Source organism: Dunckerocampus dactyliophorus, chromosome 9, assembly GCF_027744805.1.
Source record: "Dunckerocampus dactyliophorus isolate RoL2022-P2 chromosome 9, RoL_Ddac_1.1, whole genome shotgun sequence".
Classification (NCBI taxonomy): domain Eukaryota; kingdom Metazoa; phylum Chordata; class Actinopteri; order Syngnathiformes; family Syngnathidae; genus Dunckerocampus; species Dunckerocampus dactyliophorus.
The window spans coordinates 6,291,891-6,363,724 of NC_072827.1; the positions used below are offsets into that span (position 1 = coordinate 6,291,891).

A 71,834-nucleotide genomic window follows, 5' to 3' on the forward strand; every position below is an offset into this window, starting at 1 on the left:
TTTTTTACAATGACAAGTCCGTCACCAATGGTCCCCGGTCCCCACTTTGGACACCACTGGTCTTGGGGAAAGTGTATTTGCATACAACAGAGGGTGCTGTGGCCTCACCACACCCGAAAGCACAGCCGCAGCAAGTGTTTTTACACTTGAATATTAAGACCAAAAAACCTGACAAAATACATCCAGTACCAACCCAATCTGATGTATAAAAGCCATGATACAAATGCAGCACATTGACAATATCCTGGAAAAGATTCACCCCAGTCTTCCAGAAAGCAAACAACACAGTATGTGTGTGAAAACCAAAAAATACATACACCAATATGTATTTATTTAATTTCATTTCATTTACGAGAATGAAGTGGTAAATTTACAAGAACGGACTGGTAACTTCATGTTACAGGCATTGCCTGAGACAGCTATGAAAAGGGGGCACTTGTGTGACCTTTGGCCTTAGGCATGTGGAGGGGGCGTGTTAGGAAGGTGGAAGTGAGAAGGGCTAGACATGCTAATCTAGGATAGGATTGTACTTTATTAATCCCACTTGTTTCAGCAGCAAGCAAGATACGCAAGTAAGGAGTGCAAAATAAGGCAAGATAAAATATAGATATAAAGATTCAAGATTCAAGATTCAAGAGAGTTTTATTGTCATGTGCATGGTAAAACAGCAGTTATACCATGCAATGAAAATCTTATTCTGTTCATTCTCCCAAGGAAAAGAAAGAAAAACACAAGAAAGAATAAGAACATAAGAAACATAAACACATAAACATATATACCAAGAAATTAAGCAACAACAACAGAAGAGACATTAATGCAAGTAAATAATACAAATAAATAAATAAATAAATAAAGTGCTATGAGTGTGTGTTGCGTGTGGCGTGTCTGAGTGCTTCATTGAGAAGCCTGATGGCCTGTGGGTAAAAGCTGTTTGCCAGCCTTGTGGTCCTGGACTTCAAACTCCTGTAGCGTCTGCCTGATGGTAGGAGTGTGAATAATGAGTGTTGTGGATGTGTGCTGTCCTTGATGAGGTTGTGTGTTCTGCGTAGGACTCTAGATGTATAAATGTCTTGCAGTGAGGGGAGGGCTGCCCCAACAATGTTCTGTGAGGTCTTGATCACCCGCTGGAGTGCCTTCCTATCACGTGTTGTACAGTTACCGTACCAAACAGTGATGGAGGCGGTAAGGACACTTTCGATGGTGCATCTGTAGAAGCAACTCAGGATTGTGGTGGACATGCCAAATTTCCTCAGTCTTCTCAGGAAGTACAGTCTCCTTTGGGACTTCTTCAGAATTTGTTGGGTGTTGTGAGACCAGGTGAGGTCCTCGCTGATGTGTGTGCCAAGGAACTTGAAGGTTTTCACCCTCTCCACCTCAGTCTCACCAATAAACAGGGGTCTATGTGGCTCCTTTTCCCTTGTTCTTGGGTCGATGATCATCTCTTTAGTCTTATCTGTATTGAGAAGGAGATTGTTATCACGACACCAAGCTATGAGGTCCGCCACCTCTCTTCTGTATGATGTTTCAACACCACCAGTGATCAGTCCGATGACTGTAGTGTCATCCGCAAATTTAATGATGCTGGTGTTGTTCTGGGAGGCCACGCAATCGTAGGTGAAGAGCGTGTAGAGGAGTGGACTCAGCACACACCCCTGTGGGGTCCCAGTGCTCACAATTCTTGAGCTGGATGTGCGGTTGTGGACTCTGACTGACTGGGGTCTGCCTGTGAGAAAGTTAAACACCCAGTTACAGAGGGAGGGAGACAGGCCAAGTGTGAGGAGCTTATTTGTGAGTTTGTGGGGGCTGACTGTATTAAAAGCGGAGCTATAGTCTATAAATAGCATTCTGACGTATGTGTCCTGGCCCTGTAGGTGAGAAAGGGCTGTGTGGATGGCAGTGTTGACTGCATCATCCGTGGACCGGTTCTGGCGATATGCAAACTGTAGAGGGTCCACAGTTGCCGCCGGGATGCTCTTTTTGATGTGGGTCATGACTATTCTTTCAAAGCACTTCATAACAATAGGAGTGAGTGCTATAGGGCGATAGTCATTCAAGCAGCCGTTGCTCTTCTTGGGTACGGGCACTATGGTGGTGGACTTAAAGCAGGTCGGTACAGATGCTTGTGCAAGCGACAGGTTAAATATGTCAGCAAGCACATCAGCTAGCTCTGATGAGCAAACCCGAAGTGCACGTCCTGAGATGTTGTCTGGGCCTGCTGCTTTTCGTGGGTTTGTTTTGTTTAGAACCCTGCGCACATCAGCTGATGTCACCATGAGAGGTGCGTCCTGTGTGCTCCCCAGGTTCAGCCACCCTCTCTGCTCATCAGAAGTTTGGGTGTCAAAGCGGGCATAGAACTCGTTCAGCTCATCTGGAAGTGTGGTTTGGCTGGACGTGGCTACGCTACTCTGCTGTCGATAGTCTGTGATGTGCTGGAGCCCCGCCCACATGCGCCGAGGGTCTGAGGTGGAATAGTAGCCCTCCAGCTTCTGTCTGTACTGTCTTTTGGCCTCCCGTATGGACCTCCTCAGGTCATATCTGGCCTTTTTGTAGTCATCAGCGGTGCCCATGACAAATGCAGTCGAACGAGCACGTAGCTTAGCCCTTACATCACAGTTCATCCACTGTTTTTGGTTAGGGTATTTTCTGTAATACTTGGTGGTGGTAACAGTCTCTATGCATGTGCTAATGTAGCCAGTAACAGCAGAAGCATATTCATCCAAATCAACAGTACAATCTTCCCTCCCCGCTGCAGTTTTAAACACATCCCAGTTTGTGCAGCCAAAGCAGTCCTGAAGTACTTGATCAGTTTCTTCATTCCATACTTTAACTGCTGTACTTACAGGGGGAGCTTTTTTGAGAAGTTGTCTGTACGTTGGTATAAAGATATAAAAAGTACTTATTTCACATGAAATAGCAATATGGTACTGTAAAAAAGTGACCCTGTTGTAAACAGTACTGTAGAGTAAACATTGAACTGTAATGAAAAAATTAAATCGAGATAACAAATAATGAAGTGTGAGTAACCAAGACTATAAGTACAGTTAGAGAGGGGGTAAAGTGACATAGTGACAACAACATGATTCAGGTGGTGCAGGTGTTGTAGAGCCTGACAGCGGTCGGTATGAAGCACCTGCGGAACCTCTCCTTCTTACACCGTGGGTGTAACAGTCTGCTGCTGAAGGAGCTGCTGAGGTAGGGGGTGAGCGGTGTTGTCCATGATAGATGTCAGCTTAGCCAACATCCTTCTCTCCCCCACTTCCTGCACGGAGTCCAGAGGACAGTCCAGGACAGAGCTCGCTCACCTGATCAGTCTGTTGATCCTGCTCCTGTCCCTGTCCGTGCTGCCCCCTCTCCAGCAGACCACAGCATAGAAGATGGCTGAGGCCACCACAGAGTCATAAAAGGTCCGTGAGAAAGTCCTGCACACACAGAAGGACTTCAGTCTCCTCAGCAGGTGGAGGCAACTCTGGCCCTTCTTGTAGAGGGCGTGGGTGTTGACGGACCAGTCCAGCTTGCTGTTAAGGTGAATACCCAGGAATTTGTAGCTGTCCACCAACTTTATGTCCGCACCCTGAATGTCCACCGGTGTGAAGTGGGATGCTTTCCTCTGGAAATTAATGATCATCTCCTTTGTCTTGCTTGTGTTGAGTTGTAGCTGGTTGCGCTCACTCCAGCTAACAAAGTCCCTGATGACCATCCTGTATTCCAGATCATTCCCCTCTGAAACACAACCTACAACGGCTGTGTGTTTGTATTTGTACTTTATTTATCCCACAGCGGGGAAATTCACTTGTTACAGCAGGAAGCAAGATACGCAAGTAAAGAATACAGTGTAAAGAATACATAGTGACTACAACATGGTTCAGGTGGTGCAGGTGTTGTAGAGCCTGACAGCGGTCGGTATGAAGGACCTGCGGAACCTCTCCTTCTTACACCGTGGGTGTAACAGTCTGCTGCTGAAGGAGCTGCTAAGGGAAACAACAGTGTCATGTAGCGGGTGAGAGGTATTGTCCATGATGGATGTCAGCTTAGCCAACATCCTTCTCTCCCCCACTTCCTCCACAGAGTCCAGAGGACCGTCCAGGAGAGAGCTCGCTCTCCTGATCAGTCTCTTGATCCTGCTCCTGTCCCTTTCCGTGCTGCCCCCTCTCCAGCAGCCCACATCATAGAAAATGGCTGAGGCCACCACAGAGTCATAAAAGGTGGTGGTTACCTGGCTGCTCGCCTGTTTTCCCGCCCGCCTGCGCAGTTTCCCACTTTCCTCCTCGCTGGCTCCCCTGTCTGCCTTGCTGGCGGCGTCCTACCGTTGGGATGGGGTGGCCTGGTGTCTTCCTGCTCCCCGGCGGTCCGCGCTCTCCGCGCCTGGGTTCTGGATTGTATGTCTGGGACCCCTGGGTCCCCGGCTCCGCTGCTCCTTGGGTCACCAACGGGGGATAGGGGGAGGCTTCCGGGTGTCGGGCAGTCGACCACTGTGTGTGTGCGTGCGTGCGCCGCGCGTGTGTGCGTGTGTGTGCGTGCGTGTGTGTGCACGTTTGAGTGGGTTGTAGTGTGTATGTGCGTGCGCGTGGGGGCGTAGGGGTGTGTATGTGCGTGCGTGTGGGTGCGTAGGAGTGTGTATGTGCGTGCGTGTGGGTGCGTAGGAGTGTGTATGTGCGTGCGTGTGGGTGTGTAGGAGTGTGTATGTGTGTGCTTGTGGGTGCGTAGGAGTGTGTATGTGCGTGTGTGTGTGTACTTTTATTTATTTATTTATTTATTTATTTTAGTTATTTATTTTGGGGGGGGGGGCATACAGGGGTTTGCTCCGTGGGGTCGGGTGCTGGGTGATACATCTCTGCCGCCCGTGCCTCCGCCGGGTGAGTGGAGGGTGTGCCTCCTGCATCCCTGGGCGGGGCAGCCCTGTGTCGGGGGTCGGGCGGGGGTTGGCCCGGGGTGGGCCGGGCCGGGCTCCGCTCCCTGGGGGTGGGGGTGGCGGTGGGCGGGAATTGGCGCTTCTGGCGCGGGCCGGCTTATTTCCGGTTGTGGAGGCGTCTCTGGGCCTGCCGGTTTGTGGCCCCCGGTACTCGACTGCCTTTGTGGGGCGTGATCTTTCGCTGGTCTCAGCGGTTGGCAGTCCTCTGGCCCGCCGGCGCCCTGTCCTTGGCTGGGATTACCTCTCTTCGGCCCCTTGCTGGTCTTCCCGGGGGGGGAGGGCTCTCTGGGCTGGCTCTTGGGGCACTGATCGTTGTGCTGCCTGCCCCTGTGGGCCTGGTGGCCTTCTGGCGGCAGGGGCTCGGCCTGGCTATTTGGGGCGGGGCTCTCTGGGAGGTGGAAGGCGGCCCCTTTCCTTTCATGCATTCTCAGTGACAATTACACGCCCACACATTCTTGCACCTTTATATATATGAAGTCTTTCCCACATACAGAGATACCTGTACATATGCACACTTACAGTACATACGTACTTCCACATAATTACTCACTGAGTTAACCAGGGTGTTTTTATGTTGTTGGTTTTATTACGGCGACGGTGATATCAGCAGTATGACTATAGTTTTTTTTACAATGATGTGCATTACAGTAATTATCATTCTGTTCACTATCATGGATAATCATTTTATTACTACAATTATGTGTGACTGTTTCAATGCGGTATTGTCATTGTGATCACTATCATAGTTCATCATTTCATGACTGCTATTATGTGTGATTGTCATTGACAGCATTGTCATTATGGTTGTTGATATTGTTTTGTCCTTGTGTCCTTGTTCGTATTTATAGTTGTCACAGACATTTATTTGCTGATGTCGTTCTGTATGTTTCTGTTGTTCTGTTTTTGTTGTCACAATTGTTGTTGTTGCTGCTGTTGTCCTTGTCTCTTGTCTCTCTTTTTTTTTGTCCCCCTCTCATCACTACCGCTATTTGTGCAGAACACTAACAACTATGTAGCTCAAAACCGAGTTTGGTTGTACTTTATAGAAGTATTTAACAATGTACTCATCTTATTTCTGCGCCACGGTAGTCCTTGCCCGGAAGGATAGATGCCACCGTTTCATAAATACACCTTTTTCCCTCCTGGGGGTGTGCCTTTCGCGTCCTCGTTCACGCCCACCCTTCCCCCTTGAACGTCTGCATGCTGTCCTCAGTCACGTCCGCCTTTCTTCGATATAAGCAGCGTGTCGGGAGGAGATGCTCCCTGTCATTCAAATGAAGCACTCATCAAAGTCACACAGCAGCACTTACAGATTTTGGAACTCGGTGCACTTATAAGGCGAGCCGCATCATAAGCCGCCCCGTCCGTTTTGGTGGAAATTTAAGACTCATGGTCGTGAAAATACGGTACCTGGAGAAAACCCACACAAGCAGAGATTCGAACCCAGGTCTTCCTGATTTCCTGACTGTGTGGCCATCATGCTAACCCAGGGGTGGGCAAACAAACCGGGGACCAAGCCTTTGAATCCGGCCCGCCAGTTTCTTCCAAAGTATGGAATATAACCTTTAACATGCAAGCTGGCAACATGACTTGCAAGTAGTCAGAGTCAATCTGAGACAATCTTTTGATGGTTTAAGATGCTTGTCACACGCAGCCATCCAGACAACTACATCACCCATGATGCCAAACACAAGTCAACAAATATGTGACACACAACTTAACCTACCCACTGCATTGTCTGGGAAGTAAAAAAGGAAGGACGGTCACCTACTCTTTAATAGCCAATGTTTTATTGTTCATAGTTCACATTGTATATCGTACATCCTTTATCCATGTCCATTTCGGGTGTCTTATTAGGAAAAAAAAATTGATGTGGTCTGGTGTTTCTGGTGCTTCTGAAAGAACACAGTATAGCAGATTGTATGACACTTTTACAGATAAAATAAGACAAATAATTCCAGGTGGACTTTTAGAATCATAAGCTTAAAATAGTGTGCGTGTATCAAATATATAGTATTCCCCCACTCCGGCCAATTTTGTTAACTCAATGCAGCCCGTGAGTCAAAAAGTTTGCCCACCCCTGTGCTAACCGCTTGGCCACCGTGCGGCCACTCAGTATAACCATTATTATTTGTAGTTCTAAACATATCAAGGTGCTTTTACCCACTTTTATTATCCCTCCTAGGAGGTTATGTTTTTTCCTAAATCTCTCACATTATATGCAAATAACATGCAAAATAGCCAATGACGTCATTTAGCGACATCTAGGACAGCCAATAGCTACGTTTCTTACTGAGGAGTTGACAACTGATGCCAACCTCCAAAAATACCGAAGAAGAAGAAGACATTTGTAGACGGTCCCTGCTCTCCTGTCTCTCTGCCGGCTTCTCGTCGAGATCAATGTAAGTCAGACTGCACAGAAGACCGCTCGTTTTGATTAAAAAAATAGGTTGTAGCTCTTTGTGTTGCCACTGTTAAAAAGAGGGATGGTTTGCAATGTGACAAATATTCAATTGTGAGTTATTAATCGCGGAAGTTCGAATCTTTGAACGTGTTCGCACGCAGTCGCACGCACTCTTCTTACAGAGCCCGCACGCTCAGTACCAGGATATTTTTCATCGCTAAAATACTGCTTTTGCAACATTGCTAGTTATATGTGTCGAACATTGACTAATACTGTACTTAGCTTGGCTAATGTTGGCTAACGGCACGGATGAGCATTTCAGTGATAGCTATTGCTAAAAGGTGTTTTGATTGTCAAATGTACTTTCAAATGTGCTATAATTTAAAAGTGTATGGAAGATGTAGTTTTATAACTGATGTACCAATATATGAATGCCAAGATGTCTACACAGGAACTACGGTAGTAGGAGAGCACATATGATGCAATCAAAGTGCCACTCAGTCCAGACACCGGTGCTGACCGTTTATTTCTTCTTTGATGTTTCAGCGCGACAATAAACATAATGGAACACCTTGAAGTGTCATCTTCATGTGTGTAACATCTGTACATTCGGACGAGTCTCGTATCTCCGGCCGCCGGACTTCCATACTCCAAGGTGGACTTTTTGTCCCGCTGGACGCCCAGCAGCACCAGGTCAGGAGGAGGTAAGAAGAAATGAACATACTAGACTTCTAAAGTTCAGGTGAATTCAAAAGTTTGGTCATGTTCAAAGGTGACAGTTTTGATTGATGTGATAAATTGCATTGCTCATTGCGTTGTGTACCTAATTCAATGAAGGTGGTCATCTTTAATACAAAGTGAAATATTTTATTTCATCTTTTTTGTCAATTTTAAAGGGTCACTGACATGAGTTTTCAACTTTGCTTAAATATGTTCAATATTTTTTATAATTATGTCCTATGTTGTTGTTTTTTTAAATCGAACTTTAAATTAGTAAAATTTACATTTTTGAACCTGCCGTCCACCATTTTGGGAATCATCTTCTTCGACAAAGGGCGTTTGCCAAGTGACGTCAGCGCAGTCAAACTTCACAAGTAAACAAACATGAGAGAGTGGACGAGATAGAAGATGTTTAGTGATTATAGCAAAGATTTGAGGGATGTGTCGTTAGTTTTCGGGGAGGAAGAAACATGTGGAGATGAACTAGAGAACTTGCAGAACATGGGATGAAGCCGTATTGATTAGAACCAAAGACGATGGGAATATATGTCTGATGCTGAGGTGTTCGATGACAAAGACATGGAGATGAAGATTGGTCGGCTTCAAACACAAAATGGGAAGTGTAAATGACCTTGGAGTTGCTTGTCCTTCAAATATTGTTTTAAATCGGCTTCTTAATTAGGGTAAAGGGCTCTTTTGAGCCTTTTTATTGTTCAAGGAAAAATTGCACTTTTTTGGAATGTTGCCCTCCCCAATTCGTAGTAAGACATGAACACACGTCTTTCTCTTTTCTGTGTGTAACCCTTTAAGTACCTGACTGAGCAGGAAGGTCCACTTCTCTATCATCTGTAAATCTACGAGTTCCAAATGATCTCAAATCAATACTTGGGGTTTCAGTGTCTTCAGATTCGTAAGGAGGTTGTCAGTGACATCTCTACATAGCGAGAATAATACCTCCAAACACAAGAGACACCAAGATTTAAAAAACAATGCAGTTTATATTTTTTTCAAATGCAAGTCAACCCTAACACCCAAGTCTGGAAGACGTGGACATGAACAAGTCACAAGAAAAAAAGAAAGTCCCGTGTTAAGTTTGTCTTTCAAGTTCCACTGTCCTTTCAGCTAAAAGCAGCTGTGGTCAGTTTTCACCTTTGATGTTCAAAGTGTTGAACTATTCATTTAGGGCTTAGATGCATCAGTACATTTTTTGTAAATTTTTTGATTTGTACAATTGTCTTGTGTCAGGCCTGACAAAAAACGAGTGCTCTTAGATCTCAGGTAAAAAGGGGAAGGAAACTCTCCTACTTCCTACCACCCTCCTGGGAAGAGGGGAATATCGGAGTTGAACTTGTCCAGTGAAGTCTTGTCAGACTGCATCCAGTCCGTGGTTAGCACAGCTCTGATCTTTGGAATTTCAGTCCAACAACAACAAAAAAAAAACAGCCAGGATTTTCAAAACATTAAGAAACACCGAACACCGCTACGTAAAAAACATTTGTTCAATGGAGCAAACGTGCCAAGGTGCTGAAATCAATGCACAGAGTGAACTCTCTTCTTACCTGTTTGCTCTGGATCGCACCTTGTAGTTTGTAGTTGTTGCTTGTAGTTTGCAGGACTAATCTAAGAGTTTTGTGTGTTAGTGCGTGCAGGCGTGTGTGTCAGTTTCACACAGGTGAGGGAGATGGAGATCGAGTGCCTCCAGAAGAAGAACGCAGCGATGGCCAAGCTCAGAGAAGAGATCGAGAAGAAGCAGAAGAGCCTCAGGTGATCGAAACGATCCACATATGAACCATCCCCTGTCCTCTACCCCTGACTTGTATGTGGTCCACATTTGTGGTGTCCAGGATGGAGTGCGAGGCGTTTGAGAAGCAGAGAGCACGGAATCTGGCTCACTTTGAGGACGACAAGAAAGAAGAAACTAGGAAGCTGCAGAGGGAACGCAAACTTTTTGAAAAACACGCCACTGCCGTGCGAGCCACGCCCAACAGGACAGAAGGAACGGAGATCCGGGTAACGTCTGTTTGTTTGCCACTTAGCAACCATCACGGAACCAGGTGCTTCCCAGGTGCTCGTTCCTTTCACATGTCTTGTAAGGTTAGATCTTATTTACTCAACTGCAGAAAGTAGTAAAGTTGTATTTATTTACAAAGCACATTTTTACACCACCTCTGCTGCCCAACGTGTTGTACAATTAAAAGAAGAAAAAACAATCACAAATAAATTAGTAGAAAAATGGTTATGATAGCTAAAACCTACATATTAAATACAACACCGAAAATATAACAACATGCCATATAATAAATGTAATAGAGTAAAAAGACTGGCTCAAATTTGCATTTAGTGTAAATAAAGTTTGATGGAATTTTGTAATTACAAACAATTTTTTACATTCATGATAATAACTGGGATTTATGGAGCAGTGGTTTCAGTGTTTTATCTTCAGTGGTTTATTATTGAAATCATTTAAAAAAAGATTTTTTTCCATAAATAATAATAATTACAATCATGTTACTACTTAATAATATCATTTATATCTGACTTAAATATTTTTAATCAGTTATATCTGACTTAAATATTTTTAAATAAATTACATTTTTTTTTCACATTTATTCTATTGTGCACCAACAACTTTTCACAAAGTTTCACACATAAACGAGAAATGAGTGCTGCACACTTTGTGGACCGAACCAACTGAACAGCAAACAAACGTGATTTCAGGCGCTGAAGGAGCAGCTGAGCTCCCTGCAGGAGGAGCTGAGGAAGAAGAAGAGCAGCTGGTCGTGCACGCACACTCGCCTTCTCCAGGATATTGACTCTCTCAGCCAGGAGAATCTCGAGCTGAAGGACCAAGTGACTACTTCATGAAAGAGGCAGGTGGTATGGCGGAAGCGTGTCCTAACGTCTTTTCTCCGTCTCTTCTCTTGTCAGTTGTGCACGTTGAAGCGGCTTCGTGTCATATCCTTGCTAAAGAAGTCTTTGGAAGCAGAGAGCAACACTAAATATGTGTCTTCTGTTAGCAAAGGAGACAAACTGGCTGTAAGTGTTTTGTTTTTACAACTTTATGCTAAAAAACATTGTTATTATTCATTAGTAGTGTCAACATTTCAACCTTTTCCACTGTTTTTTTTACATTTTATTTTTACAATGACAAGTCCGTCACCAATGGTCCCCGGTCCCCACTTTGGACACCACTGGTCTTGGGGAAAGTGTATTTGCATACAACAGAGGGTGCTGTAGCCTCATCACACTCTAAAGCACAGCCGCAGCAAGTGTTTTTCCACTTGAATATTAAGACCAAAAACCTGACAAAATACATCCAGTACCAACCCAATCTGATGTATAAAAGCCATGATACAAATGCAGCACATTGACAATATCCTGGAAAAGATTCACCCCAGTCTTCCAGAGGACAAACAACACAGTATGTGTGTGAAAACCAAAAATGATGCCTTAAACTTAGTAACATCGCCCCAGGTGGCTCTGTCACGTTGTCAAAACATTGTGACATTAAAAATTGTAACATATACAGAGCCTACCTCGCACAGCTTTGAAGACGAGTTCGGCTTCCAGCCCAAACGGTTGATTTTATTTTCCCAAATTGTCCGTCTGTTGACATCTGAAGGGAATCTGTAAAGCTTGAAACCCTTGTCATGTCTATTTGTGCATCCAAATGCACAACAACCCGGCATTTTTGGGGAATAAACAAGAATACGGCCAAGAATACTGTAAAATGCGAATTTGGCCCCGAGATGGCTCCGCGAGTCACGTGACCGTATTTTTTTGACTTGTCATGTCGCAAATCTCTACATGGAGGGACTCTAAGGAAGGTGGAAGTGAGAAGGGCTAGACATGCTAATCTAAACGCTAAATGCTCAACTGCTCTGTTTTGCTGCCACCTAATAAATAATAGCTTGCTTGAAGCGATAGGATAGTTTCCTTTCTTCTTGAAGATCTGTGCTCTATTTTTCCTCTGACACGTATGACACCATCACACCTAATATGACCACTTTATTCTCAGGAATGTACCACTTTTTCCTCATAAATGTGTGCTTTTTTTCTCATAGATTTACAACTTTATTCTCGTCGTAATACGACTAGTAGTGCAGGAAAAAAGTTGTACATTTACAAGAAGTAGGAACGTAGGACTTCTTTTTCTTCTAAATGTACAACTTCATTCTCTGTTTTTCTTGTAAACGTATGATTTATTCTCGTGAATTTACAACTTTATTCAGGAGATCTCTGATTATAATTTTTCTGTGTGGCCCTGTGTGGTAATATTTCTTTCAAAAAAAGAGTCCTCTGGACTCCAGAGGGAGCATCGGCCCTCCAAGATGCAGTACTGCAGCGGCCGCTAGAGGGAGTTCCAAGGACAGCAGGCATCCTGACCACGAGCCCAAAGGTAAGATTCAGTTCAGCTTTATGTTAGGTGTCGCAGAAGATGAGTGAAATGTAAAAATATGTCATGTATCATTGATATATACTGCAGTAACACTTTATTTCTGATGTGTGTGTGTGTGTGTGCGTGTGTGTGTGTGTGTGCAGCAATGGAGAACAGTCTAAGAAAGCCTTCCGAGGCAGGCCCCTCATCATCGTCATCATCACAGAGGTCTGCCCAACAGAACGTGTCCACCAGCCAGCCTATTCCAGCACATTCACATAGCTGCTCCCCCGTAAGAGGCATCACTCTTAACTGACTGCTAATTCACAGAGGTGCTAATGTCATGGAATATAATAATAATACTGGTAAATATGACTAATAATTCTTACACAGCCAAGAGCCGTGAGGCCAAGTAAACCAACCAAATGCAGCGAGGAAGAAGACATGTATCCTGATGGCAAGGTCAGCAAAGATCCACACTTGCTTCTAGATAATAGGGGAAAATATCTCATGCACAATGGGTTTACTTACCGTCATTGAAAAACGTTTTTATCTACCTTTTAAATGGCAGAAAAAAATAAAGACAAAACAATGCATCTAATCTGAATATTAAATAATGCAGAAAATACTGAAGGCAAAATATAAATAACATAATTTAAACATGAAATAATTGAAATGTTTGTCATGGCAGAAAATATTAACTTATTCTTTTCCTCTTTTCTGACCTATAAATGTTGTTCCAATGTTGTAACCTCGTGTTAAACGATGCCAGCGTGTCATACGATGAGGTTTGAATGAACTGCGCCCTCTGGTGGTTCATTGGTGGTTCAAAGTCATGCAAAAAGAGCACAAACATAACTCGTGGCCACTCTGTCTAAAGTGAAAGGTGATCATTCCAGGTGGTGAAGTTCCTGGCCAGCGGCGCTTACATTGCCATCTTCCCGAACGGGATGAGGACCAAGCTTTCATCGGACGGCACCACGCTCACAATCGCTTTTGCCAAAGGCGACACCCTTGATTTAACGCCTGACCACAGAGTGGTAAGTCCACTTGATGAGTGGACCCTTGGACCCATTAAAAATAATAATAATAATAATAATAATAATGAGGGGAGTTTGCATGTTCTCCCCGTGCGTGTGTGGGTTTTCTCTGGGTACTCCAGTTTCCTCCCACATTCCAAAACAACATGCATGTTAGGTTAATTGGAGACTAAATTGTCCATAGGTATGAATGTGAGTGTGAATGGTTGTTTGTCTATATGTGCCCTGCCATTGCCACCCGCCTCTCGCCCGAAGTCAGCTGGGATAGGCTCCAGCATACCCCCGCGACCCTAACGAGGAGAAGCGGCATAGAAAATGGATGGATGGATAATAATGAGGATTTTTAGATGTAATAATTGTGTGCTTGTCAGATCTACAACTACGCAGACACCCAGATGACGCACATCATCTACCCAGACGACACGGAGGTGCTGCACTTCCCTACACAGGTGAGACCCCTCGCAGCGTCCATCTCATCGTCTCCTCCCTCCTCCCGCAGAGAGGCACTTCCCCGACGGCAGCAAGGAGAGCGTTCTGACGGAGTGAAGCGAGATCCGTTTCAACAACGGCCAGTCGAGGTCCACACGGCCGACTACAGGATGAGATGGTATCCAGACGGCACCATGAAGACAATCTACTCTACTCACAAAGTATTGCTGTCATAAATTTATTTATTTATTCTCATCTTTTATCCTAACATTGTCTGGCGACCAGTCCAGTGTGCACCCCGCCGTTCGCCCAAAGTCGGCTGGGATAGGCTCCAGCATACCTCCGTGACTCTAGTGAGGATTAAGCGGCATAGAAATGAATTGATATCCTCATGACTTTATTCTCATTGCAACTTCATTGTCTTAAAATATTGTTTTCTCTAAATATTGCGAGTTAATTCTCATGAAATGTGGAATTTATTGTTGTCATGTAACAGTGCAACAGTGCAATTGTAGTTTTTACTCCTATTATTTGTTGTTATATTTTTAGATTCAGGTGGGTCAAGGGTTAGCCTATAAAAATTCCCGTCGGAAGGAATCACAAAAAAATTGCAGAGCAAAGGATCCGCTTCCCATAAATTTGGAGCCTGCTGGTCTGGATGCAGGCGTCGACTAATTCCGACAGGGGTCCTGGCTTGTTCCCCTCCTGGCTGACGCTCGCCAATTGACGGCGCGTGTGATCCGACGATGGCACTGTCTTTAAAAATAACAGTAGTTTTCCTCATGAAAACTACAACTTTAAATTCATTTCTTTTTCAGCAGGTGAAATGTTCTAAGTGCTGCAAGACAAACAATTTTCTAAGTCCAAATGAGGCACTGAAGGCAGGTTCCAGCTAGAGCCCAAAAAGTTCACCCCAAAGAGGAGTTGTAACAGCAAAGACAGCTGAGCTCTCCTGAGCTGTACGTCATCTTGTATGCCCTTCTCGTGGGGCGGGAGTGTCCTTTCTTGCATCTGTGATTGTCTGTACTATTTTGGTGTCACATTAAATCTCATATTTTATGAATGCCCATTCCTTAAAAGGTAAAAGGCCATTTTTGTGCCAATTGTGTTTTTTTCCCCAATGGCACGTGGCAACACACACACTACAAGATGACAGAGACCTGCTGAATCAGCAAAAATACTGTCTCACTTTCTTTCCTACTCCTCTGCGCCCTGGCGGCCTCTAATGTGCTCAAAGAGTACTGACTTAAAAAGATAGTTCAGATGTTTTGACATGTTGTATGACATCCCCATCAGCATCGTAGTCCAATAACAGTGACTTACCCCCCCACTCGGTCTCCTAAGTCCAGTTCTGCTCAGATTTCTGTGATGAACATAGTTCCACCTAGTTGCTAGGGACAATTAAGTAAAGACTTTGTCTTCTCAAAACAATATGCGTTCAAAAGATGAATACATTCGCATCACAAAAATGCCTGCTCAAAAAAATCAGACCTCACAAACCGCTTGGCGTTATATATTTGTCTGCCACCTGTCGCCTGTGCGTTCATGTGTATGTAGCGAAGACGCTCGCATCTACAGGTTTCAGCCTGCTTCCAAGGTCAAGGTCAACATAAAATGTTCATGCGGCTGAGGACACATGTTAAAGAGCTGGAGGCGGCGCTGGAATCTCTGAGCGTCTAAACCAACTGGCGGTGGTAGACAGCTCTGCCTGCGTTGTGCTGACTTGCTGTCAGAGAAGGTGTTTCTCCAGGCCTTAGATGGAGATGGTTATGTAGTTTGTGGCGTTTGTACCACAGGCCCAACCGCAAGAAGTGCGCCAGAGTGTGAGGGGAACACACACACACACACACAATACAGGTACTACCCCAAAAATTTGAATATCAAGTAAAAGTTGTTTTATTTTGGCAATTTACAAGATGAAAGATGAAACCAACAAATTTTATTGAGCCGTTACATGCAAATTGACATTTCTCAAGCACAAACTCAGAAAATTAGAATACTGTGAAAAGCTTTTGTAGGTGCAAAGAGTCAAATTCTAATCAGGCAAGTAATCCAAAGTCTGTCTTAGGTTGGCTCAGAAGAGTTCAGACATGGGGAAGACTGCTGATCTCTGACAGTTGTGCAGAAAACTCTCATTGACTTGAAAGTCAATGAGAATTGAAAGTGGACAGTCAAGTGGAAGGAAGAAGTGTGGTAGAAAACGGTGTACAATCCGGAGAGATGACCGCAGGCTGGAGAGGGTGGTCAGGAAAGGGCCATTCAAAAGTGGGGGAACTTCATAAGGAGTGAACCGATCCTGGAGTTGTTGCTTCATGAGAAACAACACGCAGGCGGATGCTGGACATGGGCTTCAAATGTTGAATTCCTGTTGTCTAACCTCTCCCCAATAGTAATCAACGCCAGAGGCACCTTCCCTGGGCAAGAGAAAAGGACTGGTCTGTTGCCCAGTGGGTAAAAGTCCTCTTTTCTGATTAGAGCAAGTTGTGCACCTCATTTGGCAACAAAGATCCCAGAGTCTGGAGGAAGACTGGAGAAGAGCACGATAGAAGATGCATGAAGTCCAGAGTTAGGTTTCCCCAGTCTGTGATGACTTGGGCATCCATGTCAGCTGCTGGTGTTGGTCCTCTGTGCTTCATGAAGTCAAACATAACCGCAGCCGTCTATCAGGACATTTTAGAGCACTTCATGCTTGCTTCAGTAGAACAGCTTTATGGAGATGCAGACTTCATCTTCCAGCAGGACTTGGCACCTGCTCACAGTGGTAAAAGTACAAAGTCCAACGACCATGGGATTACCATGTTTGATTGGCCTGCAAACTCACCTGACTTGAACCCCAAAGAAAAAGTTTATGGCATACTAATAAAACAATAAAAGTTTATGGCATACCAATAAAACAATAAAACATCTAAGCGTTTTCACACCTATGTGTCAGGGATCAGCATCAGGAAGCGGACATGCGGAAGTCATAAACGGACATCTGGAAGCCATAAAACATGAAAGAAGTTTCACACCTATGTGTCAGGGATCAAAGCATCAGCAAGCGGACATGCGGAAGTCATAAAACAAACAAACAATCATAAAATCATTCCCACATGACTGTTTTCTTCCGGCTGCGTGTGGGGGAAGCCCCCATTCCCATACCCCTCCTTTCCTAACGACCCCCCTCCACCCCAACCACCCCCAAGACATCCTCCGGCCTTATCTAGGTGTGTCTCAGCATGTGTGACTGGGGCCCCCAATACCGCCCCCTCCGGCCTGTCTGTGTGTCTCAAACATGTCGTTTTCCCATTGAAACAATAGAAATAATACTGCTAAAACAGTCAAAACATTGCATCCTTAGCTCACACGTCCCCATTCAAACCATTTAAATCAGCCAATTTTTTTTTTTTTACCATAGTCCCATTGAAACAATAGAAATAATACTACTAAAACAGTCAAAACATTACAACCTTAGATACCAGTCTTTCTACTACAGCTATTTTGTTAAAAATTATATTTTCTTAAAAAATATCATGATTACCATGATTACCAGTCAGCGTCCATCCACCAGCCTTGTTTCTTCAAGAGCAAAGTAGAAATGACCCATCTAGACCACTCCCCCCAACCGGCCGATACAATTACTGTTGAAAAGGTCATGGGCTGAGGAGGTGGGGGTAAAGGAAGGAGGCGTGACTTTGTTATTTACTTTAGAATGTGAGTATTATTTTAAAGGGCATTGATGGGCGTGGTGAAGGTGCTGAGCGGTGTGGAAATGTGTGGGATGTCTTATATAACGAGGGGTGTTTGACTCAAACTATGAGTGATTGTTCGAAAAAAATGGCGGTGTTCAGGAAAAAGAGTCTACATCTTGACGGGGGACGCTTGGTGGTTTGTGAGTTTAGAGGCATGGGAGTAGTTCCCTTTGTGGATATATACAGTCATGAATATATGGAACCAGAGGTTACGCAGCTGAGAATCTATTCTACTGAATTTGAAAAACTGAAGAGCTCCATTCAAGATTTCATCGTTTACATGTAACATGTGCACGACCAAGGGGATGTAGGACTTACGAGAATGTTGCCAAGTGTAGCGGTGAGAATGGATTCGCTGCTGCGTGAAGAGGGTGGATCTTTTGTCGATTGTTCGAGATCACACATCTGGCTGCTGGTCAGATATGCCACCTCTACTGCTAATACTGCCAGACCAAGGACAGTTCTGGAGAAAGAGCGGGATTTCCCAATTCACCTTGCGTTCAAGGTGGTAGACTTCCCAAAGCTGGATGATCTCTTGAAAGAAATTAGTTTGTTTTTCACTCAAGACAGTGTGAAGCGGAGGCATGCCCTGCTGGGGAAGAGGTTAACCACTCGAGCTGAAGACAATGTTGTAAGACAGAAGATGACTAGTTATAAGAGGCGGATAAATCCGATCACCGTTTTTGACAGAGAACTGGAGGTGGTTTGGTCGGAAGAGGGCCTGTTTGTGAATTAGAGACTGATTCCGTGTGATTCTATCACACATGCTGGGCTCCACCTTCTACAAAGACCTACCAGAGCCCAGCCTACCAGTACTGCCTCCCACAACCATTGTCTCTTTGGGCGAGAGGCCTACAATATCCTGCAGACTGTGTACGGATTTTATCAAGCCTAGAATTAACATCCCTGCGTGCTTTTCTCTATGTAAATGTTGATCATTCAGTTTTATATCAAGGTTTAATGCTTATTAAGTAAATAAAATATACATTTGAATGTGGTGTTGTGTATTTTTTTTCTCCCACCCCCCGTGATCGTGCGTGCGTGTGTGTGTGCGTGTGTTAAAGTGTTACTTTTATTTATTTCCAAACACAGTACAAGTATACTGCAAGTGCCCAAATACAAGAATGTACTATTTTCTATTTATTTCCTTATTTCCAAACGCAGTACTAGTATATTGCAAGTACCCAAATACAAGAATGTACTATATTCTATTTATGTGTTTATGACTGGGGGTTGTTGCAAAGTCATGCAAAAAGAGCACAAACATAACTCGTGGGCACTCTGTCTGATCAAAATCAGGACCAGTTGCATTTGCCAGTTGCAGTTGCAATTTGCATTTTGCACATTTGGATCTTAATCAGGTTTTAAGTAAAGCTACAATATGCAGAAACAAGAAGGGAGAGTGAGACAAAAAGCATTTTGAAAAAGTAATTTATTGAAAACAACATCCATCCATCCATCTTCTATACCGCTTCATCCTCATTAGGGTCACAGGGTCATGCTGGAGTCTATCCCAGCTGAATTCGGGCGACAGGCGGGGTACACCCTGACAGAACAGAAGACACATATTTAATGTCGCTCTCTGCTTCCAAAGACTTCTTTAGCAAGGATTATGACACGAAGCCGCTTCAACGTGCACAACTGACAAGAGAAGAGACGGAGAAAAGATGTTAGGAGAAGCTTCCGCCATACCGCCTGCCTCTTTCATGAAGTAGTCACGTTTTGGTCCTTCAGCTCGAGCTTCTCCTGGCTGAAAGTCAATCTGCTGGCGAAGGCGAGTGTGCGTGCACGACCAGCGGCTCTCCTTCTTCCTCAGCTCCTCCAGCAGGGAGCTCAGCTGCTCCTTCAGCGCCTGAAATCACATTTGTTTGCTGTTCAGTTGGTTCGGTACACAAAGTGTGCAGCACTCACTTCCTCGTTTATGTGTGAAACTTTGTGAAAAGTAGTTGGTGCACAATAAAAAAAATGTCAAAATTGGAATTTATTTTTAAAACTATTCAAGTCAGGCATCATTGATATTATTAAGGAGTAACATGATTTTAATTATTATTACTTGTGGAAAAAAATATGTTCTCAGTCATGGAAAAAAAATTAGACCACCCTTGTTTCTTCAGCTTCTTCATTTTAATGCCTGATACAACTAAAGGCACCTTTGTTTGGACAAATATAACAATGACAACAAAAAACACACGTAAGTTTAATTTTTAGCAGTACAATGCTCGAGCTATTCATGTAAGAACTTGATTTTGGTTATTATCATGAAATCCATGGAAGTTACTAAATATCAGCTCTTACATTCAACCTTTACGAGCTGTATTTTATATCATTATAAAATAAAATTACAAAGGTACCTTTAGTTGTACCAGGGATTAAAATGGATCTTTGTTCGCAGCTCAGTTGGTTAGGTACGCAAAGTGTGCAGCACTCACTTCCTCGTTTATGTGTGAAACTTAAGAAACTTAAAGTAGTTGGTGCAGAATAAAAAATGTAGAGATTGGAATTTAATTTTAAAAATATTCAAGGCAGACATCATTGATATTATTAAAGGGTCACTGACATGATTTTTTAACTTTGCTTAATTATATTGTTTATAGTTACGTTACGTCGTTTGTTTTTTTGAAAGCAAACGTTAAATGAGTAAAAATTACATTTAAAGAAGTGACTGGAGATTTTTCTGACCTCCGTCCATAGGGGCAATGGGAGCAGGGCGAGGTGCTGACAAACAAACACAATAAAAAGGCTCAAAAGAGCCCGTTACCCTCATTAAGAAGCTGATTTCAAACAATAATTGAAGGATAAGCAACTCCAAGGTCATTTACACTTAGCATTTTGTGTTTGAAACCGACCAATCTTCATCTCCATGTCTTTGTCATCGAACACCTCAGCATCAGACATGTAGTCCCATCGTCTTTGGTCGTAATCAATACGGCTTAATCCCATGTTCTGCAAGTTCTCTAGTTCATCTCCACATGTTTCTTCCTCCCCGAAAACTAACCACACATCCCTCAAATCTTTGCTATAATCACTAAACATCTTCTATCTCGTCCACTCTCTCATGTTTGTTTACTTGTGAAGTTCGACTGCGCTGACGTCACTTGGAAAACGCCCCTTGTGTAAGATGAGTCCCAAAATGGTGGACGGCAGGTACAAAAATGTAAGTTTTACTAATTTAACATTCGCTTTCAAAAAACAAACAACATAGAACATAATTCTAAACAATATAGAGCATATTTGAGCCAAGTTGAACAAATATGTCAGTTACCCTTTAAGTAGTAACATGATTTTAATTATGACTTGTGGAAAAATGTTTTGTTATTTTATTGTTCAAGCATATTTGAGAGTCTTGAAGGTGGCATCTATGATGATTATTATTAAATATTATTAGAAAAAGTAGCTTTACCTCCTCTCTATTATATTAATAAAATACATTATGAAGATAAACCATTGAAAAGTGCTACATAAATCCCAGTTGTTACTATCATCATTATACTGTTGAAAGGTGACATACTGTTTGAAAAATACATTTGTGATAGCAACAAAATAAATCAATCAAAATTGATTTATTTAGCCACCTATACATTAGGGGTGCAACGATACACAAAATTCGTGGTTTGGTTTGACGCGTTTGTGTTCCGTTTCGCTTTTCGATACAAAAAACTATTTCATTGAAATTGCAGACATTTTTCCTCACCTTAAAAGTGCAGTTCTGCTGAACACACTTAAGAAAATGTAAGAAAAAAAAGCACAATGTAATGACTAGAATAAAAAATAAATTGATCTCATGTGTCATGTTTGGGTGTGCTCTGCTGCCATCTAATGTTTATTCTGTGCAGTACATCCAATCACTAGGGGAGGAGTCCAGGCACACCTGTTACCAATTTGCTGTGGACTATTTAGTGCCTGCGTCTCCTCTCACTCTTCGCCAGAACGTCTCCTTATGCACACCTGATTCCCATTGTCTCTTGTACCCTGTTCTGGTCTTGTCTTCACCGTGAGTATTGTGTTTTTGCCTGCTTGTGTAGCAGTGGACATTGTATTGCTAGTCTTACCTTCTTCAGCTCCTAGCTTCTCCTGTTACCTTTTGTAGCAGTGACTTTTGGTTTGTATTTTGTTTACCTGTTACCCGTGTGTACAGCGCCTAGTTATTTTTTCCCCGCGACTCGGTCCCGTGTTTTTGTTAGTATTTTTTCCCTCGTGGTCATTCTTAGTTATTGTTTTGTACTTTGTTTTCTTATTAAATGATTTTTTTGTTACACGGAAGTGTCTTGTGTCCTTGTCTGCATTGTGAGTCCAATATACAACGTGCCATTTTGTGACAGTACGTTCTGGCCAAGTATGGACTCTGCAGATTTGGATCACTTCCGGTCGGCGCTGACACACCAGGGCCAATTAGTGGGCAACCATGAGAAGTCCTTACGGTAAATCACATAAGCGCTGATTGCACTTTTGTCGACTGTGACAGCGCTTGACCAGCGCTTAGCGTCAAACGAGCACGCCCGGACTGTATACGGAACCTTCTGCTTCACTCGACGGAATATCCTCTGCGCCTCAAATGACTCAAGTCCTTACCCACCAGACGCATAGAGAACCTAACATACCACATCCCCCTCGTTTTTCAGGGGAATCAGGTTTGTGCAAACAATTTTTACATCAGTGTTCTTTAGTATTCGACCAACAACCAGGTTCCTATGCGACAGTAGTACAGTAGCCTTCGTGATGAGTCTGCTTAGTGATAAGGCGGCGGCATGGGCAATGGCTGCTAGCAAGGCCAAGCCCGCCATTCGCTCGTCCTTTACTTTGTTAATGGGTGAATATTCTAAGGGCTTTTGATCACCCCGTGCGGGGTAGAGAAGCCGGTAGCTGGCTTTTGGACTTAAGGCAGAGGAATAATTTAGTAGCGGATTTTTCTATTAACTTCCGGGTTTTGGCAGCAGAAAGTGGTTACGATGACACGGCACTCCGAGGCATTTTTCGTAAAGCCCTACAGACTCGTATTAAGGATGAGTTGGCTATCAAGGACGATACCACCACGCTGGATGAATTAATTGACCTCGCTATTCGTTTGGATAACAGACTTCGTGAGCGTGACCGAAAGTATGCAGAGGAAATGGGAGACGGCCGGACTCGCCGACAAGACGTAGGACGATTCCGGTGCCATCCAGGGAGGAGAACAAGGCAGTTTCCGCTATGGAGACACCATTCTTCGCCACAGAGGAGCCTATGCAGCTGGGGGGTCGACGCCTATCCACAGCCGAACAAGCACGACTGTTCCGTCTACGCCTTTGCCTCTACTGCGGGGCTTCCGACCACCAGATCGCCACATGCGCCACAAGACCAGCGCGCCGCATTCAATCACCCCCCGATGTGGTAAAGTCGAACGTCCTGCAGGAAAAATCTAATCGAAGGGTTCCCAGAGACCCACTAATCAAGTCCAATTGTGAGTCAGTACATCAGTACATGGAACCCGTTCCGGAAAGCCCCCACACAACCAAGCTAAGACTCCAAGTCAAGGGAACTATTATTGGTGGGGGAAGAAATATGTTTCGGCATTTATTGACTCAGGGGCCGACGACTGTTTTCTAGATTCTCAATTTGTTAAGGAAAATAATTTAGCTAAGGTTAAGCTCATTAGCCCCAAGGAAGTACTCTCACTAGATGGCAGATTGCTAGCTGTGGTGTCTTTTCAGACCGAACCGTTGACTCTTCGACTCTCGGGTAACCACTATGAATTAAATTCTTCATCATACCCTCTCAGTCTGCTCCTGTTGTGTTAGGTCTCACTTGGTTAAAGTTACATAAGCCATCCATCAATTGAAGAAGTATGAATATTAGTGATTGGGGTAATCACTGCTGCGCCAATTGTCTTAGATCGGCAATACCCGAGAGTTCAATGGTCAAATGTTCCGAGGAATACATTGATGTGTCCAAAGTACCCGCTGAATATCATGACCTGGCGAGAGTTTTTAGCAAGGATCGTGCACATCGCCCATATGACTGTGCTATAGAATTCAGCTGCTATAGAACTCGTCACTAACGCACCACTACTGCGCAAGATTGTTTAATGTATCTGCACCTGAACAACAAGCTCTTAAAGAGTACATCACTTCATCAATGGCAGCAGGGCTCATTCGGCCCTCTTCGTCACCCCTGGGGGTGGGTTTTTTCTTCGTGGATAAGGATAAGTCACTCAGGCCATGTATTGATTATCGGGGTCTTAATGCTATCACTGTTAAGAATAGTTATATTCTCTACCGTTAAAGGATTCAGCATTTTCTTCTCTTCATTCTGCTTCAAGATTTTCACTAAATTGGATTTACGCAACGCTTATCACCTGGTTCGTATTAGAGAGGAGGACGAGTGGAAAACAGCGTTCAACACTCCTTTAGGACATTTTGAATATCTCGTCATGCCATTTGGACTCACTAATGCACCTGCAGTTTTTCAGAACCTTATCAACGGCGTTCTTAGAGATATGCTGAATCAGTTCTGCTTTGTCTACTTAGATCATATTCTCATTTTTTTTCTGACTCTTTACAGGAACACATTCGACATGTTCGACAAGTTTTGCAACGGCTTCTGGAGAACCACCTGTTCGTCAAGGCAGAAAAGTGAATTCCACGCTACTTCAGTCTCTTTTTTTTTTTAGGTTATATAGTGGAGAAGGGCCAGCTGAGAGCAGATCCCGCCAAGATACAGGCGGTGGTCGAGTGGCCATCTCCTACATCAATGAAGCATCTGCAGAGGTTCCTGGGGTTTATTCGCAACTATAGCAGTAAGGCGGAACCTCTAACGAGGCTTACATCTATTAAAGTTCCATTTATCTGGTCTCCAGAAGCCAAGGCGGCCTTCAATAAGCTCAAATCTTTGTTCACTTCCGCACCTGTTCTCACACACCCTGACACTTCTCTACATTTTTTTGTAGAAGTGGATGCCTCAGATACAGGAGTGGGAGCTGTTCTGTCCCAGCGATCCCCGGTCGACCAGAAGCTGCACCCATGTGCATTTTTTCTCGCGTCGCCTCACTTCTGCAGAGGGTAGTTATAATGTGGGTAATAGAGAGCTGCTGGCCATCGTTCTCGCGCTGCGGGAATGGAGGCATTGGCTGGCATTGTTGTTACTGACTATAAGAACCTGGCCTATATTCGCTCCGCTAAGAAACTGAACTCCCGTCAAGCTCCTTGGTCACTATTTCTTACAAGATTCAACTTTTCGATTACCTACAGACCCGGTTCCAGAAATGTGAAGCCTGATGCTCTGTCCAGACTCTTCGACCCGGCTGTGGAGGAACCACTAGAGACTATTGTACCTGTAGCTCGAGTTTTGGGGGGCCTCCGCTGGGAAGTTGAGGAAAAGGTGGCCAAGGCAACATCTGACATGAACGCCCCGAGGGTTGCCCAGAGAATAGACTTTGTGCCTCCGGAACTCTGCTCTGAGGTACTACAATGGGGGAAATCGGCCAAGACTGCATGTCACCCAGGGGTGCAGCGTACACAGTTTGTAGTAGCCCAGAGGTTCTGGTGGCCATCCATGGCGGCTGATGTCAGCGTTCGTCAAAGCCTGTTCTGTCTGTGCCCGAAGCAAGCCATCACACCGTCCACCCGCTGGTCTCCATCCGTTGCCCACACCTTCCCGCCCATGGTCCCATCGCTTTGGACTTAACAGGATTACCTCATTCTCAAGGAAAGACTGTTATTCTCAATATAGTTGACAGATTCTCAAAGATGGCTCACTTTATTGCATTGAACAAACTTCCTTCATCATTGGAAACAGCACGACTGCTCATTAGGCACGTTTTTCGCCTTCACGGGATTCCAACCGACGTGGTGTTGGATCGAGGACCACAGTTCGCTTCTAAGGTTTGGAAGGTGTTCTGGAAAGCCCTGGGATCATCAGTCAGTCTTCAGGATACCATCCCAGACGGCCAGACAGAGCGGGCAAATCAAGACTTAGAGCCGCCCTCCGTTGTGTTTGTCACCGGCATCCCGCCGCATGGGCCTCCTATCTCCTCTGGGTGAAGTATGCTCACAATTCGCTCCCCAGCTCGGCTACAGGTATGTCACCTTTCAAAGCAGCATATGGCTACCAACCGCCTATATTTCCTTCTAAGGAAGCAGAGGTCACCATTCCCGCAGTCCAGATGCACCTACGTCGGGCTTGTCGAATTTGGAGAGAGACGGGGGCAGCACTTAAGAGAACAGCAGCATGCAACCGTCGGTTAGCTGACCACCATCGGATTCCTGCTCCAACTTACCAGCCGGGTCAGGACGGGTGTGGCTCTCTTCCCGGGACTTACCACTAGCAGGCACCAACAGGAAACTAGCACCCAGGTTCGTGGGACCATACACTGTGGACTCTGATTAACCCTTCTTCCATCAAGTTAAGGCTCCCACCGTCCATGAAGGTCCATCCTGTCTTCCACGTCTTCCGCCTCAAACCAGTCACCCCTAGCCCGTTATGCCTTCCGGCCGACACCCCTCCTCCGCCGCGTATGATCAATGGCCTACCAGCATACACGGTGAGAGCTATTTTAGATGCCAGAAAGAGGGGTGGAAGGGTGCAGTATTTGGTCGATTGGGAGGGTTATGGGCCAGAGGAGCGCTCTTGGGTGGCCCGCTCCTGTACCCTGGACCCATCCCTCATTAGCGATTTCCACTCGCTCCACCCCGACAAGCCAGGTAAGCCGCCAGGGGTCGCCTTATAAGAGGGGGGGGGGGGGGGGGGGGGGGGGGGGTACTGTCATGTTTGGGTGTGCTCTGCTGCCATCTAATGTTTGTTCTGTGCAATACACCCAATCACCAGGGGAGAAGTCCAGGCACACCTGTTACCAATTTGCTGTAGTGCCTGCGTCTCCTCTCACTCTTCACCAGAATTTCTCCTTATGCACACCTGATTCCCATTGTCTCTTGTTCCCTGTTCTGGTCTCTTGTTTGTCTTCACCGTGAGTATTGTGTTTTTGCCTGCTTGTGTAGCAGTGGACATTGTATTGCTAGTCTTACCTTCTTCAGCTCCTAGCTTCTCCTGTTACCTTTTGTAGCAGTGACTTTTGGTTTGTATTTTGTTTACCTGTTACCCGTGTGTACAGCGCCTAGTTATTTTTTCCCCGCGACTCGGTCCGGTGTTTTTGTTAGTATTTTTTCCCTCGTGGTCATTCTTAGTTATTGTTTTGTACTTTGTTTTCTTAAATTATTTTTTGTTACACCGAACTGTCTCGTGTCCTTGTCTGCATTGTGAGTTCAATATACAACGCGCCATTTTCTGACATCATGGAGATCCATGTAGTGCATTCTTAGCAGCAGAGTAAATATTACAAAGAAACAAATCCTGACAAAATCAAAGCTATACAATCATGGTTTTATGCTGCCGATTCCGATCATCCAGGACTGAAATGGGTTGATACCGATCACATGGATTAATTATACATTTTTCAATGTATTTATAATGAGTGCTATTGGCCAGGGGTGCCGTATAAAAGGGGAAAAGTCAGGAACTTCCAGAGGATGAGATGCCTTATTTAAGGAGACTTCAGCGAACTTTCACTGCTGAGAAAGGCTGCTCATCTCGTCCGATTAATTCAATAATTTTTCGGGATGTTAGCTTAGCTGTCTGGCTGTCACACACATACGGGTGAGTGGCTGCGTTCAGCAGGCCTTACATCCTGACGTACGTGTTCCTACGTGCGTGCAAAAATGGGGAAAAACGCAAGAGACTTGCTCCCGCAAGATAGTTTTTGTTAGCAGTTGGGTTCCACACGGCAGACATAATTGCTTGTGTTTTGTGGGAAAGTGGAAGGAGGGAAGGGAAAGGAGCACAGTGCTCATTAGGGCAAGACACTACACTGCACGAAAGGATCGGCATATGTCGATCTCGTGATTTTTCACTCCCTGATGGAGCTACACCTCACACCCAACGTCTGGGGTCCATCCTCAGCAGCCTATTCAACAAAAAACAGGTCAACAGCAATAAAAGTAGCTATCGCCCAGTCGACCTCTTTTGCCCTCTTTGAATCATGTGCTAATCGTTGTCTAAATGATCCTGGTAAAGTGTGTAGCATGTGTGGTCCTTGTTTTTGTCTGTTTAAAGTTGTTTTCACATTAGGGTGATGCCAGAGTAAATGTGTTGTCATGTTTGTTGTATTTCCACCGACAGTTTTGTTGTCCACAACGCGCTTGCCATCAGGGTCATACTTGACATGAAATCCAAAGTATATACATAAACTACATGCAATTTTGAGCCCGTGACATAAAGTAGCTTTACTACAAACCAAGCCGGCGTGGATTGTCTATTTATGGTACTGAATTTATTATATTGGCATGTTTTTATTTGATATTTTTTTGTATTTAATATATATTGTTTTTTTATCGATCATAACCATTTCTCTAAATATTAGTGATTTCTCTTGATCTTATTGTTCAACACGTTGGGCAGCAGAGGTGGTGTAAAAATGTGCTTGTAAATAAATACAACTACTTTCTGCAGTTGAGTAAATACAATTTTAGTGAAAGGAACGAGCACCTGGTTAGGAGCCCTTCCGTGATGGTTGCAAAGTGGCAAACAAACATTTTAACATTCATCAGAAGCATTTTGAATAGACGGGACCTTGCTGGCGTCACCTGTATCTCCTCCCGTTCGTTCTTGTCAGGCATGGCTCGCACAGCAGCGCCGTGCTTCTCCAGCAGTTTGCGTTCCCTCTGCATCTTCCTGGTTTCTGTAGTGTCCCTCTCTGCTCTGAGACGAAGCATCTCCAACATGACCAACTCACAAGAGGAGAGATGGAGACGTTATGACGTTAGGACACGCTTCTGCCATACCGCCTGCCTCTTTCATGAAGTAGTCACTTTTTGGTCCTTCAGCTCAATGTTCTCCTGGCTGAGTGTGTCAATCTGCTGGAGAAGGTGAGTGTGTGTGCACCACCAGCGGCTCTCCTTCCTTAGCTCCTCCTGCAGGGAGCTCAGCTGCTCCTTAAGCGCCTGAAATCACGTTTGTTTGCTGTTCAGTTGGTTAGGTACACAAAGTGTGCAGCACTCACTTCTCGTTTATGTGTGAAACTTTCTGAAAAGTAGTTGGTGCACAAACATTTTTTTGAAATTGGAATTTATTTTTAAAAGTATTCAAGTCAGGCAACATTGGTACTATTAAGGAGTAACATGATTTTAATTACTTGTGGAAAAAATATGTTTAAATTAAACCACCCTTGTTTTTTGTAGCTTCTTGTTCATTTTAATGCCTGACACAATTAAAGGAACCTTTGTTTGGACAAATATAACAATGACAACAAAATAAGCTTCAAAGAGTTACATTTTTTGGCAGTACAATGCTAGAGCTATTCATGTAAGAACTTAAGTGATTTTGGTTATCAAGAAAACCATGGCACTTACTAGATATCTGTGAGAAAGCCCATAATTTACCATGTTTTGTGTTGTTCATGCTTCACTGATAATGTCTGGATTTGGGCGTTGTTTTGCCCCACTGTGTTCGGCCGTCAGTGAATGCACCGCAGTCTTGTGCCGTTGCGTCAGTTGAAACTAATTTTTATGACTTCTCCGACGCTGTACATGTACTTTTCCTCTCCCTCCTTGCGCCTTATCCTTGTTTCTCCAACTTAATGCTGTGCATGAATGCATAAAGGTGAGGTTATAAAGAGCACAGTTTACCAGTGCTTGTTGCCACTGATAGAAATAAATCCAAACAGAGGACAACTTGCCGTTTTCTTTGACTTGAACACACATTTATACCTTTGACCGCTCCAAACCAGTGCCTCCTTCAAAAACCGTGGATGAACTGTGATGTAAGTGCGAAGCTACGTGCTCGTTCGACTGCATTTGTCATGAGCACCGCTGAGGACTACAAAAATATGCCCTGAGGAGGCCAAAAGACAGTACAGACAGAAGCTGGAGGGCTACTATTCCACCTCAGACCCTCGGCGCATGTGGGCGGGGCTTCAGCACATCAGACTATCGACAGCGGAGTAGCGTAGCCACATCCAGCCAAACCACACTTCCAGATGAGCTGAACGAGTTCTATGCCCGCTTTGACACCCAAACTCCTGATGAGCAGAGAAGGTGGCTGGGGGAGCATACAGGACTCACCTCTCATGGTGACATCAGCTGATGTGCGCAGGGTCCTGAACAAAACAAACCCACGAAAAGCAACAGGCCCAGACAACATCTCAGGCCGTGCACTTCGGGTTTGCTCATCAGAGCTGGCTGATGTGCTTGCTGACATATTTAACCTGTCGCTTGCATAAGCATCTGTACCGACCTGCTTTAAGTCCACCACCATAGTGCCCGTACCCAAGAAGACCAACGTGACCTGCTTGAATGACTATCGCCCTATAGCACTCACTCCTATTGTAATGAAGTGCTTTGAAAGAATAGTCATGACCCACATCAAAAAGAGCATCCCGGCCACTGTGGACCCTCTACAATTTGCATACCGCCAGAACCGGTCCACAGATGATGCAGTCAACACTGCCATCCACACAGCCCTTTCTCACCTACAGGGCCAGGACACATATGTCGGAATGCTATTTATAGACTATAGCTCTGCTTTTAACACAGTCAGCCCCCACAAACTCACAAATAAGCTCCTCACACTTGGCCTGTCACCCACACTCTGTAACTGGGTGTTTAACTTTCTCACAGGCAGGCCCCAGTCAGTCAGAGTCCACAATCGACACATCCAGCTCAAGAATTGTGAGCACTGGGACCCCACAGGGGTGTGTGCTGAGTCCGCTCCTCTACACGCTCTTCACCTACGATTGCGTGGCCTCCCAGAACAACACCAGCATCATTAAATTTGCGGATGACACTACAGTCATCGGCCTGATCACTAGTGGTGTTGAAACATCATACAGAAGAGAGGTGGCGGACCTCATTTGGTGTCATGATAATCTCCTTCTCAATACAGATAAGACCAAAGAGATGATCATTGACCCAACAACAAGGGAAATTTTTTTATTGTTTATTGATGAGACTGAGGTGGAGAGGGTGAAAACTTTCAAGTTCCTTGGCACACACATCAGCAAGGACCTCACCTGGTCTCACAACACCCAACAAATTATGAAGAAGTCCCAAAGGAGACTGTACTTCCTGAGAAGACTGAGGAAATTTTGTCCACCAAAATCCTTAGTTGCTTCTACAGATGCACTATGGAAAGTGTCCTTACCGCCTCCATCACTGTTTGGTACGGTAACTGTACAACACGTGATAGGAAGGCACTCCAGCGGGTGATCAAGACCTCACAGAACATTGTTGGGGCAGCCCTCCCCTCACTGCAAGACATTTATAAATCTAGAGTCCTACGCAGAACACACAACCTCATCAAGGACAGCACACATCCACAACACTCATTATTCACACTCCTACCGTCAGGCAGATGCGACAGGAGTTTGAAGTCCAGGACCACAAGGCTGGCGAACAGCTTTTACCCACAGGCCATCAGGCTTCTCAACGAACCACTCGCACACGTCGCACGCAACACACGCACACACTCATAGCACTTTAATTTATTTGTATTTATCTGTATTAATGTCTCTTCTGTTGTTGTTGCTTAATTTATTGGTAGTTATGTTTCTTATGTTCTTATTCTTTCTTGTGTTTTTCTTTTTCTTGGGAGAATGAACAGAATAAGAATTTCATTGCTTCGTATAACTGTCAGTTTTACTATGCATATGCCAATAAAACTCTTGAATCTTCATCCTTGGAGACGTCTCACCACGCTGAGAACTCTCTCCGTTTCACGGTCCTTCGAGCCGGATGGAGTATAAACAAGGAATGGAACCTGCAACTGAACAAACCAAAGGAGAAATCAACTACATTCTTCCTCACTGCGAACGATTACTCTAAAGAACAGTCAGCACAACCGAGGTCCACGACCAAACCAAAACCATACTGTCCTCAATGCAACAATAAAGAGCATTTCCGGAACACGGGCACTGACTTCAAGAAGCTGAACACGGACCAGATGGCGAAGTGGCTAAGTGATGAACAGCGGTGTTGGTAGTGTGGACGATTTCACAAGCCAGAGGTGTGCAACCTCAAGCGACCGTGCAACACCTGCAAGGATCAACATCTCACGGTACTGCATGATGCAGTCCAGCGAATCGAGAAGAGTGTGCTCATGGTGGCCGCTCCTACTACAAAGGTGTACTTAGATCAACCCAACAGATCCCCCAAAGTTATGCTGAAGGTTGTGAAAGTTCTACTTCATAATGGAGGCATTTTGAATGCACATGTGATACCGTGGCAAGATCATGAGGCTCATCAACCCCCGAATCCTGGTTTATACCTCACCACATGGTGAAACACAACAACAAAGACAGAATTGTCTTTAACTGCTCCTTTTAAATATGAAGGGAAGTCCCTCAATGATCATCTCCTTCCCGGACCTGCCGTGGGCCCATCACTCCTAGGCGTCCTTATCCATTTTCAGCAGTATCCAGTAGCTGTCAGCGGCGACATTAAAAAGATATGTTTCACCAGATATGCCTTTTACCTGCTGAGAGACCAATTCTGCACGTCCTCTCGCGAGACATTAAGAGAAATGAGGAACCAAAAATCTACGAATGGCAAGTTTTGCCCTTCGGTTCCACATGTAGCCCTTGCTGTGCCATCTAGGCCCTGCAGCGACATGTCCAAGACAAAAGTAAGTCCAACCGCAGTCTCATTGATTGTGTTGAGCAGTCATTCTGTGTGTATAATTGTCTCAGTAGCACCCATTCAAAGGAGGAAGCAAAGAATCTTGTTGATGGTCTGCGCCAGATACTCCACTCTGGCGGCTTCGAGATACACCAGTGGGCTAGCAACACTCCAGCTGTCATTGAACACCTACCATGCGACTCCAGATCTGAGACAAGTGAGTTATGGCTTTCCCAATCCAGCACAGATCTTCAGGAGCCAGCTCTTGGGTTACACTGGGATTTCCTCCGTGACTCCCTGAAGTATAAACTTAGACCTCTGGACAGAACTGAACCCATGTTGAGAAACGTCTACAAGGTACTTGCCTGTCAATATGATCTGTGAGGCTATATTGTACCATTCACCACGAGGGCCATCTAAAATCTTGGTTCAAGATCTTTGGAAGGAACGAATAGGCTGGGATGACCCAAACCAGCCACAGAGCCTTCGTGACCAGTGGTTAGCCTGGGAACAGGAGATTCCTGACCTCAAAGATTGAACTTCCTAGATGCTAAGCACCAGCGTGCATGGATTCTTCCACGTCAAACAACGATCTTCATATCTTCTGTGACTTCTGAGAGAGCCTACGGGTCTTGCTTTTCTACGGACAAAAGACCTCCATAAAAGGAGTCCATGTTTCCTTCATTCTGGCTAGATGGCGACACACGGTTGGAGGTTGGAGCTGAATGCTGCACTCACTGGTGCTCAACTAGTCCGTGTCCTTCAAACCGAGCTCACCATACCCATCGGAAAGGTCATCCTCTTGTCAGACTCCACCACTGTTCTCCACTGGACTGGTCTGAATTTTGCCACTACAAGGTCTTTGTGGGAACACATGTGGCAGAGATCCAGAATTTTACCGACGTGAGCAACTTGAGGTATATGGATAGTTGTTGGAACTGGACATAGATTCACCAGCAATATAATTACCACTCATATATCGTGACCGGGGCAAGACCTTGAAGGAACTCGCCAGACCACACCGTTGGCACCAAGGCCCTGGCTTCCCGCGTCACACTGAGGACCGTTGGTCAGTCTGACAGCCTGTCCGGAGCCACATGATGTTGAGCTGAGGAAAGCTTCATTCTGTGTAAATGTGACAGTTCTTGTCCACAACTACCTGATGTTAGCCTGTTCGCCACATGGAAGGACCTACACGCTACAGTGCAATCCTCACATGGGGCGGCTGATCCGAACTCTTGCGCAACCAGTGAGGCAGCTGACTACATCAGAGCTGAGAATCTCCTCAAACAGGCCCAGTCAGAGTCATTCTCGGAAGAGATCAAAACACTCACAGCAGACCGACGGCAGTCATTTGAATTCCCTATCTCCTGAGTATGATAAAAATACGGGACTTCTCAGAGTTGGGGGGGAGGCTGCGTAGAGCTGAGCAGTTACAACTGGACACCTGATCGTGTTAGACCCAAAGCATCCTCTGACTAAGCTCATCATACAGGATTTTGATGAGACCCTTCTTCATCCTCGACCAGAGAGTGCTGGCTGAACTGTGCTGCCGTTTTGGATTTTACAAGAGACAGAAGTGGCAGAAAGATGGGAAGTACATGTCACCCAACCAAGTAGTGCTCATTGTGGAGCCTCAGCTCTCGTGAGATTCATGGCCTGTTGGAAAGGTGACATTTACTTACTCTAGAGCTGATGGCCGAATCCGGACTGCTGCTGTTAAGGTCAAAGATCGGACCTATATTCGATCAGTAGCACGCATGGTCCAGCTTCCCAAGATTGAAGATGAACAAAAGGACACACCCTCTTGAGTGGATTTGACTGTCTATGCAGACAATGTTAGAAAGCCCATAATTTACCATGTTTTGTGTTCATGCTCCACTGATAATGTTTGGTTTTGGGTGTTTTGTCCCACTGTGTTCGGCCGTCAGTGAATGCACCGCAGTAGTGTGCTGCTGCGTCAGTCGAAACGTATTTTTCTCTGACTCTGTCCAGGCAGATGTACTTTTCCTCTCCTTCCTTGCGCCTTATCCTTGTTTCCCCAAGTTAATGCTGTGCGTGAATGCATAAAGGTGAGGTTTTTAATTCTGTTGTTAGAGCTGTGCGAGTTCTATTGTACACATTTTCTTTGTTACTCTTCTTTTCATTTATGCTAACATTAGCATTCAAGCTAACTGTATGGAGATTTATTATATTAATAAGCATCATATTGACTTAATTTCCTTATTTTTCTTATACTTCTGTATTTGATGTGCCTTTGGCTAATCATTATGTATGTGTAATATTAGTTAAATTCATTTGCTGATTATTTACTCAGTGACTTATTTGTGTTCTTTGTATGGTGTGACAGTACCACAGCATAAAGCCTTATAAAGAGCACCGTTTACCAGTGCTTGTTGCCACTGATAGAAATAAATCCACCAAACAGAGGACAACTTTCTTTGTTCTTTGACTTGAACACACATTTATACCTTTGACCGCTCCAAGCCAGTGCATCCTTGGAGACGTCTCACCACGCTGAGAACCCTCTCCGTTTCAACATCAGTTACATTCAACCTTTATGAGCTATAATTGTTATCATTATACTTGTCCCAACAAAGGTACCTTTAGTTGTACCAGGAATTCAAGTGGATCAATAAACTGAAGGAACAAGGGTGGTCTCATCATTTTTTCCTTGATTGTATTATTAAATTACACTGTAAAGATAAACCACTAACAAGTGCAACATAAATCCCAGCTATTATCATTAATATTGTTTAAAAAAAAATACATTTTTAATGGCAAAAAAATATCATTCAATTAATCAAACTTTATTTATATAGCCCCCTACATATGTATATGTATATACAGTATGTGTTTGTGTGTATACGTACACTAAATGCAATTTTGAGCCAGTGACAAAGTAGCTTCAATACAAACCAAGCCGGTGTTGATTGTCTTGTTATAGTACTTCAGTCATTATATTTGCAAGTTTTTATATTCTTTGTATTGTACTATATATATTGTAATATATTGGTTTTATCTATCATAACCATTTTTCTACTAATTTGTGATTTTTTTCTTCTTTTAATTGTACAACACTTTGGGCAGCAGAGGTGGTGTAAAAATGTGCTTTGTAAATAAATACAACTTTACTGCTTTTCGAGTTGAGTAAATAAGATCTAACCTTACAAGACATGTGAAAGGAACAAACAGTTGGTAAGCACCTGGTTCCGTGATGGTTGCTAAGTGGCAAACAAACTTGCGTTACCTGGATCTTCGTTCGGTCTTTCCTGTTGGGTGTGGCTCGCACGGCCGTGGCGTGTTTTTCAAAAAGTTTGCGTTCCCTCTGCAGCTTCCTAGTTTCTTCTTTCTTGTAGTACTGAAAGTGAGCCAGATGCTCTGTTCTCTCCTTCTCAAACGCCTCGCGCTCCATCCTGGACACCACAAATGTGGACCACACACACACAAGTCAGGGGTAGAGGACATGGGACGGTTCCTATGTGGATCGTTTCGATCACCTGAGGCTCTTAAGGATCTGCTCGTTCTCTTGTCTGAGCTTGGCCAGTGCCGCCATCTCTAGCTGGGTCACCATCTCCCTCACCTGTGTGGAATTGACACACAGGCCTGCACACACACACACACACACACACACACAAAGCTCTTACATTACCGTAAATCACAGTGTATAAACCGCACCCCCAATTTCAGGCTCACGGCAGGGAATTTTTTTTTTTTTTTTACTTCATAAATGCTTGCCAACTCTTTCATCTCAAATGAACATGCGTAAAAGGTACTAAGCAATTGCAAAAAGAAGAAGAAAGGAGAAATCTGCCGTCCATCAATTCATCTGCAATGGAATTCATGTAAGAAAAGTTTGCCGTCAACTTGCCGATGATGTCCGCTCTCCAACGCCCAATGACTGACTCGTCCACACCGTGCTGCCGTCCTGCTGTCCGGTTCCCAAAGTCTTCTGCATACCGGCAGACGGAGAGTTTGGATGCTGCTGTCAAAGATCGCCGTGGCATTTTAGCTTTAGCTGCTTTAGCTTTAGCCTTGATTTAACGGTAGGTAATGTTGTTTAGCGGTGACGCGAGCGGCAATCTGCGCATGCGCATCAGTTATCCATGTATGGTACATAACACTGCATTGCTTCAGTGTGAATTTGAATAAACTCCAACGTTGTATTGTATTTCAAACCATCTGCAATGTTTTAATGGAAGCTTAGGTTAGCTTCAGTGTATATAGAGATCGTTTCACTGTGTGAAAATACAGACACACAGCAGTCAGATAAGTGAAAAAGGAATTGCACTTTCAGCAACTGTACAGCAGAGGGCACTAAAGTCAAAGGAACTGTCTGACCCACAGACGGCTATTCTACTTGTAAAGTCTGCTTCTGGTCAATTTCTGTCTGGTCAGACTTTTCATCGTGTATAAACCGCACCCCAATTTTTGGCGTCTTACAGGTGGAAAAAAAGCGCGGTTTATACACCGTGATTTACGGTAGTCCTGCAAACTACAAGCTCCAGAGCAGATCTGGATTAAACTTGGTTTGACATTACAGCTTATCCAATAGATTTGGTTCAAGTCGGATAAGTGCTCTTGCTTTAGACAGTAATCTAGTTGGGGCTGACTCAACAGTGCCTCTGCTGGGTGCAGCCAAGTAGTGCACTCCATTTTGCCTCAGTCACTCCAAAACTCGATTAATCAAGAAAATCAATTTGGATTCATCCTCAGAAAGCCCTGCTTTGAAACGATGAAAGACGGAAGAGTGTGTCTCACCGGCCTCCTTGTCTGTCTTCTTGTCCTGGGTGGGGGGCGGAGGAAGAGTTGGATTCTGGGTCTTTGGCTTGAGTGAGGGGAACAGTGTCATCATGAGTTCGGAAGGAGGAGCTTCTGGCTCCTGATTGGCCGCTCCCGTGGAAACCGGGTCAGCCGCTCTGACCACCGTGTCGTCAAGGTCGTTCCACGTGTCTTCGTCGTGAAACACGATTTGGACCGGCGGCGCATCTGCGTCCTCAGTCAGCGAGGAGTCGATGCTGCTGATGGCGACGTCGCTCTCGCAGTCCTCCTCCTGACAGGAGCGTCTGTCGTATGCCGGCTCAGACGGGACGGGGAAGCAGCTTGGAAGGCCGCTGGGGGAAACGTGCGGCGAGTCGGAACCTTCCGGCTCTTTAATGTCGGCGCCGGCTGCTGATGTGGAGTCCTCGCCGTCGTCAAACCTCACTTTCTTCTTCACAACAACACGGCCGCCTTCACAATGGCTTCCAGGACTGTGGCGCTGCTCCCTGGTGGGCGGGGACTTGATGGGCGTGGATGAGAAGCATCTCTGCATCTCCACACCGAGCAGCTTCCGGTTCTGCTGATCCATCTGGAGAACCTACAGGACCACAAAAACAATGTCACACCTCATCTTGAAACTTGTTTTTACAGCCATAATTGGACACCACAGTAGAAGCATGTGATTTCTCCCAGCCAATCAGCACAAACATAAATAACCATCAAATCTTACTCTTCAAAAAGAATGGCAAACAAATGATATAATACTTCCATGTCACATACAGTGGAAGCTGCTTGCCTCAACACCCCTCAGACTGGCTGACTGAAGACGACATACGCGGTTTCGCAGCGCTCATTTCCTTTGGAGTCTTGACTCCAACGACAAAGATTTCGTACCTGCACAAATCTTACTTCCTGTTGCTGACAACTAGAGGTGTCACAAGACCTCGTGTCGCAAGATCTCTCGTTCAGAAAACAACTGTCTCTTAGGCGCCAGGCCCGGGACGATAAATACATTCATTGATCACACAATCAGTAAAAATGAAGGCCATAGATTTGTGTCTATTTTCTTCCTCCCCCCATCGAAACAGGTAAGAAGAGGCTTCACTCTGTGCATTGATTTCAGCACCTTGGCACATTTGCTCCATAGAACGGCATGAACGGAGTGAGCCCTTTTGTCAGTCATACAGCCTCTTTGTCTCGGTGGGTGGAGGCGGAGCCGCTAGCATACACACAGTGCAAAGTCTAACGTAGGAGAAAAGAAATTAGGAGATTGCAATAAATTGGCACATTTTTTAATTGTACTTTTCTTCCAAGTAATCTCATCTCGTCTTGTAGATCCAATCTCGTCTGTCGTCTCGTCAACTGCGTGTCTCACGACACGTTGACTAACAATCATAAACAGACCATTTTTCATTCTTTTTTTGTTTTTTTACCCCTGTCATGTCCAGCCTTAAAAGCAGATAGAATAGTAGATCTAAATGCCGTCAAGTGCTCAACAGATTTACTCTGCCAGGGAGAAGTGTGATATACACTTCCCCTGTTATACAGAATTTATTTGACTTTGATGCTTGTTATTAAGCAAATTTGGAGCGAACGGACCGGAGCAGGAGGGGACAGAGAAGAAGAGAAAAGGAAATTTCAACAACCACAATGACAAAGCTGTCAATGACAATCACACATACAGTAATAGCAGTCATGAAATGATGAACTATGACAGTGATCACAATGACAATACTGCATTGAAACAGTCACATAATTGTAGTAATGAAATTATTATCTATGATCGTGAACAGAATGATAACTAATGCATATCATTGTAAAAAAAACTATAGTCATACTGCTGATATCACTGTCGCTGTAATAAAAACAACATAATAACACCCTGGTTAACTCAGTGAGTAATGTGGGGAAGTACATATGTACTGTGAGTGTGCATATGTACAGGTATCTCTGTATGTGGGGAAGACTTCATATATATGTAAAGGTGCAAGAATGTGTGGGCGTGTAATTGTCACTGCGAATGTATGAAAGGAAAGGGGCCGCCCACCACCTCCCAGAGAGCCCCGCCCCAAATAGCCAGGCCGAGCCCCCGCCGTCAAAAGGCCACCAGGCCCACAGGGGCAGGCAGCACAAAGATCAGTGCCCCAAGAGCCAGCCCAGAGAGCCCTCCGCCCCAGGAAGACCAGCAAGGGGCCGAAGAGAGGTAATCCCAGCCAAAGACAGGGCACCGGCGGGCCGGAGGACAGCCAACCCCTGAGACCAGTGAGAGATCACCACAAAGGCAGATGAGTACCGGGGGCCACAAACCGGCAGGCCCAGAGACGCCCCCACAACCGGAAAGGAGCCCGCCCACGCTGGAAGCGCCAATCCCCCCACCGCCACCTCCACCCCGGGCCAACCCCCGCCCAACCCCCCGACACAGGGCCGCCCCGCCCAGGGATGCAGGAGGCACACCCTCCACCCACCCGGCGGAGGCACGGGCGGCAGAGATGTATCACCCAGCACTCGACCCCACGGAGCAAACCCCTGTATGCCCCCACCCCAAAAATAAATAACAAATAAAAGTACACAAACGCGCACACACACACACACACACACACACACACACAGTGGTGGACTGCCCGACACCCGGAAGCCTCACCCCATCCCCCATTGGTAACCCAAGGAGCAGCGGAGCCGGGGACCCAGACATACGATCCAGAACCCAGGCGCGGAGAGCGCGGACCGCCGGGGAGCAGGAAGACACCTGGCCACACCCTCCCAACGGTAGGACGCCGCCAGCAAGGCAGACAGAGGAGCCAGCGAGGAGGAAAGCGGGAAGCTGAGCAAGCGGGCCGGAAACGGACGAGCAGCCAGGCGAACCACCACACAGCGCCAACCGACACCCGTGGGCCAGCAAACCCCGAAGAGGGAGCGGGAGCACCGCACCCTAAGCTGCAGGGAGGCCAAGCACCAGAGCCGAGAAGGCGAGACCAGCAGCAGACCAGCCGACGGACCCCACCAACCACCAGAAGCCAGACCAGCCACATGCCACCAGAGCCGACAGCGCACCGGAGCCCCACCCCCAACAAGCCCGCAGACCATTTTTCATTCAACTCACCCCTTATGTAGACATCGACTTAAGCGGGCACTTTTTAGTAATAAGAGCGCAGTGTACCGGGACTTGATGAATTAGTCCACATGGACGGATTGTCAACATAAGCAGGACGATTTACGCGGGTATTATAAATGCGGGTATTCATGAAATGAAAACGTTAGAGGATAAAAAGTGTGAGTGTGAATGATTGTCTATATGTGCCCTGTGACTGGACCCCGGCTCTCGCCCGAAGTGAACAGATTCAACTATAATCCCACAAGACGACACGTTCACATTTTTATATATTTTTAAAATATTTTCAAAAGTCGAAGAAATTGTATTTATATATTTAAAGAAGCTTTGTGTTAATATTAATGCCCCCTGGGGCTCACTTTGGACACGCCGTTTTTATATCCCTTTATCAGGGTTGAGCGTGTGACGTGACTGTGAGCAACCACAGCTCTTGTTGACGATTTAAAAATGGTAATTAAAGAGAGAAGGGGAGTGTTATTGCAGCTGGAACTAATCAATGTGTTACAACAATCATTTTTATTGCAAATGTTGATCTGAAATGGAGGAGTTCAGAGATGGGCTGTTCACCCGCTGAACAAGTCTTATACAGAGAGGAAATAATGTTCTACAGGCAGACCAATCACACCTTTTACAGAAAAATTGCACTTTTTTAAAATCATCCACAAGCCTTCTGTGAGACATGAACACGCGTCTCTTCTGTGCGTTCTAACGATATAAAAATAGGTGAAAAGAGGCTGCCAAGAATGCATGTTATGGGACACATTTATTCCGCCAATAAAGCCTTCTGAGGAAAAACTCCAGCAACGCCCATTTACATAATGTGACCTGCATATTAACAAAGTTAGCACGACACTGTTATTATTGTTATTAACATTGTTACCAGCGAAAGGTAACGCTACATATAGGAACTGCCGCCGCTGCTGCTGCTGTGTTTTTGTTTTTGAGTTTGGAAAAGCTAACGCTAGCTGTGGCGTTCCTTTCTTTGCTGCTATGTGAAATCAATGAACGCAGAAAGGAAGTTCCACTAATGCTTTCAATGACCAAAATACAGTAAGTATTAGATGCTATCATGAATGTATGTGTTACTACATGGTCACAGCATGTATACAAAACCATAAAACCTTGTTGGAGGCTTTTGGAGGTGTTTTAATAACACGCTTCCTAGGCAGAATAGGTGCGTCCCATGGCATGCATTAATTACCTGCCTCTTTTTAGCTGTTCTTATATCTTTAAAATGCGCATCTTATTACTTTGTGGCTAGATTTTTCTTTTTACGTAGTGGTGTTCGGCAGATATCATTTTTCTTAATGTTTTGAAAATCCTGGCTGTTTTTTTTTTTTTTTTGGACTGAAATTCCAAAGATCAGAGCTGTGCTAACCACGGACTGGATGCAGTCTGACAAGACTTCACTGGACAAGTTCAACTCCGATATTCCCCTCTTCCCAGGAGGGTGGTAGGAAGTAGGAGGGTTTCCTTCCCCTTGGTGCCGTGAGGATTTTCTTTTTTTTCTCTGTTTTACTTGAGATCTAAGAGCCCACTTTTTTTGTCAGGCCTGATACAAAGACAATTGTACAAATCAAAAAATGTACAAAAAAAATATAAAAACTGATGCATCTAAGCCCTAAATGAATAGTTCAACACTTTGAACATCAAAGGTGAAAACTGACCACAGCTGCTTTTAGCTGAAAGGACAGTGGAACTTGAAAGACAAACTTAACACGGGACTTTTTCTTTTTTTCTTGTGACTTGTTCATGTCCACGTCTTTCAGACTTGGGTTGTTATGGTTGACTTGCATTTGAAAAAAATATAAACTGCATTGTTTTTTAAATCTTGGTGTCTCTTGTGTTTGGAGGTATTATTCTCGCTATGTAGAGCTGTCACTGACAACCTCCTTACGAATCTGAAGACACTGAAACCCCAAGTCTTGATTTGAGATCATTTGGAACTCGTAGATTTACAGATGATAGAGAAGTGGACCTTCCTGCTCAGTCAGGTACTTAAAGGGTTACACACAGAAAAGAGAAAGACGTTTGTTCATGTCTTACTACGAATTGGGGAGGGCAACATTCCATTCCATTCCATTGTCCTCTTCATACACAACTTCAGTGTATGTGATATGGACCAACGCCTCACATTCATTTCACTGAAGGCTGCTATGAACACCTTTACAAGTACAGTATAAATGCATTTTGGATACTAGGAAGCTATCAACAGGACTAAAGGGGGAGAAAGGTGTCAACGTTGCCACAGAACACAGTATGTGATGTCTTATTTACATATATTATATAGTATTGTAACACTATGCCACCACAGCGACAAGCATTCAGAGCATTATACATGTTATAAAACTTTAAAAAACTTTTCCAAAAACTGAAACTTTCACAGCGGTATGTTGATGTTGGAGGTGGGGCGCTGAAGAACGAACACAATAAAAAGGCTCAAAAGAGCCCTTTACCTTAATTAAGAAGCCGATTTAAAACGATATTTGAAGGATAAGCAACTCCAAGGTCATTTAGACTTCCCATTTTGTGTTTGAAGCCGACCAATCTTCATCTCCATGTCTGTCATCGAACACCTCAGCATCAGACATATAGTCCCATCGTCTTTGGTTCTAATCAATACGGCCTAATCCCATGTTCTGCAAGTTCTCTAGTTCATCTCCACATGTTTCTTCCTCCCAGAAAACTGACACATCCCTCAAATCTTTGCTATAATCACTGAACATCTTCTATCTCATCCTCTTGTGAAGTTTGACTGCGCTGACGTCACTTGGCAAACGCCCCTTGTCTAAGATGAGTCCCAAAATAGTATGCTGATTTAGATCTGAATTGTGCTTTTTGTGACTCCCATACTGAGACTGTTGCTCATCTCTTTTGGAAATGTGAATATACCCATAAACTGTGGCAAGATGTTTGTAGATTTTAGATCATATCTGCTGTGATTTTGAGCTCCTTCTGCAAAATGTTCTTTTTGGCTTTGTCAAGAATGATGTTGACAAAGAATATTTTTTAATTAATCTCATTTTAATTCTTGCAACATTCTACATCCACGTATGTAAATTTGCCAAAGTGAAACCCCTTTTATGTCTTCATGAAAGAACTGAAGCTGTACCTCCAATCAGTATCCTGTTAACAAGAAAGCTATCAAGACTATAAATCTGTGCTCCCACTTCAATATCCTTAATTCAATTTAATTTTCATTGCTCATGTCCCCTGGTGTATCTCACTTTAATTACTATTATCTTTTTTTCCCTAAATTTATTCATTTATCACTTTTCTGTTACTGTATTTCCTTCATCTCTATATGACTTACGTATGTTGTTATCAACTGTTTGTTAATGCCCATGGTTTGTCACTGTTATTGTAAATTTTAAGGCATTAAGAAAGCTGAATGAAAAAAAAAAAAAAAGATGAGTCCCAAAATGGTGGACGGCAGGTACAAAAATGTAAATTTTACTAATTTAACATTCGCTTTCAAAAAACAAACAGAACATAATTATAAACAATATTGAACATATTTAAGCAGAGTTGAAAACTCATGTCAGTGACCCTTTAAAATTGACTAAAAAGATGAAATAAAATATTTCACTTTGTATTAAAGATGACCACCTTCATTGAATTAGGTACACAACGCAATGAGCAATGCAATTTATCACATCAATCAAAACTGTCACCTTTGAACATGACCAAACTTTTGAATTCACCTGAACTTTAGACAAGTCTAGTATGTTCATTTCTTCTTACCTCTTCCTGACCTGGTGCTGCTGGGCGTCCAGCGGGACAAAAAGTCCACCTTGGAGTATGGAAGTCCGGCGGCCGGAGATTCGAGACTCGTCCTATCCGACACTTGAGCGACAGTTTATGGAGACGGGTTACGAGGATTGTACAGATGTTACACACATGAAGATGACACTTCAAGGTGTTCCGTTATGTTTATTGTCGCGCTGAAACATCAAAGAAGAAATAAACGGTCAGCACCGGTGTCTGGACTGAGTGGCACTTTGATTGCATCATATGTGCTCTCCTACTACCGTAGTTCCTGTGTAGACATCTTGACGTTCATATATTGGTACATCAGTTATAAAACTACATCGTCCATACACTTTTAAATTATAGCACATTTGACAATCAAAACACCTTTTAGCAATAGCTATCACTGAAATGCTCATCCGTGCCGTTAGCCAACATTAGCCAAGCTAAGTACAGTATTAGTCAATGTTCGACACATATAACTAGCAATGTTGCAAAAGCAGTATTTTAGCGATGAAAAATATCCTGGCACTGAGCGTGCGCGCTCTGTCAGAAGAGTGCGTGCGACTGCGGTAAAGTTAGAAACACGTTCAAAGATTCGAAATTCCGCGATCAATAACTCAAGTGATTGTTTGTCGCATTGCAAATCATCCCTCTTTTTAACCGTGGCAACACAAAGAGCTACAACCTATTTTTTTTTTTATCAAAACGAGCCTCTTCTGTGCAGTCTGACTTACATTGATCTCGACGAGAAGCCGGCAGAGAGACAGGAGAGCAGGGACCGTCTACAAATGTCTTCTTCGGCATCAGTTGTCAACGCCTCAGTAAGAAACGTAGCTATTGGCTGTCCTAGATGTCGCTTAATGACGTCATTGGCTATTTTGCATGTTATTTGCATATGTGAGAGATTTAGGAAAAAACATAACCTCCTTGGAGGGATAATAAAAGTGGGTAAAAGCACCTTGATATGTTTAGAACTACAAATAATGGTTATACTGAGTGGCCGCACGGTGGCCAAACGGTTAGCACAGGGGTGGGCAAACTTTTTGACTCACGGGCCGCATTGAGTTAACAAAATTGGCCGGAGGGGGGGGAATACTATGATACACGCACACTATTTTAAGCTTATGATTCTAAAAGTCCACCTGGAATTATTTGTCTTATTTTATCTGTAAAAGTGTCATACAATCTGCTATACTGTGTTCTTTCAGAAGCACCAGACCACATCATTTTTTTTTTACCTCAAGACACCCGAAATGGACATGGATAAAGGATGTGCGATATACAGACCCTTTCCAAAAAATTAGGAAGTCATGGAAAAGTTGTTTAATTTCCATAATTCCATTCAAAAAGTTAAACTTTCATAGATTATAGATTCATGGCCCACAATTTTAAGTATTTGTTTATTTTTACATAATTTGGGCTTCCAGCTCATTAAACCCACAAAAACAGGAATTCAAAAAAATAGAATACTGTGAAGAAATCAGCCCAAATTTTGCAGGGCATGAATGTTTTAAACTGTGTCACACACACTAATCATCTACTAAAGTCAAATCACCTGCACAGGCTTCTCCAGGTGTCATTAAATTGTTTCCGTTTGGTTCAATTGTCTCAGTTCGGTTCAATATGGGGGAGACTGCAGACATGACAACTGGCCAGAAGACCATCATTGATACCCTCCATAGGATGGGTAAGCCACAAAAGTTCATAGCTAAGGAGGCTGGTTGTTCACAGAGTGCTGTGTCCAAGCATATCAAAAGTCTAGAGGAAGGGCAAAGTGTGGCAGGAGAAGATGCACCAGCAAAAGAGATGACCGTGGGCTTCAGCGGATTATCAAACAGGGAAGATTCAAGAATCTGGCAGAGATCCAGAAAGAGTGGAATGAGGCGGGAGTCACAGCTTCAAAAACCACGACATTCAGACGCACCCGGGAGATGGGCTACAACTGTCAGGTTCCTCGGGTCAAGCCACTTCTGAACCTGAGCCAACGTAGGAAGCGTCTCCACTGGGCCAAGGAGAAGAAGGACTGGACTGTTGGCCAGTGGTCCAAGGTCCTCTTTTCCGATGAAAATAAAGTGTGCCTTTCATTTGGGAATCAAGGTCCAAGGGTTTGGAGGAAGACGGGTGAGGAACAGAACCCAAGCTGCCTGAGGTCCAGTGTGAAATATCCACAGTCCGTCATGATTTGGGGTGCAATGTCCGGTTCAGGTGTTGGTAAACTCTGCTTTCTTAAATCGAAGGTCACCGCAACAGTCTACCAGAATGTTTTAGAGGACTTCATGATTCCTTCTGCTGAGGATCTGTATGGAGATGCAGATTTCATCTTCCAGCAGGACCTGGCCCCTGCCCATACCGCCAGAAGCACCAAAACCTGGTTTGATGCCCATGCCATCACAGTGCTTGACTGGCCAGCCAACTCACCGGACCTAAACCCCATTGAGAATCTATGGAGTATTCTCAAGAGGAAAATGAGGGGCACCAGACCCAACAACAAAGAAGAGCTGACAGCAAGCATCAAGGAAATCTGGGCTTCCATAACTCCCAGCAATGCCACAGGCTGATTGCTTCAATGCCATGTCGCATTGAGGCAGCGATTAAGGCAAAGGGATTCCCAACCAAGTATTGAAGATTGACATATCGTTTTGAAAGTACCATATTTTGATTGATTTGATCCCAATTTCTTTTTTTTTTCCCCTGCAAAAACTGACTGAGAAGTAAATGGTGATTTCTTCACAGTATACAAATTTTCTGAATTCCTGTTATCGTGGGTTTTATGGAGCTGGAAGCCCAAATTACGTAAAAATATACAAACACTTGAAATCGTTTAAATTGTGGGCCCTGAATGTATAATCTATGAAAGTTTAACTTTTTGAATGGAATTATGGAAATTAAACAACTTTTCCATGACATTCAAATTTTTTGGAAAGGGTCTATACAATGTGAACTATGAACAATAAAACATTGGCTATTAAAGAGTAGGTGAACGTCCATCCTTTTTTACTTCCCAGACAATGCAGTGGGTAGGTTAAGTTGTGTGTCACATATTTGTTGACTTGTGTTTGGCATCATGGGTGATGTAGTTGTCTGGATGGCTGCGTGTGACAAGCATCTTAAACCATCAAAAGATTCTCAGATTGACTCTGACTACTTGCAAGTCATGTTGCCAGCTTGCATGTTAAAGGTTATATTCCATACTTTGGAAGCAACTGGCGGGCCGGATTCAAACGCTTGGTGTGGCCCCCGGGGTAGTTTGCCCACCCCTGGGTTAGCATGATGGCCACACAGTCAGGAAATCAGGAAGACCTGGGTTCGAATCTCTGCTTGTGTGGGTTTTCTCCAGTTACCGTATTTTCACGACCATGAGTCATAAATTTCCACCAAAACGGACGGGGCGGCTTATGATGCGGCTCGCCTTATGAGTGCACCGAGTTCCAAAATCTCTGGTCTCTGGTCCTCAATTTGCTTTGATGAAGATTTTGCAGTGTGCACTCCATGTTCCTTGGATCTTTCCTTGCTTCCTCCGATCATGTGCTTTCTTCGCAATTTCAGCGTTGCGCTTTGTCAGGTGGTCATTCATGTAGACGTTTGTTCCTTTCAGCTTCTTTCCCTGTTTCAGCAGAGCAACCTTGAATTTCCTGTTAGTGAATTTGACGATGACAGGTGTAGTACGGTTCCTACCATACAGTGGGATACAAGTATCAATAGATTGGATGTCTACATCCACCTCCTTCGATTGCAAAAAATCAACTTGTTGCTCCGTTGAGGCGACATCCATTTCATCTGGTTCTTCAGTATTCGCCACTGCTCTGGCATAGGACCTTGGTTTGATTCGAAGTCCCGTCACGGCCACGTCATTCATTCTTGTGTTCTGATCCATGTCATCTATGGTGATTTTCAGCTGCTCAAGGATTTTATCTTTTTCTTCATTCCTTTTTGAGAGTGGCTCTCAATGCTGCATTACTTCGTGTAATTCTTTATTCTCCACTCTGACATTGCATTCCGTTCCTTAATAACCCCATATCATTTTGCAATGCTTTATTCTCCGCTCTCAGACCTTGAACTTCCTTCCTTAGGGACCCTATTTCTTTTTGCATCTCACCACTGACTCCTCTCAGACCTTGAACTTCCTCTCTCAGACCTTGAATTTCTCTTTGCGTGGAGTTGGAATTCTCCACAAGTAGCTGCAGCTGCTTTCCAAAAGCTCCCAGGACTTTCGCTATGGTAGCCTCAAACTTTTCCGTTAAGCTTCTTTCTTGCGTGGTCATTAATCTCCTGTAAGGCTCTCGCTGTTGTCATATCTATATTTCCACTCAGTTGTCTCAACTGATTAACTGTGTCATCATTGTCAGGTCTCGGCGGCGGTTGAGGTACACGGCTAGCGCCTCCGGTTGTCTCAGGAGTCAGTTCTAGATCGACATCCTCCATATACTTGACTGAAACTGGAGTACTTCGACCTGAAATGTTAGAGCCACCGCACCAGTATCTCAGTCCTCGTTGGCCGGAAAAAAAGCTCCACAGGACAACTCCAAATGTTTTAAAATCCGGCTTCATGTGCAGCTGTCAAACCACGGCTAGCATGATAGCTTGCCTTTAACAGCTGTCGGCTCCAACTAACTGTCTTTTGGAGAGTTTAGTCCACTCGCAGGTCCGAATTGAGGCAGAAGTCTCAGCACTGACTTGCAGAGTTGTAATCACAAGTTGTGATCACGAACTGTATTCACCAAAAGTCGCAAAAGGTTTAAGACTCCGGTAATCGTGGACGGAGCTTTTCCGTGAGCGTCCTTTCCATACAACAGGAAGTAACGTATCAGTTTTGGCCAATATTCATAAATGCACTCAATTCGGTCTGAAACGCATTTTTAAGCAATAACTGTAGCTTCTTACCCCTGCATGGTGAATGTGGTTTGGTGCTGCTAGGATGTATTGTTGGACAGTTACGGGCAAAATGAGAAAAAGTAACTCATTCGGCCTGAGCAGGTGTTTAAAGCACTTTTTAGGTGGTTTGGTGCATATGTTTTTTTGTTGTTTTTTTTTTTTTACCCCTGTCCTGTCCAGCCTTTAAAGCAGATAGAATAGTAGATCTAAATGCCGTCAAATGCTCAACAGATTTACTCTGCCAGGGAGAAGTGTGATATACACTTCCCTGTTACAAAATTTTATTGACTTTGATGCTTGTTATAAAGCAAATTTGGAGCGACCGGACCGGAGCAGGAGGGGACAGAAGAAGAGAAAAGGAAACGGGGGGGGGGGGGGGGGGGACAAAAAAAAAAAAAAAAAAAAACGACAAGAGACAAGGACAACAGCAGCAACAACAATTGTGACAGTTTTGGCCTATGTTCATAAATGCACTCTATTTGGTCTGAAACGCGTTTTTAATCAAAAACTGTTAGATTTAGTCACTGCAAGCCAGCAGAAGGTGCTATAGGCTCAAATATCATATTTGGTATAGCTTCTTACCCCTTGCTTGGTGAATGTGGTTTGGTGCTGCTGGGATGTGTTGTTGGACAGTTAAAGCCCTGTCACACCTTGATGATTTATCCAGCTTACGCCAACGTATGAAAAATTTGGCCAATACGCTGGCGTATGTCGAATAAGTTATGGGTAAGTTTTATATATGTTAACAGCACACGGAAGCATGCCAGCATACGTCTAAGTCGTCCAAAAATTGTGCCTGCATAAAACTTTGACGTTTGTCAACGCATTATTCATATGTCCCGCATCCGCGGGCAATCAGTTATGCCACCGTTGACACCCGTTATTTGTAAGTTATGCACAAATTGTAATTTGTCAACATACCTTGAGACAAAACTCTTAGCTTGACCAGTAGAGGGCACTGTGACACTGGGAAAGGAACTAACATTTTTTTATTTTTTTGCCCCTTGTGAGAGAAACAATGCACGTTTTAATCAAGCATTATTGATCACGTCAACAAAGTGCATAGTAGTATTTACATTCAAAAAGAATGGAGAGATACAGCACGTTACTGTCCAAGTTAGCGTTAGGTTTGATGCACTGTTAGTACTGGTCAAAATTAAAAAGGGAATACAAGGAGAAGCAATAATAAAAAAATATATACAAATGTAGTCATATTCTTTTTCTTTCTTCTTTCTCTTAAGAGGGGGAAAAAAAAAAAAAAAAGACACAAGAGACAAGGACAACAGCAGCAGCAACAACAACAATTGTGACAACAAGAACAGAACAGAAACATACAGAACTACATCAGCAAATAAATGTCTGTGACAACTATAAAGACAATCAAGGACATAAGGACAAAATAATATCAACAACCACAATGACAATGCTGCATTAAAACAGTCACATAATAGTAGTCATGAAATGATGAACTATGATAGTGAACAGAATGATAATTACTGTAATGCACATCATTGTAAAAAAAACAACAACATAACAACACCCTGGTTAACTCAGTGAGTAATGTGGGGAAGTATGTATGTACAAGCAAGCCCTGGCATCAACAGGCCCCAGACAAAAGGCATCCCACAAGCCAAGCCACCCCGGGCGAGCCACCGTGACTGCCAGGTCCCCAGCCACACCCCCGACCCTGGCGGGCAGGAGCCGCGGAACAGGCACAAGGCACCCCAATCCAGCCCGCCCCACCCGTGTATGTGATAGTGTGATTGTGTCTATTATGCAATTAAAAAATAATAAAATAGAGGACAGCTATGAAGAGCTGGTCTCAGTGTCCCTGAGGGGTGTATGTGGATGATAGCTAATGATGCAATTAAAATCGTGGGACAGCTGCCGCTCGGAGGGCCCCTCACCTGACCAGCCCCCCCAAACCCTAAGTGTCTACTGTGCCATTAAAATTGGGGGGGGCAACAGGTCAGTGGCACGGCAGGAGCAAAAGGAGCCCCGCAAGGCAGCTCCCCTCCCCAACCACGCCCGACCGTAGGCCACCCCCCAAAGTCCTATATGTATGTGAGGTGGTGCAGTGGAACAGGAAGGACGGGGGCCCCATATCCCATCGCTGCCCAAACCGAGCGGGGGGGGGGGGGGATTAAGGACACATAACCGACCGGCCACCCACCTCCCGGAGCACCCACCCCAGGACACCACGAGGGACACAGTCGAATGCCTTTTCCAGGTCCACAAAGCACATGTAGACCGGTTGGGCAAACTCTCAAGTACCCTCCAGTACCCTTGCAAGGGTGTAGAGCTGGTCCAGTGTTCCGACCAGGACGAAAACCACATTGCACCTCCTTCGATTAACGGTCGTACCCTTCTCTCCAGCACCCTGGAATAGACTTTCCCCAGGGAGGCTGAGGAGTTTGATCCCCATAGTTGGAACACACCCTCCAGTCACCCTTCTTGAAAATGGGGACCACCACCCCAGAGGTACTGTCCCCGACTTGACATGTTGAAGAGAAGTGTCAGCCAAGACAGTCCGTCAATATCCAGAGCCTTGAGGAATTCAGGGCGAAACTCATCCACCCCCGGAGCTTTGCCACTGGGGAGCGTTTTGACAACCCCAGATACCTCAGCCACGGTGATGGAACTGTCCGCGTTAGTGTCCTCAGCCTCTGCTTCCTCCATGGAAGGTATGTCAGTGGGATTGAGAAGGGCCTCACAGTATTCCTTCCACCGCCCAACTATATCCTCAGTTGAGGTCCGCAGGCCCCCGTCCCCACTGTAAACAGTTTGGACCGGGCACTGCTTCCCCTTTCTGAGGCGCCGGACTGTTTGCGAGAACCTCTTCGAGGCCGACTGAAAGTCGTGTTCCATGGCTTCACCGAACTCCTCACACACCCGAGTTTTCCTCGACCACCGCCGAAGCCGTGTGCCACTTGGCCTGCCGGTACCTATCAGATGCTTCAGGATTCCCACAAGCCATCCATGCTCGATAGGACTCCAGCTTGACGGAAGCCCTGACCTCTGGTGTCCACCATCGGGTTCGGGGCTTGCCGCCACGACTGGCACCGACTACCTTGAGGCCGCAGCTCCGATTGGCTGCCTCAGCAATGGAGGTACGGAATAGAGCCCATTCAGACTCAATATCCTCGTCCTCTCCAGGTATGCAGGCGAAGCTCTGCTGGAGGTGAGAACTGAAGACTCGACGAACAGAAGACTCTGCCAAACGTTCCCAGCACACCCTCACTACATGTTCGGGTCTCCCGGGTCTGTGCGGCATCCTCCCCCGCCATCTAATCCAACTCATCACCAGGTGGTGATCAGTTGACAGCTCAGCCCCTCTCTTTACCCGCATGTCCAGAACATGCGGGCGCAGGTCTGATGATACGACTACAAAGTCGATCATAGACCTGCGGCCTAGGGTGTCCTGGTGCCATGTGCACTTATGGACATCCTTATGTTCGAACATGGTGTTTGTGATGGACAAACTGTGGTTCGCAAAGAAGTCCAACAACATCATACCGCATTCGTTCAGATCGGGGAGGCCGTTCCTCCCAATCACGCCCCTCCAGGTCACACTATCATTGCCCACATGGGCGTTGAAGTCTCCCAGCAAAACGACGGAGTCACCAGTTGGGGTGCTCTCCAGCACCCCTCTGATGGAGATCCCGTGTGGCTTCTTCGGTCTGAGCCCGGCTGGGCCGCACGGGTGAGAGCCCAACCACCAGGCGCTTGCCTGCGAGCCCCTCCCCCAGGCCTGGCTCCAGGGTGAGGCCCCGGTATCCCACGTCCGGGCGAGGTGCGGTCTCTCCTCGTGTGTTTCTTCATGAAGTCTTCTGAATCACTCTTGATCTGGCCCGTCACCCAGGACCTGTTTGCCTTGGAAGACCCTACCAGGGGCATATAGCCCCAGACAACATACCGCCTAGGATCACTCGGGCACACAAACCCCTCGACCACGGTAAAGTGATGATTTAATCCTTTACACTGATTTTAATAATTTTTTTCTTTCTTTGTATAGTGTGTTGCATTAAAAAGCTAGGGTGCCCTCACCCAGCTGCCCTGACTACTGGTAGCTGAATTTGTCATTGATGTTTTTATCCTATGCTGTGTGATGTGTTAAAACGATGAGACCGAGTCTGTTGGGATGGAGAGACCCCACCCTTCCAGATACATGTCTCGCCTACCCTAAATCCCTTGTTTGGTTTGAGTAGTAATAGCTTTAAATAATAAGCTACAAGAAATTCACTTAATACTGCATACTCTTTTGTATCAAAGAAGGCAGGGATGGATTGGCCATCAGGAGTACCAGGATGTTTCCCGGTAGTCCGACAAACGATTTACTGCTGCGCTTTACTGTTACGCCATCATAAATTGAAATTGATACTTGCCAGGCACTTAAGACCAAGCGGAAAACGGTTGCGCAGGTCGAAGGCCGCCGACAAGCTCGTCGACTGGTTCTTTCCGTATCTTGCTAACCTGTGATTGCTCATTCCCGCTGTCACTCCATGAGTGCTGTTCTCCACAGTGTTTTTCGAGTTGGCCAGGTGTTCGTGTTAACTCTCTAAGTTATTAACATGTTAGCCGTTTGTTCTGCCTGGGTCATGTAAACTAAACTGATTATAATGAACATTTTATTTACATTAATATTTGAATTTGTGGGTGTAACATGTACAGTATCTAATGTAAATGTTAGCACAATATAAAAGGCTTTAAAGGCCAGTGAACTGCAAAGACCAGGTTCGGCTACTGAGGGCAGGAGCAGTAAATAATGACAAAAAAGTAAGTTTGCATGTAAATGATATTGAAAATAAAGTGTACATAAAAATATTTACAATCCTGCAGGTTTGCTTCAAAGTACTGGAGCCAGATTTACTACTGTGCACAGTTCAAAGTAAATAAACAATTCCGTCACTCAATTTCCAGCATACTGCCACAAAGAAACAAACAAAAAAAAGTCCAGTTCCCCAGTTCCCAATGGCTAATCTGACCATGTGAATTAGTCACAGTTGTGTGAGAGTTATTGCATTCGGAGGCAGTGTCCAAATGCACAAGTTGTCCAAACTAGGACGAGTGAAATTGTCACTCGATCTGAGAGGGTGGGGAGGACAAGACAGGCTGCAGAGCCTCCTACCAGATGTCTCGGCCTTGCTTCTTAACTCGCTATCAAAAGGAGTTTATCCCACAGGCAGGGCACCTGGCTTGCATGGACCAAACAATCCACTCATCAAAAATAAACTTAACAAGGCTAGCGCTAAGCTAGCATTAGCCAATCAACTTAAAATGTGCTAAATACATTGAAAACCAATAAAAACATGCATTAGAATGTTAGTATCAACATGTTAATGCTAGCATGCCAGCATGATTAAACAGCATTGGAATTCAACTCAGTACAATTGCATCCAACACACCAGTTCAGTCGATCCAAAAGCACACAAGATAAACAGGTACCCAAATAAAAAATTGTCTGGTCATAAGAAAACACAATGTTTGAAAGAGCTAATTTTTGGGGACACTGACCTGTAGCTGCTGTTCCTTGACTTTTCTCCCACTCAACTGTGGAGAATGAAGTCAGGGCAGCTTATATGGTGCCTTAGGACTTGTGATTGGCTAATTGAAATCAGGTGTGCATGTTTTACCAATGTTTTTACCATGAGACATGGTGCATTCAAGGGCCAAGGTAAGTGTGAGGAAAACCGCCACAGGGCTAAGCTTGGGGATTTTAACCCTGGTTACATGGGCATCCGTGTGTTTGGTGGGGAAAACCGAGCTACCACTGTAAATAGTTCAGAACGCTTGCTTATAATTATCTATGAACTTTACTTGACACAATACATAGCAAACATGGTATGGTATGTTATCTCTAAATCTAGTTATTTAAAGTATTGGACAACAGTAAGCATGACTAAATGACTAAAACACGACTTTTACAATAATAAAGTAAAATCTGATGGTTGTATTAATGTTTTCCACACTTTAGTCAACTAGTCACAGTTTTGATGCAAACTTTTTTTTTTTTTTTGCATGTAATCTTGTTCAGAACTATTTCACATTATTCCTCTGCTTTTCATGCCCAGATTTGTGATCTCCACATTCAGTACAACTACTGAGCTAGATTTTGTTTGACACAACAAATCAAATGTACAATAAACAATCACAACATGGTATTATGTTACCTTGCAATAAAGCATAGTTTCTACTACCATCCATCCATTCTACTACCTTATTTTCCCTTAAACTGCTTACGCCTCAAAACAATGCAAGAGATGACATGTTTTAACTTTCCTTTTAACCACTGTATTATTTTAACTATACATTTTGCTCAATATTAGAGTTCTATATCACAAAACTAACAATTCAACTCTGTTCAACATGACTTAACTGGCACAAGATGGCGTCGCAGCGAACGTTGCACTGCTCCCTTTACATAGATGTAATTCCTCGTATATTAATAACAGCCTCATCACTGTGCAACATTTCATAACATATTTACATAGTGCATTTTAGTCACATGGCTCAATTTTGTGTTCCACCCACCTGAAAACAGGATATATTAATGAGACACAGCCAACTTCACGTATGTCCATCGTCTTGCTAAGCAGAAATAGGAAGTTCGCCAAGGAGAGCAACAGACAATGCACCTGGAGCCAGGCGAGCCGCCACACTGGCGAGCACCCATGACTACCCCCTTTATGTACAAAAAAAATGTTTCTTTTATACAAACATGGTGAAATCAAATCAATTATATTCTGCAATATTGCACACAATTGTGATCACACTCTAGTGGGTATCACACTCTCCCTCCTATATATCTCCCTCCTCACCAGCCGTACGATTGTGCAATTAAACTTCTTCCTGACGCGCCACTTCCCAACGCACGGCTTTATAATGTGTCCGGACCCGAGCAGCAAGCTCTTACAGAGTATATTCCGGCCTCGCCCGCTGCGGAGCTCATCCGGCCATCTTCTTCACCTCTCAGCGCAGGATTTTTTTTTGTTGTTGAAAGGAAATAACACGGCTTAACGCTCCCGCTCATGGATTTGGCCTTTTCACTCTTGCATTCCGCTCAAGTTTTCACTAAAGTGGACCTCATTTAGTGCGCATACGGGATGGGGATGAGTGGAAGAATGCCTTTAACACGCCACTGGGGCATTTTTAATACATGGTCATGCCCTTTGGTTTAACAAATGCTCCTGCTGTATTTAAAAATCTTATTAATGATGTTTTGAGGGACATGCTGAACCAGTTTTACTTTGTCTATCGAGACGACATATTGATTTTTTCCTGTTCCTTACAGGAACATGTGCAGCACTTGAGATGTGTTCTTCAGCACCTTCTTGAAAACCGGCTATTTGTGAAAGCCAAAAAATGTGAATCTGTGTCATTCTCCATTATGGAGAAGGGCAAATTAAGAGCCGACCCCGCTAGAATCTGGGCGGTTGGCGATTAGGGTTCGCAAACTTCTATAGGAGGTTCATTCATAATTATAGCAGCATGGCAGAACCTCTGACAAGGCTCACATCGAAGGTTCCTTTTGTGTGGTCCCAAGAGGCCGAAACTGCCTTTTCTAGACTTAAAAGTGTTTTTTTCACTACTGCGCCTGTTCTCTCTCACCCTGATCCATCCTGACATTTTTTTGTAGAGGTCAAAGTGTTGGATACAGTAGTGGGACCAGTCCTGTCCCAGCATTCCCCGCTTGATCGAAGGCTCCACTCATGTGCATTCTTTTTACGTCACCTCACCACTGCAGAGGGAAATTACGAGGTGGAAAATTGGAATCTGCTGGCCATTGTTCTTGCGCTGAGAGAGTGGAGGCATTGACTGGAGGGCGCGGCCATGCCATTTGTAGTGGTAATACATTATACATCAAATCCACGCAAAGACTCAACTCCTGCCAAGCTCGCTGGGCACTGTTCTTAACACACTTCAACTTCTCGATCACCTACAGACCTGGCTCCCGCAACCAAAAGCCCGATGTCTTATCCAGAGTCTTTGGACCCTCAAAAGTGGACAAGGCCCCGGAAACCATAATACCTGTAGCCAGGGTGTTGGAGCACTCCAATGGGAGGTGGAGAGAAGGGTGACCGAAGCGGCGGCCGGAGTCGAGTCACCAGACGCTGCCCAGAGGGCAGACTCTTTGTTCCAGCGGATCGAAGGACTGACGTTCTACAATGGGGCCACTCCTCTAAATTAGCCTGCCAGTCAGACGCACCCAAGTCATGGTTACACAGAGGTTTGGGTGGTAAATTGTCCATAGTTATGAGTGGGAGTGTTTGGGTGGTAAATTGTCCATAGTTATGAGTGGGAGTGTTAATGGTTGTTTGTCTATATGTGCCCTGCGATTGACTTGCGACCAGTCCAGGGTGTACCTCGCTTCTCGCCCAAAGTCAGCTGGGATAGGCTCCAGCATACCTCCGCGACCCTAATTAGGATAGGCAGCACAGAAAATGGATGGATGGATGGATGGATGGATGGATGGATAATGCAATAATGCAACTTGCCTAATAATTGTGCACACGGTGTATATTGGTGTTGCAATCCCCGCATTGTGAAAACCTGTCAATGTATGTGTGTGTCAGGATGAGAGCGTGGGGATTCCCCCCAAAAATTAGGCTTTATCGCTGGTTGCATGCCTTTTTGTACTTTGGATACTACTTTATCATATTTGTCAAACTTTCCATTTCAATTTGGTATAAAATTAATATGCAAACTTAAATCTTTGCGATTGCGAGTGGACAAAAGTAAAGCTTCAAAGTTCAACCCATTCAAACGGAAGGATACAAACATCTGGCTGAAATACAAACTATGTTATCAATTCATCAGTGCTCATGTAAAACCTTTATCAAAATTTGAACAGGAAAAATACACGTTTTTGAAACAGAATGAGTTCCTATAAAATTAATTATTCATGTTCAATATTTCAAGTTCATGAAGATTAAAATATGGTTTCTTTTTTTTGTGGAAAAAGTTTGGGAACCACTGACATACATTGATCTCTATGAGCAGCCAGCAGCAAGACAGGAGCAAAGGGACAAATGTCATGCCGAAAGGAAACAATAAACAATCTTGAAATAAGAGCACTGATATACACAAGATATATACTGTACATAAACATAAAATCTTATAATACCCAAAATAGGATTTACAAAGAAGCAGAAGACTATGAAACAAAAATAAGGAAGTTTAACTGTCAACATAAGAACATGCCTCTTTTATTTTTAGGTCTCTGCCTGTCAATGAAAATATATATAGTACATTTAGTGCATTTTCGTCATTAGCTTAGATTGTGATACTATAGTTGAGCATTTAAAAATAAAAACAAGTGGCTGCATTGGGCTGAAAGTGGTAATACATAGGCGAATGTGTGTTTCAACTAGTACATGATGTGTTTTAAAAGGCGTCTTTACAAAAACATCTTACCAATATCAGTTAGTCATATTTACTAGCTATTGAAAAGTTCTATCTGCAGCCACTGAATAATTGCAAAGAGCTGAAAAACAAATGCTGAAGCAAACATTAAAAAGTGAAAAAACACTTGACTACAAACAAAATTAAAAATAATCAAAACATGCGATACATTAATACAAGGGACTAAACCACATTTTATGTCACAATGTAGTTGCTTTGTTGCAGAATATCAAATGCCTTGGAACATTTTCAACATGATTTGAATGAAGACATTAACTTTTGAATGTATGAGCCCATGTAAATCCTGCATGGAAATATGAAGTGAAGTGGGACGCTGTGTATATCTGCATATATCTTTATTTCACTTTAAAACACTGTCTTTGATAATGGTGGACGTGTGGATTAACAGTTGCATCTATCTTTGTTTATCTCGTCAAAACGCTGTAATATGCGCTCTAAAAGTTGAGTGAAAAAAAATAGAATGCTCTCCTTGACGCGCCTTGACAGCGTGGCACTAAAGCAGGGGTGGGCAAACTTCTTGACTCGTGGGCCACATTGAGTTTGTCACGTTCTGTGCGCTGTGTTGCTGCCCCCTCTCTGCTTTTTGTTGCAGCGCACCTCTCCTGCCAATCTTGAGCTAATTGACGCACCTGCATCTCATCTGGCGGCGACTCTTAAGCAGCAAGCTCACCACCACTCGTCGCCAGATTGTTGCCAGACTCACGTCATCCACGGCTCTCTCCAGCATTCTCATTTTGCTACTACTTGCCTTGCTTAGTCTCAGCTGTTTGCTGTTCTGCCTGTACCCCTGCTTAGCGTGTTTTTCCAGCAGTGTGAGTACCTCTCTAAGTTTAACCTGCCTGCTTGGTTTTCAGCAGTGCTTTTGAGTTTGCTTTTTGCTCGTGTCCTCTGCCGTGTGTGTGTTGGTAGCTCCCTTAGTTCTCGCCTTTTTCCCCGTGAGCATTCCGGGTTTTTTGTGTTGTACTTTTACCTTGCTTTTCTCCTTTTGTACCCTTTTGTTGTGTGTAATAAATATCATTACACCACTCAACTCCCGCATCTTGGGGTCCTAGTTCCGGCATTCGCCGAAAGCCTAACAGAGTTAACAAAATTAGCCACGGGGCCAGACTATATACAGTCAAACCTGTCTATAGCGGCCACTAAAGGGAGACTTCAAAGGTGGCCGCAATAGGCAGGTGGCCGCTATAGAAAGGTTGACCAGTAGAGGGCACTGTGGGACTGTGAATAAAAGTTGTAAATAACGACTAGGCTTGTCATTGTACACCACCCACAGAACAAAGCTGTGCTTGTACTGTATTGTCTTTTATGTTTGTTTTTAATATTTGTTTTTAAATTTGGATTTGGTTGGCTGATCTTAAACTTTTTTGAAGAAATCTCACTCGTGGGCTATATATACGGAAGTGACGGGAAGTGACGGTGCGACATCACAAGCAGGAAAGCTAGGCTAAGTGCTAGCTGTGAGTGTCGAGAGAGTTGGGAAGGTTAATAACGCGATTAAAGTGCATCGGCGACGTGAGTCTCTCCTTCCCCACAACAAGGGGCATTACAGTATTGACCAGTGCACATTGTCTCACACCAGAAAATAAACGGTGTCACTGTCTGCAACAAGCTCCAAAGAAAAGCTTTTTTTTATGTGGAACAACTGACAGTTTGTGTGGATCTTGTGAATGATTGTGACTGAGCTAGGACTCAGTAATTAAAGTCTACACACGACGGCTTCATTGCTTAAAAAACGAAACTTTTTCGTGCATGAAGCTTCTGCTGGAGTCGGCATTTTGGCCGCTATATGCAGTCAGATATTGACCAAGGGATACAAAATGGGTGGCCGCTTGCCGCGTTAGAAAGGTGACCGTTATACACAGTGTCTATAACACGCAAATTTTCTGCGGAGGATTTTTTCAGTGGCCGCTATAGGTAGGTGGCCGTTCTATACAGGTGGCCGCTAAGACAAGTTTGACTGTATTTCATACATTACACTTACAATTCTAACAGTCCACCTTATTTGTCTTATTTTATCTTTAAAGGTGTCATACTGTCACAGTCACTGTGCCATGTTGTGGTGCACCTGTCTCCTTTTCGTTTGTCTTCCTCCCAGATCCTATAGACCTGGCTGGAGGTGGAGCTGCTGAACGCACCTGAGCTTGATTACACACGCTTCCTACTTAAGTTGACTGCGGACATCTGGGAAACGCCGGATTATTGCCAGATACTCCAGGACACACCTGCGTTGCAACTCTTGTTTATTCTATGTTCTTTAGCGTTCAGCAGCACCAGCCTTCAGCCGGCACTTAGTTTCAGTTGTTTCCTGGTATACCTGTTTGTCGGGACCAGCGCTTTATGTTCACTTGCTCTACTTGGAATAAATTCATTAAAGACTCTTACCTGCCTCCTGCCTCTGCGTTCGGGGTTCCAGACCCTCACCACAGCCCTGTGTGACAGAATAATCCGGCCAAGGAATGGAACCCGGTGACGCGGACCCCGTCAAGAGGACACTGCGTCTTCAGGCGGTACGCCTCTCCAAGCAGCAGGAACAGTTCGAGGCTCTAGCAACCGGTATGCAGCATTTGGCGGAACGACAAGATACTCGCATGGCCTCGCTGGGTCGCAACTCAACGCCGTGCTGGCCGCGCTCCAGGTCCACCTGGCACTAACTCCACCACAGGCCACGGACGTCCTTCCTGATCCCGCACTTCCTCCCGCCCCAGAGGCCAGCTCGACAGTTGTGTGCCCCCAGCTCTCCAAGCCGGAGAGATTCTCCGGGGACTCGGGGAACGTACGCAGCTTCCTCACCCAGTGCGAGTTGCATTTTGAGCTTCAAGCAACCTCCTTCCGCTCGGAGCGCGCTCGAGTAGCCTTCGCCATGTCCCATCTCATCGGCAAGGCAGGAGCCTGGGCCACGGCCGAATGGAGCCGGCAGTCTTCCATCTGCTCCTCCTTTTCTGCTTTTGCAAAGGCTCTGGAGCAAATATTCCAGCGGAACCCCCCGGGTCGAGAAGCCGCTTGAACTTTCTTGAGGCTGTGTCAAGGCCGACAAAGCGTATCTGATTACGTGATCGAGTTCCGTGTGCTCGGGGCAGAGAGTGATTGGAGCCCCTCCTCTCTCCTGGACTTGTTTTCGGAAGGACTATCGGGGGTGATACGGGACTATATGATTCCTCTGGAGACACCAAGTGATCTCGACAACCTGATTGCTCTTGCGGTACGCATCAAGAAGCGCTTGGACCACCGGGAGCAGGACCGCCTGAATCGCCGAGCGACGCCGACCTTCGACCGGAGCTCCTTCCACGACCACCTCCTCTCCAGTATGCAGACCTCCACCACGGGGAACCCGCTGATGCAGGCACCGGATGAGCCCATGCAGCTCGGCGGTAACCGCCTCACCTCGGCAGAGAGACAGCGTCGCATAAGACTCCACCTCTGCATCTACTGCGGACAGGCGGACCACATCATCGCCAAATGTCCTGTCCGTCCTGGCCGCCAATGCTCTCAAGCGTCCGCATTCCGTCTTCCTGGTTTGCCGTTGAGAGCCCGGACCATGCCTGCTGCTCCTACAGACACTTCGTCCGCCCGCCTACAGCTGCCAGGTACGCTTTCCTGGTCTGATATCAGTGTTGATATCACGGCGTTTATCGACCCTGGCTCTGACGAATGCTTCATTGACGGAGCATTCGTGACTCATCTTGCTATCCCGGTGGTCCAGTTAGCAACTGCTAAAGTGGTTCGTTCGTTGGATGGACGTCACCTGGCTCATGTCACTCACCAAACTCAGCCTCTTTCGCTCCGCCTATCGGGCAATCACCTCGAAAATGTTACATTTTTGATCATTCCTTCATGGTCAGCTCCCGTGTTGCTCGGACTTACATGGCTTGGCAAACATAACCCTTACATAGACTGGTCTGAACTAGCTATTATTAATTGGAGCGTTTTCTGCCACACGCACTGCTGCAAGGGGGCGGGTCCTTCCTCGGCTGTCACCTGCGCTGTTGCTCCGGAGAATATCGACCTCACCACGGTTCCGTCAGTTTATCATGATCTCCGGGAGGTGTTTAGCAAGGATAATGCCACGTCACTCCCCCCCACCGCCCTTACGATTGCTGTATTGATCTCCACCCGGGAGCAGCCCTCCTGGAGAAGGGTCAACTCAGAGCCGATCCTGCTAAAATCCAGGCATTGGTCGACTGGCCCCTTCCTATATCACAGAAGCACCTTCAAAGGTTTCTGGGCTTTGCCAATTTTTACCGCCTTTTTATTCGGAACTTCAGTCGGGTCGCAGAACCTTTGACCAGGCTTACATCCACTAAGATTCCATTTATTTGGACCCCAGACGCTAACTCCGTTTTTAATAGATTGAAGTCGTCTTTTACTACTGCTCCTGTTTTGGTTGACCCTGACCCTCTCTCTCAATTTTTCATCAAGGTGGACGCTTCTGATACCGGCGTGGGGGTCGTCCTCTCCCAGCGCTCCCAGAGTGGAGGCACTGGCTGGACTGGGCTCGGAATTTCCTTTTGTCGTGCACACCGACCAAAGAACTTGGCTTATCTTCAATCAGCACAGAGGCTCAACCCCAGACAAGCTCGTTGGGCTCTGTTTCTAGCCAGGTTTAATTTGACCCTTACATTCCGCCCTCGATCCCAAAACACCAAGCCTGATGCACTTTCCAGGATACATTCTCCACCCTCTGACGCACAGCATCAGGAGACCATCCTACCCCAGTCCCGCATCCTGGGGGGCCTTCAGTGGGATGTGGAGAAGCGCGTGGTGGATGCCATCAAGGACTCCTCCCCCCCGGGGGACTGCCCGGCCTGTTTGTTGTCCCAGAGCTTCGCCCCCAGGTCCTACGTTGGGCGCATGAGTCCAAGCTCGCTTGCCACCCAGGAGTATCTCGCACCATCTTTCTCCTGTCACAGCGGTTCTGGTGGCCGTCGCTGCGCCGGGATGCCAAGGAGTTTATGGCTTGCTTGTACTACTTGCGCCTGTAAAAAGCCCTCCCATCAGGCTCCAGCTGGGCTCCTGTGTCCACTACCCATCCTCCTCCACCTTGGTCCCATGTGGCGTTGGATTTTGTGACCAGCCTTCCCCCGTCCAACGGCAATACGGTCATCCTCACCATTGTTGACCGATTTTTCCAAGATGGCCCATTTTGTACCCCTTCCCAAGCTTCCTTCGGCACTGGAGACGGCCCAGCTCCTGGTCCACAATGTTTTCCGGCTCAATGGCATCCCCCTCAACGTGGTGTTGGACAGGGGTCCACAGTTTTCCTCGACGGTGTGGAAGGCATTCTGCAAGGCCTTGGGGGCATCTGTGAGCCTGTCTTCTGGCTACCACCCACAAACTAATGGTCAGTCCGAACAAACAAACCAGGACTTGGAAGCTGCTATTCGCTGCGGGTGCCACCAGCAGCCTGCCTCATGGTCTTTCAACTTGCCGTGGATTTTGTACGCCCTCAACACTCTGGTCAGCTTGGCCACGGGCCTCTCACCTTTTCACGGGGCTTACGGATACCAGCCTCCAGCCTTCCCTTCCCTGAAAGCGTACTCTGCAGTCCCATCAGTTTCCGCGCACCTGCGCCGCGCCCGCCAGGCTTAGCGCAACACCCGGACTGCTCTGGCTCGCACTGCCAAACGAAACCAACGTCTGGCCAATCGCCATCGCTCGGTAGCCCCGGAGTACAGGCCTGGACAGAAGGTGTGGCTGTCCACTCAGGATCTACCCCTCCACACAGATTCCAGAAAGCTTCGGCCACGATACATTGGACCCTACCTGGTGGAACAGATTCTCAACCCCTCCTCAGTTGTGCTCAGCCTCCCGGACTCTCTCCGGATACACCCGACGTTCCATGTGTCCCTGCAGGTCAGTGTCAGTGACCTAAGCCCTCCCGAGGTGCCTCCTCCTCCTCCCAGGCTAATCGATGGACATCCCGCATTTACGGTCAAGGCCATTTTGGATGTCAGAAGAAGGGGCAGTGGTCACCAGTATTTGGTCGACTGGGAGGGGTACGGTCCCGAGGACCGCTCGTGGGTCTCTCGCACCCTCATTTTGGACCCCCAATTTGGACCCCTGTCTGATTTTTACAGCCGCTTCCCAGAAAAGCCAGGTAGGCCGCCAGGTGGCGCCCATTGTTAGGAGGTGCGGATACTGTCACAGTCACTGTACCATGTTGTGGTGCACTTGTCTCCTTTTCATTTGTCTTCCTCCCAGATCCCATTGCCCTAGCTGGAGGCGGAGCTGCTTAACGCACCTGAGATTGATTACACACGCTTCCTACTTAAGCTGACTGCGGACATCTGGGAAACACCGGATTATTGCCAGATACTCCAGGACACACTTGCGTTGCAACTCTTGTCCTTGTTTATTCTATGTTCTTTAGCGTTCAGCAGCACCAGCCTTCAGACGGCACTTAGTTTCAGTCGTTTCCTGGTATACCTGTTCGTCGGGACCAGCGCTTTATGTTCACTTGCTCTACTTGGAATAAATTCAGTAAAGAGTCTTACCTGCCTCCTGCCTCTGCGTTCGGGGTTCCAGACCCTCACCACAGCCCTGCGTGACACATACAGTACAATCTGCTACACATGCTTGTGTCCCTTTTTCAGGAGCACTTTAAACATCAGACCACATCAAATAGCGAAACTGAATTTTAAAAATTTTTACTGAATAAGACACCCTGAATGTACATGAACAAAGGATGTGTGATATACAATATGAACCATGAACGATAAAAAACATTTTCTATTAAAGAGTATGTGAATGTCCCTCCTTTTTTACTTCCCAGACAGTGCAGTGGGGAGGTTAAGCTATGTTTCACATATGTGTTGACTTATATTTGTTGTAGTTGTCTGGATCACTGCATGTGAAAAGCTACTTAAACCATCAAAAGGTTGTCTCAAATGGACTCTGACTACTTGCAATTCACCAGTTTCCATCAGTTTCCAGCTTGTATGCTAAAAGTTTAAATTCAATATTTTGGAAGCAACTGGTGGGCCGGATTCAAATGCTTAGCGGGCCGGATATGGCCCCCGGGCCGTAGTTTGCCCACGCCTGCACTAAAGTATAGTGTTATATTGTTTTACAAAGTCACAGCTTACCATGGTGTAAAAAATGTCATTTGTTTCGCCATTCCTCTGTTGCAGCCGAGTGAGTGAGGCAGCGAGAGTGGCACATGGCTGTTTGTTTGTGTGTGAGGGGTAGGGGCCAGATACTCAGGCAGGGAGCAGCACAGAGAGACACACAGGAAGGGAATGGCAGAGTTAATAAAGTTAATATATCGGTTACATATTCGCTGATATTGATTAATCGGTGATACGTCATGATCGGCCCGCCGATAAATTGGTGGTGCTCTAGTTACAATGGTCAACTTTCACATAAATGGTTACGTTATACAATGGCGCCCTCTGCTGTACAAACATGGGTATTGACTTATTAAACTGGGATTGTTAAACGCAAAGATTTAATGAGGTTTCTAGAGCTCAGAACCTTTTTGAGTTCAAGTGTAGCGTCCCCACAGAGTCACACGTAGTCTTTGACCCTCTTTTAGAACATTATTCACACTTCCTCATTGTCACTAGATGCATTCAAGAACACTCCATCCTAAAGATATAAAAACAACTAAAAAGAGGCAGCTAAGAATGTACGTAATACACACCGGCTGCTCGGAGCATGTGTCCGAATATAGTGCACTTTGCTGGGCCACAGCAGGCGGCTTCCTCCGCTTTATACTCTGGTTCTCCTGATAGTAGTGATGTGGTAGTAGTACAGTGTTCCCTCGTTTATCACGGGGGATAGGTTCCAAAAATAGTCCGCAATAAGTGACATCTGCAAAGTAGCCAAGTTCATTTTTTTACAATTACTATATATATTTTAAAACTGTTAAACCCATCACCATAAACTTTATACACTTTTCTCAGACAGGCAATAACATTTTCTCACATTTCTCTCTTGTTTAAACACTCAAAAAAGTTGAAACCTTAATTTGAATTTTAATGATAAACCTTAATGATCAACACAAGAAATTACTCATGTATATTTCACTCCTGTGCCCGTGCCTTTTCGTCCTGTACTGTAGCGTTTTTGTATCGTTGTTAAAAAATGTTGCTCCAGACAAACCGAAGATTCATTTACAACCAGCACGCAAGCAACCTAGCGGTAACACAGGAGACATGGCAGGACGGCAGAAGGAGATTGATTGACAATGGTCTACAGCCAATCAGACGCAGAAAACAGTGGGCGGTGCAGCCAGACGAGAAAGGGAAGAGATAGACACGCAACTTCCCACAATGCAACTCTTCTTAAAGGGCCAGGCTCGTAACAGCGTTGATGCTGGAATAACAAAAAAAGAAGCACAAAAAAAATCTGCGAATGTTGATAGAGCGAGGGAACACTGTACTTTATTAGGTGTTGCATTCAATGTCCAGAATAAAATACAGCATCACACAATCCATGCGATACACAGTCAGTACAGAGCCAGTATTGCTGATACTGATCCCAAGTCCCCTACTAACGAACATCCGACGTGCGAACATTCGGAGATACAAACACAAGCCGACTGGTCAATTTTTTCATGTGTTTTGCCTTATATTATACTGCTACATGCTTGACCGGCAAACCCATATTTATACTGGTACATGCTTGACCAGCAGTGGGCTCTGTGACACTGCTAATGGGACCAACAGATACAGGAAGATGAGGAAGAGGAGAGAGGAAGGCTAAGAGTTGTATTATACAACCCGGACAGAGCGTGTGATTAAAGTTTATGAAGAGTTAATAGGCCTGTGTGGCGCATGTTGGACATAATTCACCCATGGGAACTTTATGTGGGTTGGAGTTTCACCTGGGCCCCATTGTTGAGGGACCCTTGTTTTCCGGTTTAGACACATGTGCGTTTTGCTCTGTGAGATTGTAAGCTCGAGAGGAGCAGGGAAATAAATGTTCGTATTGTATTTGTACTTTATTTATCCCACAGCGGGGAAATTCACTTGTTATAGCAGCAAGCAAGATACTCAAGTAAAGAATACATAGTGAAAACAACATGGTTCAGGTGGTGCAGGTGTTGTAGAGCCTGACAGCGGTCGGTATGAAGGACCTGCGGAACCTCTCCTTCTTACACCGTGGGTGTAACAGTCTGCTGCTGAAGGAGCTGCTAAGGGAACCCACAGTGTCATGTAGGGGGTGAGAGGTGTTGTCCATGATGGATGTCAGCTTAGCCATCATACTTCTCTCCCCCACTTCCTCCACGGAGTCCCAAGGACCGTCCAGGACAGAGCTCGCTCTCCTGATCAGTCGATTGATCCTGCTCCTGTCCCTGTCCGTGCTGCTCCCTCTCCAGCAGCCCACAGCATAGAAGATGGCTGAGGCCACCACAGAGTCATAAAAGGTCCGTAAAAGAGTCCTGCACACACCAAAGGACCTCAGTCTCCTCAGCAGGTGGAGGCGACTCTGGCCCTTCTTGTAGAGGGCGTGGGTGTTGACGAACCAGTCCAGTTTGTTGTTAAGGTGAACACCCAGGAATTTGTAGCTGTCTACCAACTCTATGGTCTACTCCCACACTCTACATCTTCACTCTGAGTAGTGATGGCTGGATGGTGTTAAAGGCACTGGAGAAGTCAAAAAACATGACCCTCACAGAGCTCCCGCTGTCCTCCAGGTGGAGCAGTGATCTGTGCAGCAGGTAGATCACTGCGTCGTCCACTCCGATTCCCAGTTGTTGTTCCAATCACTCCGCCTGCGACTCCTTCTTCCTGGCACCACACTGGTGACCCCGACAGTGGACCTGTAGTCTCCGAGACCACGGCGAACACAATGGCGGACAACGCCACACTTAAGCTGCCAGAGTACTGGGAGTCGGCACCTGAAGCGTGGTTTGCGCAGGCCGAGGCGCAGTTTGGTCTTCGCGGCATTGAAGACGACGAGAAGAAGTTCTGGCATGTCGTTACGGCGCTAAACAGCAGGACCGCGTCCCAAGTGGTCCGCTTCATCACCTCGCCGCCGGCCCGGGATAAATTCGGCGCTCTGAAGGAGCACCTACTAAGGGTGCACGGCCTGTCCCGGCGTGAGCGGGCTCGTCGGCTACTGGACATTAGCGGCCTTGGCGCACGCTCACCGACTCAACTAAAGGACCATATGCTGAACCTCTTGGGCGATGAGGAGCCGGGTTCGCTTTTCAGGGAGCTGTTCCTGCGGCAACTCCGACGTCTCGGACCCGCACGCTTTCGCAGAGGAGGCAGAAGCCTATTTTACTGCGACCCCTCATACGGCGCACAAGCAAGTGGCGCCGGTGCAAGCACCTTCCGAGTATCTGGCCCCAGCATGCGAGACGCGTGCATCAACCGACCAGCGAGGGAGCCGACGCGAGTGCGACCATCAAGAAGGCTGGTGTTTTCACCATGCCTGCTTCGGGGCCAAGGCGAGGGCCTGCCGGCCGCCATGCACATACTCAGCAGCAGGAAACGCCGGTGCCCGCCCCCTGTAGTGGCTGGGGTGGCGGGCACTCCCAACCAGCTGCTTTTTGTGGTGGACTCTCTCTCCGGTCGCAAGTTTCTGTGCGACACCGGCGTGCAGAGGAGCGTGATATCGGCAGCGCCTGGGGAGGAGGCTGATGCTTCACCCGGTCGAGCACTCCGTTCAGCGGATGATACGCCTATACGGACGTATGGACTAAAGACTTTGGATTTGCGTTTTGGCAGTCAGCGGTTCGTGTGGGAGTTCGTCGTCGTGGACGTCGCCTTTCCCCTCCTTGGGGCGGACGTTGTTAATGGACGCTTGGTGGACGCTTGGACATTCCTTTCTATTCCCGGGGTCAGGGGTGCGGCCGGACTCATTTGCCTTTCCAACTCGCTCGCGGAAGACAATGTGTTTTGCCGGTTGTTACGTAAGTACCCGGATCTCACCCGCCCTACCTTCTCCGCCGTCTCCGCTAAACACGGTGTCGTTCACCGCATTGTCACATCTGGCGCACCAGGGCATGCCCGCGCGCGTCGCCTCGATCCGGCTAAAGTGTCCGTGGCTCGGGCCGAATTCAAGAACATGGAGCGGCTGGGGATTGTTAGACGCTCCAGCAGCCCCTGGTCGTCTCCGCTACACATTGTGCCCAAGGCCGTGCGGGGATTATCGTCGTCTTAACGACGTCACCACACCCGACCGATACCCTGTGCCTCACGTGCAAGACTTTTCGGCGCACCTCACCGGTTGCGTCGTGTTCTCCAAGATCGACCTGGTGCACGGCTATCATCAAGTGCCTGTTCACCCCACAGATGTTCCCAAAATGGCCGTCATTACGCCGTTCGGGCTTTTTGAATTTTTGAGGATGCTGTTCGGGTTAAAAACGCTGCACAGTCTTTCCAGCGGTTAATGGACTCAGTTCTACGGGACATGCCGTCCGTGTTCGTCTACCTGGACGACATTCTTGTTACCAGCGAGGGCGTTCAGGAACACTTACAGCATCTGAGGGACTTGTTTGAGAGACTCACGGTCTTATCGTGAACCCCGCGAAGTGCGTTTTTGGGGTCGAGTCTGTACAATTCCTCGGCTATCTCGTGGACAAAGACGGCGTGGTTCCGCTCCCCTCCAAAGTAGAGGCCGTCACCACTTTCGCACGTCCACGATTGGCGCGGGGACTCTAGAAATTTTTGGGGATGGTGGCTTACTACCACCGTTTCATGCGTCACGCGGCGCACGTCATGCGCCCACTGTACGAAGCACTCAAAGGTACGTCTCCTAGCAAGGTCATTGAATGGTCGGCAGAGAGGTTGGCGGCGTTCGAGGCTACCAAAGCTGCACTCGGACAGGCGGTGTCGAGTCACAGGGGTTCACGCATCTGCTCACCATGGTTGATAGGACCACACATTGGCCCGAGGCCGTTCCACTGTCCGTCCACGGCGGACGTAGCGCGGGCGTTTATTGGTACGTGGGTGGCGCGTTTTGACCTTCTGACCTTTCCTCAGACAGAGGGGTGCAGTTTATGTCCGAGCTTTGGGGCGCTGTTGCCGGCAGCTTGGGAGTTAAACTGCACCGCACCACCGCATATCACCCGCAGGCGAATGGGCTGTGCGAACGTTTTCACTGCTCCATGAAAGCTTCACTTTGTGCGTCTTTATGTGACGGGGACTGGGTAGATCGGCTTCCATGGGTGCTGCTAAGTATCAGGTGCGCACCCAAGGAAGATCTGCGGGCGTCTTCCGCAGAGTTGGTTTACGGCCAGGTGTTGCGTGTCCCCGCAGATTTTGTGTCGGGAGCGACCGTTCCATGATCGGCCGCGAATCAGAGGGCCGACCTGTTGGAGTTCGCAGGTGTCCCGACCTCGCGACACTGCGTGCCCGTGCGCGTTCCGGCTTCCTTGCGTTCCGCAAAATGCGTTTTTCTCAGGCACGATGGGCATCGCGGTCCCTTGCAGCCACCTTACGACGGCCTGTATAGGATTTTGGAGCACGGGAACAAATGTTTGGTGTTGGACATTGGGGGCCGGAGGGAAACTGTCTCGCTGGACAGAGTTAAACCTGCATGTTTGAACCCTTTTCTGCCGTCGGAGGTTGCAGTACCTCCCCGCCGGGGTCGTCCCCCTGGTCGGCGACGGGAGGAGTTAACGGATTCGTCGGTTCCCTCGCCCTCTAACCTTGGGGTCGCCGCGGGTCCTTTCCCCCCGGCCTTTCGCACCTGCCGCCTCCCCACGGCGTACGCGTCGGGGTCGGGCGGTAGCACCTCCTACCTATACTGATTTTGCATATGGGTGAATTCTGGGGGGGGCTTGTGTGGCGCATGTTGGACATAATTCACCCATGGGAACTTTATGTGGGTTGGAGTCTCACCTGGGCCCCTATTGTTGAGGGACCCTTGTTTTCCGGTTTAGAGACATGTGCGTTTTGCTCTGTGAGATTGTAAGCTCGAGAGGAGCAGGGAAATAAATGTTCCCAGTTGTTGTTCCAATCACTCCGCCTGCGACTCCTTCTTCCTGGCACCACACCTGCTTAATTCTACACCAACCACAGAACACTACCTCTTTTAGAAGAGTCTAACGACGACGACGATTTGTCCTTTTTTTCAATAACTCCTCCTCCTCCTCCACCACAACGACGTATGCTCGACCACTCCTCTTCAAAGGTGAATAACATTTATCATTACGTATTATGATATCATTTTTATTATTGTTTTTTTCATTAATTATCCTCGTTTAACATTATTACTGCATCCAAACTCATATTTACATACATACGCATATACTGTATATGTATACACGTACATGTAGTACCTATATCATTGGTAATATTTATTTTTTTTTTACTTATGAACAAATCGACTTAAGAACGGTCGTATGGAACCAATTGTGTTCGTTAGTTGGGGACTTAGTGTACTTGTTAAGTGAATTTTTCAATAACATTGAATAATTTTGCCTGTAATTTCTTTATCATGATTCTAATAATGATAAGACACCTGACAAAAATTTGGGGAAAAACCCCGGACTGGTCGCCAGTCAATCGCACGGCATGTATAGTCAAACAATCATTCACACTCACATTCATACATATGGACAATTTAAATTTGCCAATTAACCTAACGTGCATTTTTCTGAAATGTGGAAAGAAACCAGAGTACCCGGAGAAAACCAACGCATGCACGGGGAGAACATGCAAACTCCATACAGAGATGCCCAACAGAGATTCAAACCCAGATCTCCTGACTGTTT

General features: G+C 45.7%; 2 protein-coding genes across 7 annotated transcripts; one reads left to right on the forward strand and one right to left on the reverse strand.

Moving 5' to 3' along the window:
- Positions 1-7,069: 7,069 nt before the first annotated feature.
- Positions 7,070-14,943, forward strand: LOC129188236 (centromere protein J-like). Of its 6 annotated transcripts, none has more exons than XM_054788473.1 (12): positions 7,075-7,311; positions 7,860-8,055; positions 9,674-9,797; positions 9,878-10,043; positions 10,752-10,883; positions 10,962-11,069; positions 12,327-12,432; positions 12,576-12,703; positions 12,805-12,873; positions 13,311-13,451; positions 13,823-13,879; positions 13,951-14,943. In XM_054788473.1, the coding sequence occupies exons 3-12, from the start codon at positions 9,715-9,717 to the stop codon at positions 13,987-13,989; spliced, it is 1,029 nt and encodes a 342-aa protein (XP_054644448.1). In that variant the 5' UTR covers positions 7,075-7,311; positions 7,860-8,055; positions 9,674-9,714; the 3' UTR covers positions 13,990-14,943. The 6 variants fall into 6 exon arrangements, 5 of the variants coding, with proteins under 5 accessions (XP_054644449.1, XP_054644448.1, XP_054644447.1 ...); XR_008572568.1 differs by having other exon boundaries at positions 7,076-7,311; positions 7,860-9,797; positions 13,951-14,101; positions 14,699-14,943; XM_054788472.1 differs by having other exon boundaries at positions 7,077-7,311; positions 7,860-8,017.
- A 4,082-nt stretch (positions 14,944-19,025) lies between these two features.
- Positions 19,026-44,611, reverse strand: LOC129188221 (centromere protein J-like). Its single transcript, XM_054788433.1, has 10 exons — positions 44,605-44,611; positions 43,862-43,963; positions 37,009-37,606; positions 36,119-36,232; positions 35,748-35,853; positions 35,498-35,663; positions 28,447-28,578; positions 28,222-28,365; positions 19,304-19,463; positions 19,026-19,157 (listed from the first exon to the last, which is right to left on the reverse strand). The coding sequence occupies exons 3-10, from the start codon at positions 37,595-37,597 to the stop codon at positions 19,120-19,122; spliced, it is 1,449 nt and encodes a 482-aa protein (XP_054644408.1). The 5' UTR covers positions 37,598-37,606; positions 43,862-43,963; positions 44,605-44,611; the 3' UTR covers positions 19,026-19,119.
- Positions 44,612-71,834: the final 27,223 nt, after the last annotated feature.

Bases quoted from the DNA above. Each gene is read 5' to 3' on its own strand.
- LOC129188236 (XM_054788473.1), top strand. From the start codon at position 9,715: ATGGAGATCGAGTGCCTCCAGAAGAAGAACGCAGCGATGGCCAAGCTC. The intron at 12,874-13,310 runs GTCAGCAAAGAT...TGATCATTCCAG, and splicing joins ACATGTATCCTGATGGCAAG to GTGGTGAAGTTCCTGGCCAG. The intron at 13,452-13,822 runs GTAAGTCCACTT...TGTGCTTGTCAG, and splicing joins TAACGCCTGACCACAGAGTG to ATCTACAACTACGCAGACAC.
- LOC129188221 (XM_054788433.1), bottom strand. From the start codon at position 37,597: ATGGATCAGCAGAACCGGAAGCTGCTCGGTGTGGAGATGCAGAGATGC. The intron at 35,664-35,747 runs GTGATCGAAACG...TGTGGTGTCCAG, and splicing joins CAGATCCTTAAGAGCCTCAG to GATGGAGCGCGAGGCGTTTG. The intron at 28,366-28,446 runs GTGACTACTTCA...TCCTCTTGTGAG, and splicing joins TTGAGCTGAAGGACCAAAAA to TTGGTCATGTTGGAGATGCT.